The following is a 72089-nucleotide window of genomic DNA, read 5'->3' as shown; positions in this document are numbered from 1 at the left end:
TCATTACGCTACAGTGATTTGAGGGATAACATAGCATTCAATTTCACAAAATAAAAAAAATTATTCATCAAAACCTACTAATTTCTAACCCATAAAAATTAGGGATTTTAACCTAAACATGTTTCTACCCATTGACCCAATTATACTAACCCATAATAATAGGGATTCTCCCCCTTACCTCTTCAATGTGCTTTAAACCCTAGCTTTCTCCCTTGTTGTTCTTCCCCTTTCTTCTTCTCTTAGTCTCCTTTCTCCTCTTCTTTGCAAATGAACAAAGTTATGATACCTCTACTCTTCCAACCCTTACTATATTATAAATATTGGGCTTAACCCATATAATTCCACTTCCTAACTAATTAGGCCCAATTGATAAAATAGAGTAGTCAAATAAATAATTATGCTCCAACAAATAATATTATTACCTTTAATATTATTTTCCGATTTAATCCAATTAAATCCGACTTTATCTCAAATAAATAAAATCCAATAATAATATTATTTCTAATATTATTTCTCTACATATTCCATTTTATTAATTCTTCGATTAACCGAATAAATTCCAACTTCACTTAGTAATCCAAACATGTTTCACAATAACACTGACGATCCAATTAATTATCAAACTTCGTCCAAATTAAGTAAATAAATCCTTATTTAATTAGCCAAATAATAAAATTCGGGCTGTTACACTAGGGATTTGGGTTGTTTTAGATATAGACTTCTTGAATCCTTATCTAGGATGATTATCTGTTAGTTTCTGGATTTAAGAGATAGATTTAGAGTTAACAATCTTTATGGATGTCGAAGCTTAATGCTTTCGTGTTAGTTGTGTTGGTTGAGAGATCATCGATTCGATTAATATGGATGTCTGCTGTGTTGTTGAGGTGTGCTGAGAGATCGTGGCCGAGATGATATAGTAGTTCTCTCTACTTTGGGTTAGAAATGACATAGAGTGTGAGTGATGCCGGATGACATTGATGAGTATTGTAGGTTGAGTATAACTGGTAGATAAGTTTAAGTTTGTGAGAAGTAGATTATATACCAGGCTTGATATGTCTCTTCTTTCTGAAAAATGAATTCTTTTTGTGTTGATATTTACTTTTCCATTTTTATGCTTTAACCAATTCAAACCAAACTCATAACTATGGAAACTGTTGAACGGCAATTCGATATCACTAATCTCTGTGGACACGATAATTTTCCGGATAAATACTTCCAAAACTTTTGTTGCTTGCCGCTTTACCATTTCAACACATTACTTAGTTTCGTTGAAGCTCTGATCTGTTACACTAGGACGGGATACTTGTTATTATTTTCTATTTTTTGAAGTTTGAGTTATTTAATTATGTGAAGTACTTGATTTACTTGAGACAATTAAGTATGACTAATCATTGAATTCCGTGCTATTTCTTATCATGGTGTCGTTGAAGATGTATGTTAAGCATATGTAACACGATGTTTCCAAAATTATCCGTTTATCTTTTATAAATAAAGAGTCGGGGTTTTAAGGTGTTACAACGCTTGCCTCCAAAAAAACATTTTGGATTCCCTAAAGGTTGTTCGCCGTATGGGCCCCATACTTAACTTCCCCAACCCACTCATGTTTCGTACTTATTTAACTAAATGTGTGTGTGGCATTCATAGACTCATTAAAGGGCGGGAATTAACTACTTCTCCACCATTGTTGGAAAGAGTGCAATATGTCTACTCCTTTGCCTTTGACTAAAGTTATAGAAACCTCTCTTCTTGGCCTCTGATCTATAGTTCAAGGGTTCTCGTGTGTATATCCTATTGAGAGATCAGAGAAGGGAAAGTGTTCACGTTATACTAAAAAACCATAAAATCATAGACAATCCTACACACATCCAGCAACTTGACTCACACAACCTTGAACCGCCTTTGAAACCCTCATATATTAAACACTATTGCACCTCAACAAGCTTCTTCCAGACCAACACAAACAAACATCTTCTCAAACATCAAATATTTGATTTTTACTTTTTTTTTTTTAAATCTGTTTGCAATTTATTTTTGATAAATTCTAATTAAATGTGTTTTATACTAATAAATACATCATTTAATATTATAAGAATCATTGAATTGCTTAATAAGTAATTTTTTTATTTCTAAATTCACATCAAAATTTGAATGTAAGATGGATATAGTAATTGATTTATATTATCCTTCAAATTTATAATTAACATTAACAATTTAACATTGGAAAAAAAATTTAACGAATTAGAGTGAAGCAACTAATTAATAAAGGGTTAATAGTAATTTATCCCCTGTAATATGAGCGTGTTTCGGTTTACCCCCATCGTTGCCAAAGGAAGGTTTTGGAAACGGTTTTTTTTTTAAAAATCGTTGTCAAAAGGTAGGGAGGGGGAAAAACAAAATTCGCTAACGTTACAGGGGGGGGGGTGAATTACTATTAACCCATTAATAAAATAAGAAAATATTTATTGAAATATAAAATTGTTTTTGTTGTGTATGAGAACGAGTTCAAATTAAAATTCATAAAATATATTCCCTGTCATATGTCTAGAGCACCCATTGTCAAAGTGTCAGTCTTCTCTATTTGAATCTCTCATGGAGGTATGATCTATAATATTAACATCTCTTTCTTTAACACTTCCCTTTTTGCTAACTTGACTAGCCTTAGAATGAGCTGAATATTTTTTATCTCCAAACAATTTACAACAAAAATGCTTAATATGACCATACTCACCGCAATAACAACATGTCTACGTTGAAGAATTGGAATTTGTTGGAGTTTCATCAAGTCTGCCATTAGGATGAAACATATGGTTGGACATGTTGATCATTCTTTTCTTGTCAGCAGGAAAGAACTTTTATACAAATATTTTATTTTGTTGTTTATAAAATGGATGATTAACCTATATATGTTTAGCTTATTTCATTATATCAACCCTATATTTCATCCTTTCATAGAATTTTTCAAGTTGTCAAGCTTGAAATTTAAGAAAGTTACCTCACTTTGAAGATGAGAAAATATACATAGAAGCTTCTTATTTCATTCTCCAATTCAGCTATGATCTTTCTCCGTTCTTCTTTTATCTTGTGACTTTCTTCAAACCTGCCACAAGTATCCTTGCAGGATACATCCATATCTTTGTAGAGATCATTCTCATCGCAAGATTCTACTTCATCTGCCCATCTTCTAGAAAGGGCCATCACCAGTTTGGCTGTCTCAGTTTTAGAGTCATCTTCTAACTCACATCATGAGACCAAGATACAGTAAATCCCTTTTGCTGTTTTTTGAGGAAGGTGAGACATTCTGGTATAATATGTCCAAATCTTTCACATTCATAGCATTGAACACCTTTACTTTGATTGGACTTCTCTTCAGGTCTGGTACTCTTCTGAGGATCATTATCACTTCTGATATCAGATGAGATGTTCTTGACATCTGGTCTACCCCTTCCGTCCAATCTCTTCAAAATTCTATTGAATTTTTTCCTAAGTAATACAAAGGTATTTGACAGTCCTTCATCAGTGTCCAAATCAACTTAACCTTCTTCATCTTCAGCATTGGATACAAAAGCTATGCTCTTGTTCTTTTTCTCAAATTTGTCACTAATAGCCAATTCAAAAGTTTAAAGTGAGCCCAACAAATTCATCAACCCTCATAGTGCTAATGTCATGAGCTTCTTCAATGGTTGCCACCTTCATGTCAAATTTCCTAGGTAAAGACCTACGAATTTTTCTTACAAGCTTTTCTTCTGAAATCTTTTCTCCCAAGGCACTAGATACATTTTCTATTTCAAGAACCTTCATATGATATTCCTGGATAGTATCATCATCATTCATATTCAGATTTTCAAATTTAGAAGTGTGAAGCTGAAGTCTAGACATCTTCACTTTATATGTGCCTTCATAAGTTGTTTTGAGAATTTCCCAAGCATCATTGGCTACCTTTGAATTTTTTCCTAAGTAATACAAAGGTATTTGACAGTCCTTCATCAGTGTCCAAATCAACTTAACCTTCTTCATCTTCAGCATTGGATACAAAAGCTATGCTCTTGTTCTTTTTCTCAAATTTGTCACTAATAGTCAATTCAAAAGTTTAAAGTGAGCCCAACAAGTTCATCAACCCTCATAGTGCTAATGTCATGAGCTTCTTCAATGGTTGCCACCTTCATGTCAAATTTCCTAGGTAAAGACCTACGAATTTTTCTTACAAGCTTTTCTTCTGAAATCTTTTCTCCCAAGGCACTAGATACATTTTCTATTTCAAGAACCTTCATATGATATTCCTGGATAGTATCATCATCATTCATATTCAGATTTTCAAATTTAGAAGTGTGAAGCTGAAGTCTAGACATCTTCACTTTATATGTGCCTTCATAAGTTGTTTTGAGAATTTCCCAAGCATCATTGGCTACAATACATGTATTAATCAACTTGAAAATATTCTTGTCTACTCCATTGAATAGAGCATTCAAAGCCTTGAAATTTCCATGAGCTATTTATCATCCTCATCATACCAATCTTCTTCAGGTTTTAAGGACATATTTCTCTCTTTGTCCTTTTCAACAGGATGCTCTCATCCTTTCAAAACAGCCTTCCATGCTTTGTTGTCCATTGATTTTAAAAAAGCCACTATTCTACCCTTCCATCAGTCATAATTTGAACCATCTAACAGAGATGGTCTGTTGTTGTATCCTCCTTCCTTATCCATAGTATCAGAATATATTCTCCCTAGAGCTCACCCAATAGACAAAACATGGTGTCTGCTCTGATACCAATTGAAATTCTAGCACTAGTAATATTGATGCCAAGACAAATGTCTTAACACAAATCACAATGTCAGGACAAATCTTATAACATTACCTGCTGGTAGAAAAGACTTTCTAAAATAGGAGATTGAGCAAAAAATAAATTGCAAGAAAATAACAACACAATCAATTGTTAACCCTGTTACATGCAACTCAGCTACTTTGGGGGTTTCCAAGCCAAGAAGGAAATTCACTATAATAGTATTAGTTTAAAGCCTAAATAGTCCCAGTTTACAACTTATCACCTAATCACTACTTCTATGTAATTTCTATCTAGGAACCTCCTATATATGAGAACCACATCTCACTTTCCACAATCACCTCAATAATTAAAATCAGTCACAGTCCTAATGAGTAGTACCAAAGAACCAAAATAGAAGATTACATTTCCAATAATTTGGTCTTGCTTAAAAGCTTCAACGAAGAACAATACTCAACTCTTTTTCTTAATAGCTTCAATTGCAGAGTTAAAAACTTGCGTAACAGAGGCAAATTCAGGGGATGTAATCGGTTACATCCTTGATGTAATCGGTTACATTGCTGAAGCTGACAGATTTCTAAACTGTGAAAATTTGTATCTTTTGGCAACCACGACGATGACCTTAAATGGCAAAGTGACGATGGCTCAAGAGGCAAATGTTTGAGACGGGAGTTTTACTCCAAATGGTACCACATGCATATGCATAATGTTGAGTCACATTTGAGTTACATTTTGAATTGTTGTGATTATGAAGTGAATGTTATTATGTGTTGATGAAATAATTGCAATTTGAATATGTTGTTATGATTGATTAATAACATTGTTGTTGTGATGCAAGTGCTTAAGTTAAGAACATTCAAACAAAAACACAAAAACTTTAACAGACTCCCAAAATATAAACTCTTATTTTGCACCCATTATTTGTTGTTGTAAATGTTTTCTCTTCTTGGTTTAACAAGTTCTTATTTATAGTTTCTTGTAGTATGGGCTTGGACTCTTGAATCAAATCCAATCTTCTCCTTTTCAATCAGTTGGAAGATCTTTACACAAAATAAAAATAAATCAAATCAAATCCAAGATTCCGAAAAAGTCTCATAGACCCCTTTTTATGAAACCAAATCAAATTTGCATTGTCCCTAAAATATCTTTGATTGATTGTGCTTGTATGAGCACTAGAATCCTTCAGAATATCATATTTTTCAATAAAATCTTCAAGGATTTAAACCATCAGTAATGTCAAGATGTTCTAATATAACATGTCACAACACTGGGCAGAACATCTGTCAAAACACATGACAACAGAACCTATCAAGACAGTTGGTCAAAATGTTACAACATCTTGCTCAACATCATATAAGAATCATGTTTTAGTAAAAGTTTTGTCAATCATAAAACCATAAATCTAACAATAGTAATTGATTTATATTATTCTTCAAGTTTATAATAACATTAACAATTTAACATTGGTAAAAAAAATGAACGAATTAGAGTGAAGCTATTAATTAATAAAATAGTTTTTCTTGTGTATGAGAAAGAGTTCAAATTCAAAATCACAACATATATTCATTGGCAAACTACTAAATTATACGAAATGGTTTATTTGAATATATATATATATATATATATATATATATATATATATATATGGGATGTATCAAGTAGGAGGAATTTTTAAATAAGAGATAAGAGGATTCAATCCAAACCATTGGATTAATCAAGAGAGAGAAATTAAATTAATTATTAAAATATTAATATAATTATTATTTCTCTCTCTTGATTAATCCAATGGTGAGCATTGAATCCTCTTATCTCTTATTTAAAACTCCTCCTACTTGATACATTCCCTATGAGAGCATATCAAGTGAGAGCATTTTATAATGAGAGGAATAAATATCAATTTTACTAGATGGAAAAATATATTAATGAATAATTAATTTATAACTACTATACCGATGATATTTAAATTCATACCTGAATTAACTGCCACCCTTCCTCCAAACGTTGCATCTCTATACACTGAAACTTTCATCCATTCAACTCTATATAAATTCACATCATTTTATCATCATTCATCTAAAACCATAATAACCATGGCAGAGAACATTAATAACTTGAATTTGTTCTCTTTGCTACTCAACGAAAAAGAATCCGGAAACCACATTGACTTCAACGAAAATTTCTTTGTCGATTCAACTTCCCATGAAGAAATCAAACAAGCACAAAGAAATGTCTTCATCGACTTCATCACAGATTGGATTGCAAACTTCACTCGCCGCGACATTAACAAATTCTCACTCAAGATTTCAAATCCTCATTCTTGTGGCAACACAATTGAAAGTTGCGTTGAGTTTGCCGCACAGCGCAGGGTGAAAGACATAACCCTAGATTTCTCAGACAATAACAACTTCAATAATAATAATAACAATAATGCTTTGTTTCCGGTGCCAACGCAAGTTTATCAAATTGGATCGTCGCTCGAATCCCTTAAATTGAGTTCGTGTAGTTTCAACGTGCTGGATTTTCTTAGCTTTGATGCACTCAGAGACTTGTCTTTGAGTAGGATTAGGGTTAACATCAAAACTCTTAAAACTTTGTTGAAAATTTGTAAGACTATGGACAGTTTACGCCTTGAAAAGTGTTGGGGTATGGAAGACTTCGATTTGGGTCGTGAACCAATTTGGTTAACAAGATTGGTGATAGATAAATGCGAAATGGATACGGAGTATGATTTAACATTTAATGCGCCAATACTTAAATATTTTAAATATTCTGGACATGTGTGTTATTCATATATAAAGGCAAGACAAATAGAAGAGGTGGACATTGATTTTGCCCAAGAATCAAGATATAATAGTGAACATGGCGAAGCTTTTTGCGATGTTCTGGGTGATTTGTATAGAGCCAAGATTCTAACAGTTTGCAGTTATCTACTCCAGGTACTATTCTATTCATTTCTTGTTAATGATTATGATATTTTTATGGTTACTTGTAAAACATTTTGATTCTTTGTTATGCATATAGGTTATTCCATCTGTAGATCAACTGGATCGAGTATTGAGAGTAAAACATTTGATTCTGAATACTCAAATGCATCCTAAAGAGATTGGTGGATTAAAATTCTTACTCGACCGTTGTCCTTTAATGGAAAAACTGACAATGAACATAGGATCAGGAGGAGTTATATTTGAGGTGAGTGAGTCAAATGCTTTACATTTTTTGCTTATATAACATGGTTTGATTTGTTAACATTTTTGCTTGTTTATATATTACAGGACTACAAACCTTCCTATGATTTAGATATTAAAAAATTCTGGTTTTGTGGAGGATTATTTCCTAGATGCTTGAAAAGAAGATTGAAGGTGGTGGAAGTGAATAATTCGAAAGCAACCGAATCTGAATTTTTAACTTTGGGCTATTTTATGCATACAGGGAAAGTGTTGGAAGAGATTAATATTAATATCTGTAATGAAGATGATGGTCTTACAGAAACTCGATATGAACGTGCAAGGACTTTAAAGAATAATGCTAACAGGCGTTTTAGTCATTTGCAAGTATCAATTTATTGATGATGATAGTGTGATATATTTATTTTTGTTTTTCCAAGTGTTGTGTGGGGTAATGTAATATTTTGATTTCTCTTTATACAATGATGTTTTCTGCTTCATTTGTGTAATATTTTTTGTGATTATTGCATTGCAACAACCAAGAATTAGATGGAAACATAAGGATGTAATTTCTAAATGATTATAAAAAAATCCAATATTTTTTAATTATAAAGTGTCTTTTAAATAAATAAGGTTTGAGTCTAAAAAAAATATTCCATGTGAAATTCTCATGTAAATTAAAGTGTTATCTTTTTTATGTTATAGGTTTGCAAGTTTTTACGGTACGAAATTCAGGAATACTCTAAAATTTATCAAAGATTCTACAAAAAAATATAAATCACACGAATAATTGTATATCTAACTGAACAGGAGATGTTATGCGGGTATTTACATGACTTAAATTCTAAACACGTTAAAAATTCGACCTAGATATTATGGACAAATTTGTGTTTTATTCAGAATATTAAATCAAACTCTCTACTTATTTTGTTATAAATTCATTTCTTATTGGATAATTAAAAAATTTAAATTTATGGAAATATTTAAAATCTTATTAAATAATCACTCTTAATTTGTAATTTCCTAAATATAGTTATATAAAATTTTGATTTCATTTCTTATTATATAATTAAAAATTCAAATCTATGGAAATATTCAAAATCTTATTAAATACTCTTAATTTGTATAATGACTTTGGAAAACACAATTTTAACTTTTTTTTCTTTACCTTCCACCTCATAATTTAGGGGTATAAATTGCGTTCAAAATTTACTTTTTGTAACCAATTTGTACTTTTGGTTACAACTTATATTTAGTTACTTATAATTGTTACAAATTGCAAATGCATTTGTATTTAGTAGTTGAAATAAGACAAAATGGTAATTGAGAAAGTACACTTTTTGGAACAAAAGTACTTGATTACCAACAATATTTCATTTTTTCTTTTTGCATTGATGGAAACAATGCAAAACTTTGCCACTTCATAAAAGAGAATTTTGAATTTAAAAAATGCCAGTCACATTTTTTTTAAAACTATTATTCTATGTGTATATTCCTAAAAGAGATTTTTTATTTTATTTTTAAAAGAAATAAAGCAAAATAGTTGTTCAATACTTCAGATCTAAATAAAAACAAACAAAATAGGTACAATGAAGAAATAAAGATTCAAGGTAAAGTTTCGGAGGAGGTGGTTAAAAAAAAGAGCCAAGTTGACGGATGTTTTTTGGGACAATTTCAACGAGAAAGATGGGTTACTCCGCTTAAATTCAAGACAACTTTGGCTTACCGATGGAGATCAAAATTCTAGATATTTCCATAACTCTTTAAGGCGTAGAAAGGGAAGCAGCTCATTTTGTTCTATTGCGACTATGAGGGGTAATTCGGAGGAGGTCCATGACATCAAGGATTTCATTTGTGAACACTTCAAGGGATTCTTCAAGGAGGAAGAGGAGAGCAGACCGGTTCCCATTAAACTTGGATTACAATTTATTGATAACTTGGAAAGATTGGAGATGGAGAGTCCGTTCACGGAAGTGGAAGTGAAGGAAGCTATTTGGTCTTGTGAAGGGGACAAAAGCCCGAGCTCGGACGGGTGTTCGCTTGAATTTTTCAAGAGTTTTTGGTATCTTCTTAAAGAGGATATTATGAGGTTTTGTATCGATTTCCACTCTAAAGGTACACTTGTCAAAACCATAACTTCTTCTTTTATTGTGTTAATTCCTAAGAGCAAGAACCCGCAAGATTTGTTCGAGTATTGACCTATTTGCTTGGTGGGAAATCTATATAAATTCTTGACTAAGTTGTTGGCTTTTAGAATTAAAAAGGTTATCGGTAAGTTGGTTTCCTCTAACCGAACCGCTTTTGTTCCGGGTAGGAATATGTTTGATGGGGTTTTGTTGGTGAATGAGGTTATCGATTGGTCTAAAAGAGAAAGAAAAAAAAAAGAGACTTATTTTTTGCTTAAGGTAGACTTCGAGAAAGCTTATGATTCTATTTCTTGGAACTATCTTAGATTTATGTTGAAAGAGATGGGATTCGGCGGTAAGTGGTTGAGATGGTTGGAAGCATGTGTCTTTACGAGTCATATGTCCATTTTGGTCAACGAAAGTGCTACGCGGGATTTTAGGGTCCAAAAGGAATTGCGTCAAGGGGATCCCTTGTCTCCTTTCCTTTTTGTTCTATCCATGGAAGGCTTAACCGCCTTAGTTAGGAAGTCGGTGGATTTGGGAGATTTTAAGCCTTTCAAGTATGGTGATAACAAGTGTGTGGATATTTTACAATTTGTGGATGACACGATCATACTTGGTGAACCTTCTAACGCCGATCTTTGGAGTTTGAAAGTGTTGTTGAGAGGGTTCGAGCTTGTTTCGGGTCTAAAGATTAATTTTTCCAAGAGTAATGTTTGCAGTATGAATGTTAATGATTGTTTTATGAATTCCGCAACTTCTTTTCTTGCTTGTAAAAGAGGGGTCATTCCTTTTTTGTTCCTTGGTATAATGGTGGGGGCGAATCCAAGAAGAAGGAAGGTGTGAGCGAAGGTGATAATTGTTCCAAGAGTAATGCACTTCCATACAGCTTATGCAAGTTAGACCAAATTGAACACTTTGAACACTTCTTCCATGTTAATATTTTGCAAAAATACAACCGATCCAAAAGACCATTTCACAAAGAACTTCATAGAGCCATATACTTTTAACTATAAAACTGAACACTATAACTTTCATCATAACACACACTAACAAGGCTTATTAAAACATAATGAAAACAAAACACTTACCTAAAATCAAATTGATACTATCCTTTGATGAATTTATTTAGAAACTCAAACAAGCCAAAAATCTTGCACCATATATTTTTCAAAGCAATCTGCATAGGACCTTTGTGTAAATAGCAAATTTCACATTCACTACTACAAACTTGGCTGATAATAGCACTAATTTAATAGAGCTTTTAAACAAAATGCTATTAATTTTTTTACACATACACCTTTAATAGTGCTTTTTGTCGGGCACTATTATATATAGGGCCATATAATATCATTTTTCTTAGCAGCATTATTATTGATATTAAAAAAATAGTTTTATTTATTTATTTACAGCAAGGAAATATATCGCTTTTGACTTAAACGCTATTACCGGTTATGCCATATAAATGCGCTTTTTGTAAATGCTAGTATTTTATATCTTTATATGTGCAAAAAAACACGTGTTCCCTTTGCAATCCCACGTTCTTTTTTTCTTTTATTTCAAGTAAATTTGAAAACAGTTGTCTCTCTCGTCAGCTCTACCACCAAGCACCAATACCCTAAATTCTCAAACCCCATTCCACCTCCATCATCATGTCTCATCCTTTAAGTCTAAATCCAAATTTCAATTCCATCAAATTCTCCTTCTCAATTTCGCGTCTATGGGTGCCAGTGTCACCGTCTCTTTCTCACCACTTCCCAATTCAAAGTTGTGGAGCCATAGACTACTGCCTCATATTTCATTCCTCTTATTTCAGTCGAAAAAGTTAAAAAGTCCAAAACCTCTTGATGCAACATTCGAAGGCTCGTCACTCACTCAAGGAAACAAAGAAGACACTCTGAAACAGTTTTATAATCTCAATTTTTAAACACTATGTCTATTCATCCGATTGTCGAGGCTCTAATATGTCTTCGAAACGTGGAACAAAGGCATCTCTCCATTCATGCTCTGTTCCCGGTCTCTATCTGTTCTAAACCTCCGTCTCGATGACTTCGTCCTTGGTTCTCCATCCGTCTTCAGGACTTTTCGTCATCCCCATTTACGTCTTCACATTAATTGTAATTAGCTTTGTATTTTTTTTTTAAATTCATATTTAATACAATATATGAATGTGTTTGGAAAATTTTAGGGTTCTTCTCACCGCTATTCAATATAGAAATTGAACTACAAAATATTTTCTTCTTTTCTTCCGATGTTGTGTTTTTTCAATTTTAGGGTTTTTCTCATTGCAATCAACAAAGTTTTACATGGATGTCATTTCAAAGTATTAAGGATTGTGTATTTTTTTGTAAACCTAGATGTGATTTTAGTTAGGCTCCTTCTTTAGTGAAGAGGTATTCACACTTCCATTAGTTAATACTGAGTAGATACAATACAATGCTTAAGACCAAACCTAAGGGTCAACTAAATTTTGCTAAGGAAATGGAGATAACTGAAACATTCATAGGGCAATAATGCATGTTGTTGTGGAGAGTATTCACAAGCTCATTTATGTGCACACTTTCTGCTCAAGGTAATATTCCTTCTTAATGCATCCACATGGCTAAATTATTATGTTTTTGTTTGTTAATGGAATCCGATAAACAAATCTTTAAATTCTAGAGATTGTGACAAATTAGCAAGACCTATATGAAATTAGCTAGTAGTCTTGTATATATAGTCTTACATATCAGCATGACCTCTATGAAATTGAGTATTGGAGTCCATTATTCACGGTGTTCTGCTTTGGTAAGCGATCCGACAGTGGTGGTTCAGTAAGCATGACTAGTTGTAGTTTGTAGTTTTGATCATGACTATTGTATAATTTTTCATAATGTGTGTGACGACAAGAAATTGGATCAAGTTATTGAAGGTGCTTTGTTTTAGCTTGAACTACTCAAGTTCTCATTAGGGTGAAACTATTTTAGGAGGTCAACTCATAACTAATAAGCCTTAAGTTGAAAAAATAAACACATAATAATTAGATGCATGATGCCAATTGCGAAACAAATATCCTAGCCTTTAGTTTTCAACATTGTAAGTTAGCCTCAAATTGTGCTAGTATGCTTATTTTTTTATTATTATCTTTATGACTATTTTGGTTGTATTTGTGTTTCTAATGTTAAGTTGTAATGTTCACACTTTGTGGCAGGTTGGTATTTCTCCCTAGGCATTCTTAATATAGTTTATGGCTTTGATCCAACTTTCGGTGCACCTTTTACAAGTTATATGGATGTGGACAAGGTATTTTCAGAACCATCATTTTACCCTTACCTTATATATAGTCATAATTCTCTAAAGTGTCAACAATGAATGAACTAGACTTGATGTTAATAAGGAATTTATCCTAATATTAAAGGTACATACTACTGAATATATTTAGGTTACTATCAAAAGATAAATTAAATAATATGTATTTTATTTTAACAAATAAAAATGAAAATGACAATAGAAAAGAGAAGCTTTTTTTAACATTAGACATGCTTCTCAACTTGGAAGCTCTAGTTAGAAAACTAGAAAAGAAAATGGCATTAGAAGATACTACTATAATAGTTTCATTAGGTAAATAAGATGGAGAACTAACCTTCAGCTGTCCAATTTGCAAAAAGGACATACCAGCTAGCAAACCCTTTTCCATTCTGACAATATCTATGGTTTTGTAACAGTTTTGTTGCAGTTTCGAACAAGGTCTGCAACCTCATTTGCTGTCAGTTTTTAGCACATCTACTTAAGCTCTTGAGGTGGGATTGTTTGGCCTTGATGTACAATGAAATCTTCAATTTTTGGTAAGGTCTGCTCTATTTTTAAAAACAAATTTTGCTCCTCTTTGTTATTTGGTGTTGGTTTTGTATTCAGATGATGGGAGCTATCTATATACTATTATTATTTTCTTGCACATTTTGTCCTTTCATTAGACTTATTAATATACTTTGTTGCATTAAAGATTTAAAACCAAGTCAAACTATGTATTAGTTTTTATCCTTGTGCATTTTAAATCCTTCAATGGAAGTAGCACTAGTATTAAGGAGTTTGAACTGCGCATTTCAACTTTTTTTCTAAGCATATATATAACCAACACTGAAATCAACTATGCACTTTACAGAAAACTAACCATTAATCTTGAGCAAAAGTAGGACGAAAACGAGCAAGTAGGCTTGCTAGTGAATCTTTCACCTTATCAATTTGGTTACCACTAACTTCAATTTTTTCCTTGTCTCCTATTCAACTTGGTTGCTTCTTTTTTAGTTGGTTTTTCCTTCTATTTCAGTTGTGGCATTTCATTCCTTTTATTTAGTCAATTTTGTAATGTCAAGTCTCTCAAACTATATATGTAAGTTTACTTTTAGCAAAACCAACACATGCAATTTTACTTTTATAATGATAGATATCATTTTCATACATGTTATTGGAATTGTATTTGGTTGAAAGATTATTTTTTGATGAATAATTTGAATGACATATATAGTGGTTTTTATGATTAATGATACATTTTTCTTAAATAATTCTTTCAATTGATATTTATCTATTTTAATATAAAAAGGACATATAATAATGCTTTGATGAAAAGTGCTATTAACAACTTGACCTATAATAGCGCTTTGATGAAAAGTGTAACATCCCAAATTCTACCCGAAAATATCATGCGAGAAATCAGAGTATTTTAAAATTTTCAAATAACACATTGGGGTATCACATATCAACTTAAAACTTCAACTTGTATTTCATTCAACAATGATACATAGCATTCGAATTAACAGTCAACTATCATCTTATCTCAGCTCAAACAACTTGAAATATAATAAGTACTTCATATTATTCAACTTTGAATCAACGGTTATAATAACAACAATTAAAACATCAACAACCAAGAAATAACGATATAAGCAACCCCCCGAGTGCTACGTATCAGAGCGACACACTAACTGGACTCGATGAAGCAACAAACTTCCACAACTATACTTGAGTACCTGGCCATTTCCCATGGTAGGGGAAACATCAGCAGAAAGGATGAGATATCAAACTATATAAATAGGATCATGATAAATCATATATTAGGTAAATAATATAAATGAATCACCGCCTCACACAACATCAACATAAGCAGCACAAAGAACATCATCAATGAATAGTCATGATATCAACATATAAACATATTCAACAAGTCATCATATAAGCATCATCAACAAGTCAACACATAGGCATCTTCAACAAGTCAACATATCAGCTTCACAATGCATAAATGAAAACTTCAACCAACAACAACAGACAACGACTCAATGCGACTCAACTGTACATATGCATGTGGTACCATTGGAGTAAAACTCCCAACATAAACATTGCCAGTAATTCCGAGGCATTTCAACAAGGAATAAGCCATCAACATGGTGCCATCAGGGCAAAGGAATAAGCCTTCAACTTTCAACATGGTTGCCATAACTTTCAGGTATGCTTTATGCAATGAATGCAACAATCACAACAACTTAGCAACAACGACATAACGACAACAATAACAACGGCCACATATCAACATCACACCGTTCAGCTTTAGCCATAGGCTCACAACACAACTTAACAACAATACAACAACAACCACGGTCACATATCAACATCACACCGTTCAACTTTAGCCAAAGGCTCTCAGCACAACTTAATCAACTCATAGAAACATATATACGATATTAAAATCCGCTAGAATTCACAAAACAAGGCTATCCACATAACAATGCACAATAATAATCATATTGGCAAATCACAATATTAACCGCAACAAAAGCATCCAAAGCAAAATCACAATTTTCGGTCAATTCTCAAAATAATTGCAATATGCCAATATACCAAGTAAGCCAAACAACTTCCAAATTAACATCTAACTAATTAGATATCGTTAATTATCAAAACAACATCATTGGCTTAATAATATTTTGTTCTCAACTCAAATATTCAACCGAAACACAATTACGGTCAAATTCTCAAGATACCATAAATTACCGATAAACCGAATAATTTATCCAAATCTAAGTATTTTCCAATTAAATAGACTCATTGAAATTAATTCAACTATTAATTAAATCAACCAATTAATAATCATATCATATTAAGTTTCAATTCAATATTCTATTTCCTATCCAATTTTCAATTTACTATTTCATTTTCTATTCCAAAACCAACATTTAATATAAAGGATACTCAAATCCACACAATTTCGGTCGGTTCGTAAAATAACACAATTTCAATAAAATATCACTACCACATTAACCTACTAAGACCATGTGCAATGGGTGTGTTTAGTTGAACTCAACATGCAAAATCTCTTCCAATGGGTGTTTAGAGTAGTGTTGAGTGTGAGGTGGAAGAGAGAGGTGTTGAGAAAACTCAACACAATTGAGGCTGACGCAGGGGGGCATGTGGCAGCTTCTGATTGGCTGGCCAGATTTTTATCCATTTAATACTTTGAACTCAATTATTTCGTTGCAAATTATTTTTTATTTTTTATTTTTTTTACCAAAATTCATGATTTTTTTCTCTATAAATAGAGACTTGGTTCATTTGATTTTTTTACCAAAATTACAATTACCAAAATTCTGCTAATTTTCCATTTAACCAAAATCCCAACAATTTTCAAAATCTCAACAATTATCAAAATCCCAACTAATTTTGTTTTTATTACAAAAAATTAAAAAATAAATTGTTAAGTATTTATTATTTTAATTTAATTTTAATCGATAATTGTAATTTTATGTAATTATAAAAATAAAAATAAAATTTAAATAAGAATATGAAAATAAAAAGTGGTGGGGTAGGGTGTTGAGTGAAAAACCACTGGAGAAGGTAAAAGTTGAATGAGTGTTGAGTTATTAGGTGGAAGAGAGAGAAAATGATGTGGAGTGTTGGGAGTTGAAAAAGTGGGTGTTGAGTGTTGAAACCATTGTAAATGGTCTAATTAAACTTAGCTACCACGTACATTTTCATCGAATTCCGGACAACTAATTATACTGCTTAATTCAACTATTTCGGTCAAACGGGACTGTTTTATTTTCCACTCTAGCATACTACTGTTTCAATTTAATTTCAATTCTATGTTCATTTCATATTCATGTTTTATTCCCATTATACATACTATTTGTTGTATGAATCACTAATTAACTATGAAATGGTGTATGTATCCAAGTATAGAATCTACGGTACAGAATAGTTTCATCATTTGTTATATTAACAGTGCCTCAAATGAAACAAAACGAAAAACAAGTCACATCACAAAATGAAAGTATCCTGAAACGAAAATATATTGCTTAGTGGGGTTTTAATTCTATCCTTGTTATACCGCTGGAACGGTGAGCCTACTGGTATCAATTTATTCCAAATTCAATTTCCAATTCCAACACACAGCAACAACAAATTGGAATAGTAACAAAACAAATTAACACAACACAATGACCAATCTATACCCTAAACCCACATAAAATCCATCATATTCCCATTTAGGTAGAAAGAATCTCCCCTTACCTTGGATTGAGTGCAGCTCTAAGGTAAACCAATGAAAATTTTGGGGAAAATGGCACTTGAGAGCAACACTTTGGGTCTCATTTTTCTCCTCTTCACAACCCTAACCCCCTTTCTCTTTTCTTCTTTTCTTTTCTCGGTTCCCTTTCTTCCTTCTATGCCACTACTTCTCAAAATGATAAAAAAAGAAAGACCACCACCACTTAGTCACTATTTCATAACGGGCCTAATAAAATGCACCCCTTAATACTTAAAGATACCATGATATAAGCCCAAATTAATTTCTACACTTAATGTAAAAATAATACTTCCACTTAAATTCCATTAAAATAAAATCCGATTATTTTAATATACCGACTTATTACTCAATGTCTCATATTTCCGGTCTAATCTTAATTACTCGGAAAATTCCCAAAATGCTAAACATTAACTCATTAATATTTTTAATACTAAAAATATTAAGATCTTCGATTAAACATCGATCCACTATCCCGAATTAATACCGACTAAATCGTCCCAAAATGCGAAAATTTCAATAAACATCTCAATAAATAAATAATATTATTCTTAATATTATTCTTCTGTCTATCCGACTAAAATCCGATTTTAACTTAATAAATCCAAATACGCCTCTTAAAATAATACCGACCATCCAAATTCGACTAAATCCAATATTTAAATCCTTTAATAATTTAATTAACCAATTAATTAAATTCGGGGCGTTACAAAAAGTGCTATTAACAACTGGACCTATAATAGCGCTTTGATGAAAAGTGCTATTAACAACTGGACCTATAATAGCGCTTTGCGAAGAAGGGCTATTAATTTTTGTTCAATAAAAAAGTTTAAATAAGACTACGATAGCGCTTTTATGAGAAATGCTATTAAAGATTATGCTTTAATAGCGCATAAAACCGCTATCATAAGTATCCAATCTATCATAAGGCGCTATTAAAAACTTATTTTGGCGTACTTTTATTGTATGTCTAAGTTATTTTGAATATCCTCTTTGGAGATGAAGTTATCTTCCTCTATGTGACTTTTTGATTGCTTTGATTGTTGTTTTGCATGTTTGAATTCTTTATTTAAGTGTTGTTATGAGTTTTTACACCACAATTTTTTATAAGCAAAATTAAAATTAATTAAACATAGTACAAGTATTCTAACCCAATACAACTGGACGAGTCTGAGCCCAACATCATCGTGAAGAAACAACTACCCACCTAGTATGACATGCTATACCAGAACATCATGATAGTTCAGACTAATTTCCATCCTTAAAGATTTAATTGAAAAATGTGAGTTTTGGAAGATTCAGACACTGATACAGGAGCAACAAATCAAGAAGTTTTTAGGACAAATGCAAATTTGATTTAGTTTCAGAAAAAGTGTGAAGTTAAGACTCTCTATCCAATGTGTTTTAATGAAGACAAAGAACAAAATGTAATTCAAATGTCCTTGTCAAAAAGTATGGAAATAACTTCAAATGCAAGATTTATCATATTGGAAGCTAGTAACAAATTACTCATGTATTCTATTTTGAAGACTAGCATGGCTCTTGAGCATTAGAGGTACAAGCATGCATTTATAATGACAATATAGTGCTCAAGTGTTTATGAGAATGATTTGAATTTTCTAGACTGTTATGAACATACATGCATAAAATTTCTTTATGAAATATCAAGAAGAAAATACTTGTTTGAAATTTTGAGTGAATAATAGGATGTTAAATTGCAAAGGAAGAGGTGATGATTAAATCTAAAAAAATATAATACATATAGTACCTTAACACCATTTTGAAAGTGGGTGAATCATTGAAGCAATACAACTTTTAAAAGGTGTTATATTGAAAACGTGCATATTTCAAAACAGTCAAAAAAGCCTTTGCTAGACCAAGAACTCGATTCCATAAAACGAGGTAATTGATTTAAGTGAAGTGTTACAACTCATTTTTCAAATATTTGTGAAGGAAATCGATTTCCATAATGGGGTAATCAATTTCCATAACTGAAATAGTTTTTTTTGAAAACGTTGGCAGGCTGTTTCACAAAGAGGAAATCGATTTCCTATATAGGGGTAATCGATTTCCTAAACATAATTTTGAGGAAATATTTGATTTTTTTCCAGAACCATTTTGAAACTTGGACAAAAAAATGGCCAGTGCATGCACATGAATTGTGGAAAGTATTGAGCACTAACTTATCATTATAAATGCATACTTGTACCTCTAATAATCAAGAGCCATGCTAGTCTTCAAAATAGAATACTTGACTAATTGGTTGCTAGCTTCGAATATGATAAGTTTTGTACTTGAAGCTTTTTCCATACTTTTTTACTAGAACATGTGAATTCCACTTTGTACTTTGTCTTCATCAAAATATTGGATGGAGAGTCTTGACTTCACAATTCCCCTTTTTTTGATGATGACAAACACTTGAAGCTTTATGATCAATGTTCCCTTTAGCAATGTTTTCTCCCCCTTGGTCCATGCATCCATGTTATGACATTATTCAAGGCTTTGTTGCATATTTTGTTAGACAAAGTAATACCATAACTACATAATAACTTCCCCCCTTTGTCATTAGCAAAAAGGATGGGGAAAATTTCAATATTGAAATATTAAGTATAATATAACACACAAAGCATAGAGAAACCATAGCATAATGATTAACCACAACATAACATAAAGTATTACACAACCAAATAACAAAAACTACATGGAAACAACTTTGTCTTAGAGAGCATAAACATAAAATTAAACATATCCAAAACATTGAAAGAAAGCATAAACAAATGAGACATAAATATATTTAGTCACTTTCATCAATCTCTTCATTTTCCTCATCCCCTTCATCCTCTTCCTCTTCTTCATCCTCATGTTGATGACTGTTTTGTTGTTTGAGAAAGTTAAGGTCATTATGGATGTCACTATGTTTGGACGAGTGACGAAGATCCATCTCATGCAATTTGTTGTAGAGAAGTTCCATGATATAACCACCTTTGGGAGCGGGAGGCATACACATTTTCCATATCCGTGTTCTTGAATATTCCATTAACATCCTTAAATATTCACATATTCTTCAAATAATTGCTACTAGTGATTACACTAGTCTTTTGTATTTTCTTTGACGGTTCCTGACGCAAAGTAACTTCAAAATTTTCCAAAATTCTTGTTATTGCTCTAACATAAGGATAGCCACTAGTTAAGCCTTTGGAATATTCCATATGCCAGAGAATTACATAAGCCCGATTGACCTTCATTTTGTTCTTTATGGTACAAAGAAGCATACTTTCCATATCATCTATTTTAGTGTAATTGTTCCCCTTTGGAACAAGCACATAAGGGAGAAAATAATGAAGCATACAGTCACTTACCGACAAATTCTTGCTTGACACAAACAGTTTGGTAGAGGATGAACGATCTTGTCTAGCATAAAATTCTTGTTGTGAAATCCGACAAATGCTAAAGAAATAATTCATCTTATTGTAATATTCCCAACCAGAGAGTTGGGAGTATAACCACGAGAAATATTGACACTTTCAAAAGAAACAACTAATCAAGGGCCAAATTCTTCTAAAGACGTAGCAATATCTTTACCTCTAACCATAGTACGAAAAGCACAACCCGGATGTAGCGAAAAATTAACATAAAAATTTCTAATTAAATCCAGTTAATTGATTATCCATATATACGAAATTTCCTCTTTGTGAAACAACCTGCCAGCATTTTCTAGAGAACAATTTTAAGTTATGGAAATCGATTACCCCCATTATGGAAATCGATTTCCTTCACGAATATTTGAAAAATGAGTTGCAAAGCTTTACTGAAATCGACTACCTCTTTTTATAAAATCCATTTCCTGGCTTAGCAGAGGCTTTTTTTGACTGCTTTGAAATTCGTACATTTTCAATATACCACCTTTTAAAAATTGCATTGCTTCAATGTTTCACACACTTTTCAAAAGGGTGTTAAGGTACTATATATCCTATACTTTTTCAGATTTAATCCTCACTTTTTCCTTTTCAATTTAACATCATATTATTCACTCAAAATTTCAAACAAGTGTTTTGTTATTGATATTTCATTAAGAAATTTCCCGCATGTATGTTCATAACAGTGCAGAAAATTCATATCATTCTCATAAAGTCTTGAGCACGATATTGTCATTATAAATTGTCTGTTTGGAAGGGAATATCAAGTTTAGTAATTGATACATATTCATATTCTTTCTTACTTAATATTTTTCCAAAATTGGTTGTAAATACTTTGCTGCCCAGGATTCTTGGAATGAAGAGGTTGAAAGTGAGAGGATTATTCTCATTTCAACTTAGTGGTTGATTACAAGAGGATTGCTCTCATTTCAACTTAGTGGTTGATCACAAGAGGATTGTTCTTGTTGATCTTGTTTGTCTTGTACAAGTATTGACAATAGTGAAATCTCTTTTGTGTTGAAAGGAGGCTTGAGTACTCTCGAAATATGAAGGAAGCCAGAATATATCCTTGCGTTCTTTATTTTTCTGCACTTACTATGTTATTTATCATTCTAAAGGATTTAAAATTAAATAAAATTATAGCCAATAGATACAAATTGTTGCATACTATTATAAAAGGAAAATCAAGAACGGTGTGTGCCTTTCAATTATTAAAATTAATAGTCATATACATGATTTGTCTTTCATATGAATATCAAATTCTAATATTATTTAATATAAAAAATTTATATAAAAATCTTAATAATTCACTCAAAACTAAAATGATACAAATTTAATCACATACATTTGAAAAATATATTATGTTACACGTAGCCGAAAAATATGAAACTTTAATTTAATTATTATTGAGAATATAACACAAATAGTCATTAATTTTTATTAATAACATAAAACTACAATATTCTCAACATAAGTCTCAATTACATAAAATAAAATTTTATTAAAAAATTATTCTTGATTCTTATTTTAGATAATTGACATGTAAATTCTCCCACTTAAAAAAGATTAATAGTTGAAGTAAGATTAAGAGTTTAAAATAATATATGTAACAATAATTTATAAATATTTTGTAATAAAAAAATTCTAACACACTCACACTCGAACCATAGTTTACTTAATCATAAATCACAAGTAAATTGAAAAAAAAACAAATTATATTAATAATAACAACACACAATGGGATATAGCTATTAACAATACAATATTTATTAGAATTAAATAAAATTTAATAATTTTTCTAAATAAAATTTATACATATATATTCACGAGTGAGTTATTATCATGCAAACTAAGGATAACTATATTTTATTCAAAATAGAAAATTTATATAACTATACGAAATTACAATTATACAAATTAAGAGTATTTAATAAAATTTTGAATATTTCCATAGATTTTAATATTAAATTATATAATAAGAAATGAAATCAAAATTTTATATAACTATATTTAGGAAATTACAATTATACAAATTAAAAGTGCTTATTTAATAAGATTTTAAATATTTCCATAAATTTAAAATTTTTAATTATCCAATAAGAAATGAATTTATAACAAAATAAGTAGAGAGTTTGATTTGATATTCTGAATAAAACACAAATTTGTCCATGACATCTAGGTCGAATTTTTAACGTGTTTAGAATTTAAGTCATGTAAATACCCGCATAACATCTCCTGTTCAATTAGATATACAATTATTCGTGTGATTTATATCTTTTTGTAGAATCTTTGATAAATTTTAGAGTATTCCTGAACTTCGTATGTAAAAACTTGCAAATCTATAACATAAAAAATATAACACTTTAATTTACATGAGAACTTCACATGGAATTTTTTTTTAGACTAAAACCTTATTTATTTAAAAGACGCTTTTTTATTAAAAAATATTGGATTTTTTTTGTTCACTTAGAAATTTGAATACATCCTTATGTTTTCATCTAATTCTTGGTTGTTTCAATGCAATAATCACAAAAAATATTACACAAATGAGCAGAAAACATCATTGTATAAACAGAAATCAAAATATTACATTACCAGATACAACACTTGAAAAAACAAAAATAAATATATCACACTATCATCGTCAATAAATTGATACTTGCAAATGACTAAAATGCCTGTTAGCATTATTCTTTAAAGTCCTTGCACGTTCATATCGAGTTTCTGTAAGACCATCATCTTCATTACAGATAAGCAGTTAAATGAAAGGCAGGAAGAATAAAGGCTTGAAGAAATAATTCGGCAGCACTTCGTTAGCAGAAATTCGGACCCTTTACACATAAGCAGCAACCTCTATTTATAGCTGAGGGTCTGCAGTTGGAACGCGTGAAAGGAGGAGCTTCTCTTGACTGGGACTTGGAGACGTGCGTCTCCACTTTTTGGGGAGACCCTTTGAACGAATTGAGACGTGCGTCTCAAGTGGAGAATATCCAGGAGGTAGCTGGAGACGTGCGTCTCCTTTTGGTGAGGTGGCATAGGGACGTTGGAGACGTGCGTCTCCACGTGCTGGGATGACTTGGGCCACGCGCAATTGGCTTCTTCGTGGGCTGGACTTGTAGTATGCACAATTGGGCCTTCTTTGCACCCCTTTCTTGCTTCAGCACCCCTTTTCCATCTTTTAGGCACAAATAGCAGTGATTTTAGCTCCATTTCTTTCCTTTTCATAAATAGTCTCAATAAGAGCGTAAAACCTGAAACATAGCAAATACTCGCATAATATCATAATAAAACAATATAATTAAAGGAAAATGCTATAAATATTTATGGATTTCAAGCTAAATATATGATATAAAATCGTGTTATCACCAACCATCTCAACCACTTACCGCCGAATCCCGTCTCTTTCAACACAAATCTAAGATAGTTCAAGAAATAGAATCATAAGCTTTCTCGAAGTCTACCTTAAGCAAAAAAAAAAAAAAGTCTCTTTTTTTTTCTCTTTTAGACTAATCGATAACCTCATTCACCAACAAAACCCCATCCAACATATTCCTACCCGGAACAAAAGCGGTTTGGTTAGAGGAAACCAACTTACCGATAACCTTTTTAATTCTAAAAGCCAACAACTAAGCCAAGAATTTGTATAGATTTCCCACCAAACAAATAGGTCGATACTCAAACAAATCTTACTGGTTCTTGCTCTTAGGAATTAACACAATAAAAGAAGAAGTTATGGTTTTGACAAGTGTACCTTTAGAGTGGAAATCGATACAAAACCTCCTAATCTCCTCTTTAAGAAGATACCAAAAACTCTTGAAAAATTCAAGCGAATACCCATCCGGGCCCGATCTTTTGTCCCCGTCACAAGACCAAATAGCTTCCTTCACTTCCACTTCCGTGAACGTACTCTCCATCTCCAATCTTTCCAAGTTATCAATATATTGTAATCCAAGTTTAATGGGAACCGGTCTACTCTCCTCTTCCTCCTTGAAGAATCCCTTGAAGTGTTCAAAAATGAAATCGTTGATGTCATGGACCTCCTCCAAACTATCCCTCATATTCGCAATGGAACAAAACGAGTTGCTTCCCTTTCTACGCCTTAAAGAGTTATGGAAATTCTAGAATTTTGATCTCAATTGGTAAGCCAAAGTTGTCTTGATTTTAAGCGAAGTAACCCATCTTTCTCGTTGAGATTTCCCAAAAACATCTGTCGCCTTGGCTTTTTTTTAACCACCTCCTCTGAAACTTTACCTTGAATCTTTGTTTCTTCATTGTATCTATTTTGTTTGTTTTTATTTAAATCTAAAGTATTGAACAACTATTTTGCTTTATTTCTTTTAAAAATAAAATAAAAAATCTCTTTTAGGAATATACACATAGAATAATAGTTTTAAAACAAACAAAAAAAAAGGTGACTGGCATTTTCTGGCATTTTCTAAAACCAAAATTCTCTTTTATGAAATGGCAAAGTTTTGCATCGTTTCTAGCAATGCAAAAAGAAAAAACGAAATATATGGTTGTTAGTAATCAAGTACTTTTGTTCCAAAAAGTGTACTTTATTTTGTTCTATTTCAACTACTAAATACAAATGCATTTGTAATTTGTAACAATTATAAGTAACTATATATAAGTTGTAACCAAAAGTACAAATTGGTTACAAAAAGTAAATTTTGGACGCAATTTACTCTTAGATTATGAGGTGGAAGGTAAAGAAAAAAGGTTAAAATTGTGTTTTCCAGAGTCATTAATTTTCTTATATTATAGATGATACGAAATTATAATTATACAAATTAAGAGTATATAATAAGATTTTGAATATTTCCATACATTTGAATTTTTAATTATATAATAAGAAATGAAATCAAATTTTTATATAACTATATATTTAGGAAATTACAATTATACAAATTAAATTATTTAATAAGATTTTGAATATTTCCATAAATTTAAATTTTTTAATTATCCAATAAGAAATGAATTTATAACAAAATAAGTAGAGAGTTTGATTTAATATTCTAAATAAAACACAAATTTGTCCATAACATCTAGGTAACGTGTTTAGAATTTAAGACATGTCATAACATCTCCTTTTCAGTTAGATATACAACTATTCGTTTGATTTATATACTTTTGTAGAATCTTTGATAAATTTTAGAGTATTCCTGAATTTCGTTCCTAAAAACTTGCAAATCTATAACATAAAAAAGATAACACTTTAATTTACGTGAGAATTTCAGTTGGAATAATTTTTTAGACTCAAAACCTTATTTATTTAAAAGACGCTTTTTATTAAAAAATATTGGACTTTTTTATAATCACTTAGAAATTTGAATACATCCTTATGTTTCCATCTAATTCTTGGTTGTTGCAATGCAATAATCACAAAAAATATTACACAAATGAAGCAGAAAACATCATTGTATAAAGAGAAATCAAAATATTACATTACCCCACACAACACTTGGAAAAACAAAAATAAATATATCACACTATCATCATCAATAAATTGATACTTGCAAATGACTAAAACGCCTGTTAGCATTATTCTTTAAAGTCCTTGCACGTTCATATCGAGTTTCTGTAAGACCATCATCTTCATTACAGATATTAATATTAATCTCTTCCAACACTTTCCCTGTATGCATAAAATAGCCCAAAGTTAAAAATTCAGATTCGGTTGCTTTCGAATTATTCACTTCCACCACCTTCAATCTTCTTTTCAAGCATCTAGGAAATAATCCTCCACAAAACCAGAATTTTTTAATATCTAAATCATAGGAAGGTTTGTAGTCCTGTAATATATAAACAAGCAAAAATGTTAACAAATCAAACCATGTTATATAAGCAAAAAATGTAAAGCATTTGACTCACTCACCTCAAATATAACTCCTCCTGATCCTATGTTCATTGTCAGTTTTTCCATTAAAGGACAACGGTCGAGTAAGAATTTTAATCCACCAATCTCTTTAGGATGCATTTGAGTATTCAGAATCAAATGTTTTACTCTCAATACTCGATCCAGTTGATCTACAGATGGAATAACCTATATGCATAACAAAGAATCAAAATGTTTTACAAGTAACCATAAAAATATCATAATCATTAACAAGAAATGAATAGAATAGTACCTGGAGTAGATAACTGCAAACTGTTAGAATCTTGGCTCTATACAAATCACCCAGAACATCGCAAAAAGCTTCGCCATGTTCACTATTATATCTTGATTCTTGGGCAAAATCAATGTCCACCTCTTCTATTTGTCTTGCCTTTATATATGAATAACACACATGTCCAGAATATTTAAAATATTTAAGTATTGGCGCATTAAATGTTAAATCATACTCCGTATCCATTTCGCATTTATCTATCACCAATCTTGTTAACCAAATTGGTTCACGACCCAAATCGAAGTCTTCCATACCCCAACACTTTTCAAGGCGTAAACTGTCCATAGTCTTACAAATTTTCAACAAAGTTTTAAGAGTTTTGATGTTAACCCTAATCCTACTCAAAGACAAGTCTCTGAGTGCATCAAAGCTAAGAAAATCCAGCACGTTGAAACTACACGAACTCAATTTAAGGGATTCGAGCGACGATCCAATTTGATAAACTTGCGTTGGCACCGGAAACAAAGCATTATTGTTATTATTATTATTGAAGTTGTTATTGTCTGAGAAATCTAGGGTTATGTCTTTCACCCTGCGCTGTGCGGCAAACTCAACGCAACTTTCAATTGTGTTGCCACAAGAATGAGGATTTGAAATCTTGAGTGAGAATTTGTTAATGTCGCGGCGAGTGAAGTTTGCAATCCAATCTGTGATGAAGTCGATGAAGACATTTCTTTGTGCTTGTTTGATTTCTTCATGGGAAGTTGAATCGACAAAGAAATTTTCGTTGAAGTCAATGTGGTTTCCGGATTCCCATATGTTCAACCATTTTTCGTTGAGTAGCAAAGAGAACAAATTCAAGTTATTAATGTTCTCTGCCATGGTTATTATGGTTTTAGATGAATGATGATAAAATGATGTGAATTTATATAGAGTTGAATGGATGAAAGTTTCAGTGTATAGAGATGCAACGTTTGGAGGAAGGGTGGCAGTTAATTCAGGTATGAATTTAAATATCATCTGTATAGTAGTTATAAATTAATTATTCATTAATATATTTTTCCATCTAGTAAAATCAATCTACTAACGAGTTTTCGGAAGTTTATTTTAATATATATATATATATATATATATATATATATATATATATATATATATATATATATATATATATATATATATATATATATATATATATATATATATATATATATATATATGGAGCATATCAAGTGAGAGCATTTTAAAATGAGAGATGAGAGGAATAAATATCAACCATTGGATTCATCAAGAGAGAGAAGGTTAGTGCATTAATGTGACTATTAATTTCTCTCTCTTGATGAATCTAATGGTTGATATTTATTCCTCTCATCTCTCATTATAAAATGCTCTCACTTGATATGCTCTCATATATATATATATATATATATATATATATATATATATATATATATATATATATATATATATATATATATATATATATATATATATATTCAAATAAACCATTTCGTATAATTTAGTAGTTTGCCAATGAATATATGTTGTGAATTTGAATTTGAACTCTTTCCCATACACAAGAAAAACTATTTTATTAATTAATAGCTTCACTCTAATTCGTTCATTTTTTTACCAATGTTAAATTGTTAATGTTATTATAAACTTGAAGAAAAATATAAATCAATTACTATTGTTAGATTTATGGTTTTATGATTGACAAAAATTTTGCTAAAACATGATTCTTATATGATGTTGAGCAAGATGTTGTAACATTTTGACCAACTGTCTTGATAGGTTCTGTTGTCATGTGTTTTGACAGATGTTCTGCCCAGTGTTGTGACATATTATATTAGAACATCTTGACATTACTGATGGTTTAAATCCTTGAAGATTTTATTGAAAAATATGATATTCTGAAGGATTCTTGTGCTCATACAGGCACAATCAATCAAAGATATTTTAGGGACAATGCAAATTTGATTTGGTTTCATAAAAAGGGGGTCTATGAGACTTTTTCGGAATCTTGGATTTGATTTGATTTATTTTTATTTTGTGTAAAGATCTTCCAATTGATTGAAAAGGAGAAGATTGGATTTGATTCAAGAGTCCAAGCCCATACTACAAGAAACTATAAATAAGAACTTGTTAAACCAAGAAGAGAAAACATTTACAACAACAAATAATGGGTGCAAAATAAGAGTTTATGTTTTGGGAGTCTGTTAAAGTTTTTGTGTTTTTGTTTGAATGTCACTCATGTATCTTCTGATACATTGAGCAAGACTGATTGTTCTCACTCTTGAAGCTTTTAAGAAAAAGAGTTGAGTATTGTTCTTCGTTGAAGCTTTTAAGCAAGACCAAATTATTGGAAATGTAATCTTCTATTTTGGTTCTTTGGTACTACTCATTAGGACTGTGACTGATTTTAATTATTGAGGTGATTGTGGAAAGTGAGATGTGGTTCTCATATATAGGAGGTTCCTAGATAGAAATTACATAGAAGTAGTGATTAGGTGATAAGTTGTAAACTGGGACTATTTAGGCTTTAAACTAATACTATTATAGTGAATTTCCTTCTTGGCTTGGAAACCCCCAAAGTAGCTGAGTTGCATGTAACAGGGTTAACAATTGATTGTGTTGTTATTTTCTTGCAATTTATTTTTTGCTCAATCTCCTATTTTAGAAAGTCTTTTCTACCAGCAGGTAATGTTATAACATTTGTCCTGACATTGTGATTTGTGTTAAGACATTTGTCTTGACATCAATATTACTAGTGCTAGAATTTCAATTGGTATCAGAGCAGACACCATGTTTTGTCTATTGGGTGAGCTCTAGGGAGAATATATTCTGATACTATGGATAAGGAAGGAGGATACAACAACAGACCATCTCTGTTAGATGGTTCAAATTATGACTGATGGAAGGGTAGAATAGTGGCTTTTTTAAAATCAATGGACAACAAAGCATGGAAGGCTGTTTTGAAAGGATGAGAGCATCCTGTTGAGAAGGACAAAGAGAGAAATATGTCCTTAAAACCTGAAGAAGATTGGTATGATGAGGATGATAAATAGCTCATGGAAATTTCAAGGCTTTGAATGCTCTATTCAATGGAGTAGACAAGAATATTTTCAAGTTGATTAATACATGTACTGTAGCCAATGATGCTTGGGAAATTCTCAAAACAACTTATGAAGGCACATATAAAGTGAAGATGTCTAGACTTCAGCTTCACACTTCTAAATTTGAAAATCTGAATATGAATGATGATGATACTATCCAGGAATATCATATGAAGGTTCTTGAAATAGAAAATGTATCTAGTGCCTTGGGAGAAAAGATTTCAGAAGAAAAGCTTGTAAGAAAAATTCGTAGGTCTTTACCTAGGAAATTTGACATGAAGGTGGCAACCATTGAAGAAGCTCATGACATTAGCACTATGAGGGTTGATGAACTTGTTGGGCTCACTTTAAACTTTTGAATTGGCTATTAGTGACAAATTTGAGAAAAAGAACAAGAGCATAGCTTTTGTATCCAATGCTGAAGATGAAGAAGGTTAAGTTGATTTGGACACTGATGAAGGACTGTCAAATACCTTTGTATTACTTAGGAAAAAATTCAAAGGTAGCCAATGATGCTTGGGAAATTCTCAAAACAACTTATGAAGGCACATATAAAGTGAAGATGTCTAGACTTCAGCTTCACACTTCTAAATTTGAAAATCTGAATATGAATGATGATGATACTATCCAGGAATATCATATGAAGGTTCTTGAAATAGAAAATGTATCTAGTGCCTTGGGAGAAAAGATTTCAGAAGAAAAGCTTGTAAGAAAAATTCGTAGGTCTTTACCTAGGAAATTTGACATGAAGGTGGCAACCATTAAAGAAGCTCATGACATTAGCACTATGAGGGTTGATGAATTTGTTGGGCTCACTTTAAACTTTTGAATTGGCTATTAGTGACAAATTTGAGAAAAAGAACAAGAGCATAGCTTTTGTATCCAATGCTGAAGATGAAGAAGGTTAAGTTGATTTGGACACTGATGAAGGACTGTCAAATACCTTTGTATTACTTAGGAAAAAATTCAATAGAATTTTGAAGAGATTGGACGGAAGGGGTAGACCAGATGTCAAGAACATCTCATCTGACATCAGAAGTGATAATGATCCTCAGAAGAGTACCAGACCTGAAGAGAAGTCCAATCAAAGTAAAGGTGTTCAATGCTATGAATGTGAAAGATTTGGACATATTATACCAGAATGTCTCACCTTCCTCAAAAAACAGCAAAAGGGATTTACTGTATCTTGGTCTCATGATGTGAGTTAGAAGATGACTCTAAAACTGAGACAGCCAAACTGGTGATGGCCCTTTCTAGAAGATGGGCAGATGAAGTAGAATCTTGCGATGAGAATGATCTCTACAAAGATATGGATGTATCCTGCAAGGATACTTGTGGCAGGTTTGAAGAAAGTCACAAGATAAAAGAAGAACGGAGAAAGATCATAGCTGAATTGGAGAATGAAATAAGAAGCTTCTATGTATATTTTCTCATCTTCAAAGTGAGGTAACTTTCTTAAATTTCAAGCTTGACAACTTGAAAAATTCTATGAAAGGATGAAATATAGGGTTGATATAATGAAATAAGCTAAACATATATAGGTTAATCATCCATTTTATAAACAACAAAATAAAATATTTGTATAAAAGTTCTTTCCTGCTGACAAGAAAAGAATGATCAACATGTCCAACCATATGTTTCATCCTAATGGCAGACTTGATGAAACTCCAACAAATTCCAATTCTTCAACGTAGACATGTTGTTATTGCGGTGAGTATGGTCATATTAAGCATTTTTGTTGTAAATTGTTTGGAGATAAAAAATATTCAGCTCATTCTAAGGCTAGTCAAGTTAGCAAAAAGGGAAGTGTTAAAGAAAGAGATGTTAATATTATAGATCATACCTCCATGAGAGATTCAAATAGAGAAGACTGACACTTTGACAATGGGTGCTCTAGACATATGACAGGGAATATATTTTATGAATTTTAATTTGAACTCGTTCTCATACACAACAAAAACAATTTTATATTTCAATAAATATTTTCTTATTTTATTAATGGGTTAATAGTAATTCACCCCCCCTGTAACGTTAGCGAATTTTGTTTTTCCCCCTCCCTACCTTTTGACAACGATTTTTTTAAAAAAAACCGTTTCCAAAACCTTCCTTTGGCAACGATGGGGGTAAACCGAAACACGCTCATATTACAGGGGGTAAATTACTATTAACCCTTTATTAATTAGTTGCTTCACTCTAATTCGTTAAATTTTTTTCCAATGTTAAATTGTTAATGTTAATTATAAATTTGAAGGATAATATAAATCAATTACTATATCCATCTTACATTCAAATTTTGATGTGAATTTAGAAATAAAAAAACTACTTATTAAGCAATTCAATGATTCTTATAATATTAAATGATGTATTTATTAGTATAAAACACATTTAATTAGAATTTATCAAAAATAAATTGCAAACAGATTTAAAAAAAAAAGTAAAAATCAAATATTTGATGTTTGAGAAGATGTTTGTTTGTGTTGGTCTGGAAGAAGCTTGTTGAGGTGCAATAGTGTTTAATATATGAGGGTTTCAAAGGCGGTTCAAGGTTGTGTGAGTCAAGTTGCTGGATGTGTGTAGGATTGTCTATGATTTTATGGTTTTTTAGTATAACGTGAACTCTTTCCCTTCTCTGATCTCTCAATAGGATATACACACGAGAACCCTTGAACTATAGATCAGAGGCCAAGAAGAGAGGTTTCTATAACTTTGGTCAAAGGCAAAGGAGTAGACATATTGCACTCTTTCCAACAATGGTGGAGAAGTAGTTAATTCCCGCCCTTTAATGAGTCTATGAATGCCACACACACCCTTAGTTAAATAAGTACGAAACATGAGTGGGTTGGGGAAGTTAAGTATGGGGCCCATACGGCGAACAACCTTTAGGGAATCCAAAATGTTTTTTTGGAGGCAAGCGTTGTAACACCTTAAAACCCCGACTCTTTATTTATAAAAGATAAACGGATAATTTTGGAAACATCGGTGTTACATATGCTTAACATACATCTTCAACGACACCATGATAAGAAATAGCACGGAATTCAATGATTAGTCATACTTAATTGTCTCAAGTAAATCAAGTACTTCACATAATTAAATAACTCAAACTTCAAAAAATAGAAAATAATAACAAGTATCCCGTCCTAGTGTAACAGATCAGAGCTTCAACGAAACTAAGTAATGTGTTGAAGTGGTAAAGCGGCAAGCAACAAAAGTTTTGGAAGTATTTATCCGGAAAATTATCGTGTCCACAGAGATTAGTGATATCGAATTGCCGTTCAACAGTTTCCATAGTTATGAGTTTGGTTTGAATTGGTTAAAGCATAAAAATGGAAAAGTAAATATCAACACAAAAAGAATTCATTTTTCAGAAAGAAGAGACTTATCAAGCCTGGTATATAATCTACTTCTCACAAACTTAAACTTATCTACCAGTTATACTCATCCTACAATACTCATCAATGTCATCCGGCATCACTCACACTCTATGTCATTTCTAACCCAAAGTAGAGAGAACTACTATATCATCTCGGCGACGATCTCTCAGCACACCTCAACAACACACCAGACATCCATATTAATCGAATCGATGATCTCTCAACCAACACAACTAACACGAAAGCATTAAGCTTCGACATCCATAAAGATTGTTAACTCTAAATCTATCTCTTAAATCCAGAAACTAACAGATAATCATCCTAGATAAGGATTCAAGAAGTCTATATCTAAAACAACCCAAATCCCTAGCACAGAGCAAAAATCTAAGACAACAATCAACAAAGATTTATAAAGTAAACTTTATACAACACCATGATCAACAAATATACATGAGTTCAAATCAAAATCATATACAAAACCCAACCAAAGAGAAATACACAAAGAAGAAGATAAATGAACCGAAAATCTCCCGGTTTGTCAGCTCTGATGGATGATCAATCCACCTCCGATCATCCAAATGCAAGCTTCCTAGTCGTTTTCTAAGCTAATCTAACTAAAAAATGTTTGGTGATGGAGTGGGAGCAAAAAATATCCAAACCATAACCTAAAAATTGTGTTTTTGGCCCTTAAAACGTGTTTCTGTCAGCACCGCTTCGCCCGGCGGCAAAGTGGCTTCGCCCGGCGGCTCAACACAGCAACTTTTTCACTTTTTTGGTCAGTCATGCTCGCCCGACGAGCCCAAAATTCGCCCGGAGAAAGACACCAGAAACAACAAAAATTTCGGTATTGTTTCGGCCATAACTTGAGAACCGTAACTCCGATTTGCGCCCGGTTCGAAGCGTTGGAAAGCTTATTCAATGCTCTATCTAACAATGAAAAAATGGAAACCAAATTGATGATTGTTATAATCCTTATTTTGATCCTTATTCTTTGATGAATTAATTTCGTTGCTCAAAATCGCGCGTTTGAAGCCGTGTCTTCGATACTTTATTGCTCATGCTCCAAATACGCCTCAATACCTACAAAATGAATGGAAAACTATCAAACGGTATATAAATGAATCAAAAACACAAGTATACACAAACTAAACGTATTTACACAAAAGTTGGGTTTATTCAACCGAAATTAACAACAAAGAGTCGATAAGTGCACTAAAAAGTATATGAAAAAATAGCTACAATTTGCACTTATCATAATGCGGAAAGCAATAAATAAAACGAAGAGATCTCAAAGTCATCCTCAAGCTCAAACCGCAGCTACTCCTCTACCTGGTTTTCTATACTCCAACAGAGTCCAAACACAACATACAAAGCAATCAGGAGTTAGAATACGCTCAAAATATGTTAGCGATGTAAAAGATATAAAGAGTAGCATCATTCATAACAATCATCAATATATGAACTATTCACAACTACAACAATAAATTCATAATGCAAATATGCGTGCAATGTGATCAACACATAACTCTAATGCATGTGGTACCAATCTTGGACATCAGAGTTATATTACTGATTTCGTCCACTCACCAATGGTATCAATATTATTCAACAACTCGTCCAAACATAACCAAATAGAAATCAACAGTCGCTAGAATTACGTACGGCTTAAAAAATCGAGTCAAAATAACCAACTTTATGTTGTCGTTCTCGCTAGGCATAACCCTCGCTCACTAAGCAGAGGTCAAAAACGAGAAAAAAATCTCACACTGAACGTCTCGTTAGGCGAAACCCTCCTTCGCTAAGTGAGAACGCCCAGAACAGTAAAACCAAAAAACGAGAACTCCACTATTGGAGCCTTATCAAAGCTCCAATTTCAATCCACCAACATCCAATTCGCACATAAATTATCATATATGGTTCATATCATGTTTATCTCATCGATTATACAATGATTAAACACCCAAGTCACAATTTGTCTCAAATATATGAATATATTCATCATACAAAATATATGAAACATCCAATTTCATATTTACACATATACATCATACACAATTTTCAAGAACAATTAGAACTCAAATTTCACATAGATCATTGCAAACAAATAGATTTTTACACAACTTTCTTCAAAACACATAAAACATTAAAATGGAGAAACGTAATGAAAAACCAAGAAGGGAGTGAGTATTTGAGTTCCATCCATAACTCAAATTTCCAAATTTTCAGTAAATGTTAAAAAAAATAGATAATGGTGCTCTTTATCTTCTTTCTCTTAAGCTCCCTAAGGTTCTCCCTCCGTCCCTTTTTGCCTCTTTTCTCAAATATCATGTACAAACATTTTGACTCTCCCCACTTTTTCTATTTAAGTGATAAAAAGCCTAATTCCTATTTATTTTAATTATTTCCACCCATTACCCTCAACTCTCACCAATCCTATCTTTTACCCTCATTTTCCCATAACTTTAGTTTTCTCCCCAAATCAAATATCTCTTAATTCTATTAATTCTAATTAATTAAAAGTTTTAATTAATTTCTGCAAAAATACCAATTATTCTCAACATAACCAAATAAATCAAATAGGATATTTAACACTCAAGTAAAATAAAATAAAGCAATTTAAATCGATAAAATAATTTTAAAAAAATCATGGCATCACGACTCTTCCCCACTTAAAAAAATTTCTCCCTCGAAAATTACCCAAAGGAAATAGCTTCGGATTAGACTCTCTCAATCGACTCTCTCGCTTCCACTTTATGCTCCCTCCTGCAGGTCCTCCCCATACCAGTACTTTAACCAAAATGATCTCTTTACCTCTTAACTATTTCACTTCTCGGGGTGGTGCCTTGGTATTCAAGTTCTCTCTCACTTGCACATCATCCAATTGGATCACAAGGGACAGATTAAGAATATACTTCCTAAGTTGAGACACATGAAAAATACTATGAGGATTCGAAAGAGGCAGTGTAAGGAAACTCTATAGGCCACTTCTTCTACTCTCTTAAGGATCTTGTCAGGACCAATAAAACAAGACACGGGTTTTTAAGACCTCAACGCATGACCAATGTAGCAACCGACTCTAAATTTGGAAAAGAGTCGCCACCATTTATTTTTATCCTAATGGAAGAGAATTAAACGGATTACCCTATGTTCAGAGATTCTACGTTCATGAGTTGGTTAAACGGAGGGAAGGTGTTAGGCACCCTTTGTCTCCATTGTATTCAAGGGGGCCCCTTTTAGGTTTAGGTTTTCATAAGTTTATACTTGAGATACGGTAAATGTACGTTTACCTATATCTTAAAAAGGGTTTTATTGATATTTAAAAGGAATTAGGTTAAGTGTTTGTATTTTTTAAGGTTATACTCGCGACGGTTTCGAAATCATATGCCTACGTATCCTCTAGTGCAATGAGGAAATCAAATTACCGTAGTTCGTATTTTGTTTGGTTAGTGTTTTTTATAAATTGTGTGAATACTTTAGAAATCTCCTTTGAATATTGTCTGATTTGTTAGATAGTGTGATCGTAGACGCAATTCACAATTGACTTATAAAATAAACCCACAACCCCCTTTTAAAGGAAATTGATTTTTAATCAGGTTAGTAAAAAAGGAGTTTATATGGATTAGCTATTTTAATAATTAATATGATTATGTATAAATAAAATTCGAATAATATCAATAAATGTATTTAAGATGAAGATTAGAAATAATAAAAAGATTAAATATCATTTACTCCTATTATTTAACAAGAATATTTATTCAATTGTTATAATATGTATTATTTGCTTAGTTAATTTGTCTAATTATTATGAAGTATATTACTACTTATTTAGTGTAACTATTATTATTTTGTATGATTTTAAATATTAATCTATCTAATAAGATATTTCATTTTATTTAATCAATGGGGTTTAATGGGTAATATATATCTAAATACCTTAAACAAAATTATTAAGTAAATTTAACACTTTAATTATTTTTCTAAAATCTTATTGGAGATATATATATATATATATATATATATATATATATATATATATATATATATATATATATATATACACACAAACTTAATAAATGAAATTAATTATGTTTAGTATTTATTTAAAATAACAAGGAGGGTGTATTTTATTAAGAGGAAGCAACATTAGGTGTTTTGCAAGTAAAAGTTTTAGCTTAAATGATGATCTAGGTCCAGCAGCGTTGGGGGTTGTAGTTTGTAGTTAGAAAAAGAATTTAAAAAAAGTCGAGTATGTTTAGAAGTGGGTTTGGCCCAAAGCAAAACATCCCTGGTCTGTTTGGATCAGGTGGATGTAAGGACTTGGTTTATCGTTAGATGATGATATGGGGTCCCCTGAGGTTAACTCAGGGGCGTTTGATCAAGGTAAGAGGAACAGATAGTTGGAGATGGGAGTTTGACTAAGGAGCATGGCAGGGCGCGTGTACGAGAATGAAACGGATGAAGTATATTCGTTTTCCCTTTCCCATGGCGGTTTTCATGTTGTGGATGGCGTGTAACAAAAGGCTTGCAACAAAAGATAGAGTGGCTAAATTTGGTCGGAACGTGAATACTGAGTGCAGTTTTTGCTCTGGTTTTGAATCTTTAGAGCACCTTTTCTTTGAGTGTAAGTACACTAGAAAGATTTGGGAGGAAGTGATTAAATAGATGAATGTTAAGCATATTCCTCTTGCCTAGTCTAAGGAAAGTGAGTGGCTGCAAAAAAATTGTAAGAGTGGAAACTGAAGGAGTCAAATTGTGAAAATGGCAATAGCGGAAACAATATGCGAAATATGGTGGGATAGAAACTTGGTTGTGCATAGCATAGATAATAGTAATAGAAATACCTCTAAGAGAATTATAGATAATATTGTAAATAGGATGTGGGTTTTTCCTAATTTTAGAGAGAAGTTAGCACAACTCTTGATGCCCTAGGTTGGTGTTAGTTGGGCGTTTTGGTGTTTTTTCCGCTGGATCCTTCGGATCGCGGCTTGTTCTTAACTGTTTTTGGTTTTAATATAATCATTATTTTCAAAAAAAAATAATAATATATATTGTCTGATTTTTCAACATTACACAAATACTATATAACAAGCAAAAATGTTAGAATTTTTCGCCACAAATTATTTAACATTAATTTAATTTAATTATCAAAATTAATTAATTAAAATAAAAAATTTTAAGGTTTAAGTGTAACACCCCATAAATTTCTTTATTTAATTTAACTAATTTTTTTAGTTAAATATTAGAATTAATTGAATTATTTGGGAAATATGGCTTAATGAAGGCTAATGGGTCAGTGTCGCAAGTAGCAATTGGGGGGGGTGTCAGTTGCAAAGCCTTTTACTAAACTAAGGTTGTATTTTTCATAAAATAGAAAAGAGGAAGACTTTGTGAAAAGAGAACCAAAAAAGAGAAGAGAAGATTGAACGTGAAATTGGGAGAAGAGCAAGTGCGAAGAGCAAGAGCATCCAAGAATTCGACATCAAGGTAAGGGGGGATTCTTCTCATTAACCTCTATTATGGGTATTATGAATGATTCAATTGAATTCGTATGTTAGGATTCTGAATTGGATTATATGTCGGTGTTTGGGGTTTTGGGGTTTTGTAGAACTTAGGTTCAATTTATGATGGGTGATGCAATTGAGCTGTTGTGAATAATGTTTAATGTTGGATATTGATGTTAATAGATGTTAGAAGTATGTGTAAATGTGCATTTTCGTGCTGTGATGAGATTTTGGACGTTTTGGTATGATTGGGTTCGCACATGGGATGAAAACAGTGATGCAGAAAAGTGATTTTTCTGCTATATCAGTAATGTAACCGGTTACATGAGGAGGGTAACCGATTACATGGTCTCAGAATGGGCGAAGAACTGCATTTCGCGATGATGTAACCGGTTACATCATTTAGGTAACCGGTTACCACTGGGCGAAATTGAAAAATAAAGGTTACTGTCAGTGATGTAACCGGTTACATCATTTAGGTAACCGGTTACCACTGAAGCTTTTTGAAAAATATTTATTTTAAATGTCCGTAACTTTTGAACCGTTAATTCTTTTTGTACGCCGTTTCGAGGACCTGGTAGATGAATTAATTCCCTATTTTATGATGTATATTAGGGGATTATAACTTAAAAATCATTTTGTTGGTTTTGTGAATTGGTATTTGGTAGTAGATTGAGTAATGGTATGAACATGCTATGCGGTGTTTTAGCTAGTATGATTGCTGAAATGATAAAATATTGTTGTGTTAAACGTGTTATGTTGTGGTGAATATCAAATGGTTGTGATATTATTATGCTTGTATGTTGTGACATGAATGATTATGAATTTTTGGTGGATATTAATGAATGAGCATGTCGTGGTTGATGCATGCATTTCATAATCATGTTGTGGGCTGTATCCCTTATGATGGTGGGACAGCGGTAGCTAATTCCCATCGTGTGAATTAGTGAGAGAAGTAGCCGAATCTTTATGGTGGTGGATCGGTGAGATGGGTTATCCCATGTTTGGTACCACATGCATTTAGTTGCATTGCATTAGGTTGTTATGTATAATTGTAACATGAATGGAAGTTGTCCAATGTTATAATTTGTATGTATTTTGGTATGAATGACTGTAATTGATGAATGTTGCTATATTATCTGAATATAATTTATTTGGGTGAATAATGTATGGATGAAGTTGTATTGTTTATATTCCTATAACATTTGTTAATGCGAATGAAACTCACCCTTACTGTTGTTATTTTTCAGATTGAGGAGTAGCTTGTGTACTTGGTGAGGATTAGCTCGTCAAGTAGTTCGTTAGAGTCAGTTGGGTCTGTGTCATGCTCTAGTCGTGTAACACCGGGAACGTTATTTTAGAATTGGCTGATAAACTTCTGTTTTGTTTATGGTTTATGGTTGAATTATGAGTCTTCGACTCCGGATGTTTGATTATTCAGTTGTTAAGAATATTCCGCTGTGTTAACATGCTACCTGAATAATTTTTGGTTTATCGTTCCTTTATGGCATGACATGAATATTTGTTTATTTTATTGGAGTTGTAATACCCTTTTTCATGTTTTACTCTGATTTTGATGTTAATTTTCCGCGGGGTTTAGAAGGGTGTTACAATAGTGGTATCAGAGCATAGTCGGTCGATTGAGTCAGAGTCTTAGTGTCGGTTAATCCTTCGTATACGATTAGTGTAAGGTTGACATTGTCGATACTTTTTGTTCTAATGAATATTGTTTGATATTTAGAAGAACAATGGTCGGAAGAGGAGGAAGAAACGACGACGCGGTCGCTGAGGCTCTGGGCATGATTGCTGGTGTGTTGGGAGGGAATGCCAATGGAGCTGGTATTGGTGTTGATAGGCAGCTGAAAAGTTTTCAGAGGAACAATCCTCCGTTGTTCGAAGGCACGCACGATCCGGAAGGCGCTCAGAGGTGGCTGAAGGAAATTGAAAGGATCTTCCGAGTGATCGATTGTGCTGAAAATCTGAAGGTGAGGTATGGTACTCACATGTTGTCTGAAGAAGCCGATGATTGGTGGATGTCTAGTAGGGATGAACTTGAATCTGCAGGCGTAACAATTACTTGGGCCGTATTCAGGCGAGAATTCCTGAGGAGGTACTTTCCTGAGGATGTTCGGGGCGAGAAAGAAGTTGAGTTTTTGGAGCTGACACGGGGTAACATGACGGTACCGGAATATGCTTCAAAGTTTGTTGAGCTGGCCAAGTACTATGTCCACTATAACAATGATGAAGCGAGTGAATTTTCGTAATGTGTTAAGTTCGAGAATGGTCTCCGTGATGAAATTAAGCAGGGAATCAGGTACCAAAGGATTCGTCGGTTTACTGATTTGATAGATTGTAGTAGAATCTATGAAGAGGATAACCTCAAGCTGAAGTCATCTCACTCCCGCGAGTTAGTTGACAAGAAGGGGAAGAAGCCTATGGACCGTGGTAAACCATATGGTAGAGGTAATTATAAAGCTGGAGGTTTGAAGAAGCCTAGTGGGGGAGACTCTAGTGCCCCTGTTAAGTGCTTTAAGTGTGGGGAACCTGGGCATCGCATTCACGAGTGCAAAAGTGAAGAGAAGAAGTGCTACAGGTGTGGTAAGGCAGGCCATATTGTTGTTGACTGTAAAGGAAAGACTGTGACTTGTTATAACTGTGGTGAAGAGGGCCATATTAGTCCACAGTGTCCTAAGCCAAAGAAGAATCAAGTTGGGGGTAAAGTTTTCGCTTTATCAGGTTCAGAGACTACTCTAGAGGATCGATTGATTAAAGGTACGTGTTTTATCCATGGCACTCCTTTAATTGCAATAATAGATACTGGAGCAACTCACTCGTTTATTTCGTTGGATTGTGCTAAACGTCTGAACTTGGAAATATCTGATATTCATGGAAGTATGATCATTGACACTCCTGCGTCGGGTTCAGTGACTACTTTGTTTGCCTGTTTGAATTGTCCAATTGATATTTTTGGTAGAGAGTTTGAAATGGACTTAGTGTGCCTTCCTTTGGAACAACTTGATATCATCCTGGGCATGAATTGGTTGCAATTTAATCGGGTCCATATCAACTGTTTCACGAAGACGGTTATTTTTCCGGAAGATGTCAGTGTCGAGGATTCGGCAATGACTGCTAGACAAGTGGGTGAAGCAATGAAGGACGGGGATGCCGTGTTTATGTTGATTGCATCCATGAAAGTGAAGAAGAAAGTGGTGGGTAGTGACTTACTGGTAGTATGTGAATTCCCAGAAGTTTTTCCAGAAGATGTAAGAGAGTTACCGCCAGAGAGGGAGGTAGAATTTGCTATTGAGATAGTTCCTGGAACTAGTCCTGTGTCGATGGCACCGTATCGTATGTCGGCATCTGAATTAGCGGAGTTGAAGAGTCAGCTGGAAGAATTGCTGGAAAAAGAATTCATTCGTCCTAGTGTGTCGCCGTGGGGTGCGCCGATGTTGTTGGTAAAGAAGAAAGAAGGCTCTATGAGATTGTATGTGGATTATAGACAGCTGAATAAAGTTACTATCAAGAATCGGTATCCATTGCCGAGGATTGATGATTTGATGGATCAACTGGTTGGTGCGAGCATGTTCAGCAAAATTGACTTGAGGTCGGGATATCATCAGATTCGGGTGAAGACGAACGATATTCAGAAGACGGCATTTAGAACAAGGTATGGTCATTATGAATATACAGTGATGCCATTTGGGGTGACTAATGCGCCAGGTGTTTTCATGGAATATATGAATAGGATCTTCCATCCTTACTGTAGCGGGGAAAATCTGATATCGAAGCCATGGGATTGACTCGAATCAATATTCCGTTTTGAAATCGCCACCGCGCTTTATTTTTTCAAAGGAAAAGGGAAAAGAACGAAAAACCCAAAGTTTTGTTTTTAAAACAAGAAAGAGAACTCAGGTTCGGGTGTTGATTATATGAGGGGAAGGTTTTAAGCACCCCTCATATCTGTGGTATTCCACAGGAACCTTTTTGAAAATCTGTGTGTGTGTGCTAAAAAAGGGTTTGTTTTATTTTTTAAAATAAGCTCGGCAAAGCGTTAAGCTTTGGGCCTACATACCTCCTCGGTGCAATGGAGAAGTCAGAGCTAATGTAGTTCCGCTTTTTGGGAAAAACGTTTTAAAAACGAATAAACACTTTGTTGTCGTTAGAGAGAAATACTCAGCCATTGATCTTGAGCATGAGAACAAACAAGTTCTTTGCATCGCAAATGAAAGAAGGGCTCCAACTCGGATAAAATCAACGAGTATGCCACTAGCTCTCTCACGCGGAAAAGATCTCGTTATTATCAATCAATTTCAAAATCGTGGGGTATAACCACTCGTTTCGACAATTAACGGTGTCTAAACTTTTGAAGAAAAGCCACTAAGGGCGAAAGATATTTTTAAGAAAAAGGTTTTGAAAAGGTTTGCAAACATAAGAATATTTTGGAAAAAGGGAGAAGATTTTGAAAATTTAAGAATGGGAGGAGATGAAGAGGCTAACCTAATGCATAAAATAAAAGCTAAGGAAAGAAACGGTCTAACCAAATAAGAAGCCAACACTTGACATTAAGAGCCAAGGTAGTTTTCCCATCCTTTGGATTTATCAATACCAACACATTAACACTTGGGGATCCAGATGAACTTATTGTCTTAACACCATTTTTCATTAAGCACATTAAGATTCTGACGAAAATCGGGCAGAGTAACGGCTGTTTTCGGGTAAAATCCTTATCTCAATGCCTTGGAATTAACCATCAAGGGCTTTCAAGGAAATACCTGCACGCATAAACATACAACAGAACAATGCCAGACAGACAGAACAATCACAGGATAGCAATAGAACGAGTCCAGAGGTACTAGGTCCATAAGTCCGAATCTCCAAAGTGCTAGGGATAGTAACCGATAGTCCAAAGAGAGCCTTATGTATTTTTTAGATTTTGGTTATTTATTAGTGTTTTAGCGAAAAAATAAAGTATGGTCCAAGTGGACAAAAGAAAAATAACAGAAGCATAAACATATGTCCAAGTGGACAAAGAGAAAATGGCGGAAAGTAAATATGATGAAATGATAAAGTAAAGCGATAAAGCGAGAAATATAAAGAGCGGTAATATAAAGAGCGGTAATATAAAGAGCGGCAATATAAAAGGTGCGGAAATTAAAGTTAGTTGTTAAATGTTAAAGATAACCATCTTGAAACTTGTCAAGTATGTTATCAAAGTTAGTAGGAAGATCTATGGTGAGTGAATGATGTACTCAGATTTAAAGTCAATGGGGCTTATCAGAAGCTTGATAAAATCATAGCGACTACACGATAAAAACCTCCACAAGTCTTAAATCAACCGCATACAATTCTCTTCCATGTTTGATCTTTTATCGAGTCGGGACAAATGTAGGAGAACTCTCCATGTATCAAGATTATTAATCAAAAGAAATAAGAAGGAGAAGAAGAAATGATCTAGCCTTTATCAAGAATCCATAGAATTCTCTAGATATTAAGACTTTCATCGATCAAGAGAAAATAAGATGAAAAAACAAGAATGAAAACAAATTGATCTAGTCTTTATCAAGAATCCATAGAATTCTCAAGATATTAAGACTTTCATCGATCAAAAGAAGGTAAGATGAAAAGATAAGAATGAAAACAAATTGATCTAGTCTTCATCAAGAATCCATAGAATTCTCAAGATGTTAAGACTTTCATCGATCAAAAGAAGGTAAGATGAAAATAAGAATGAAAACACAAAAGATAATCAACTCACACTATCATTAATATCATTCATCTAATATTATGGATTTGGTTCTTTCAAACCTATCAACATCCTAGATCCAATGATATTAATGAAATGGAGGAAGAAGAATAAAATTCACAAAAGATAATCAACTCACACTATCATTAATATCATTCATCTAATATTATGGATTAGGTCATTTCAAACCTATCAACATCCTAGATCCAATGATATTAATGAAGTGGAGGAAGTAGGAAGCCAAAACAAGCATAAAAAAGGCAAAAAAACACATTCTGCCAGCAGGAAATCGATTTCATGCAGAGGGAAATCGATTTCCATAGTGCAGTTTTCAAAAAAAACAAGTCACGCTCAGCAGGAAATCGATTTCAGCCTTAAGGAAATCGATTTCCTCAGTGTAAAAATCAGCAAAAACAGCATTTAGAGGCATAAAACTTGACTTGAACAAATGTACAAACACCTTAAGATCAAACATCAATTGGAGCACGAATTTTCCATCAAATCACCATCAAATAGCACCAATATAGCATCAAAGATGCATCACACACAAGCAACAAAGATCTACATCATGATATTCAAAAAGGATGAAGAAAATTTACCAAATCTTGAACAAAACTTGGATCTACTTCAAGAATCACCAACACAAATCTTGATCTCTCAACAATTAAAGAAAAAAAAGAGTGAAATGGATGGTGGTTTAGCTCAAAGTTTGTGAGGTTCAAGATGTAACTCACAAACTTTATGAAAGAATGAAGAGCTTTGGTGAATTTGGTAGGAATGAGGAGAGAAATTGCAAGAGGTTTTTTGGCTCTCAAAAGCTTGAGAAATGAGAGAGTAGAGGGCTCTATTTATAGAGTTGGAGCAAGAGTAGTGGCAATTTGGTCTTTTTGCATTTGGTAATTAGCTTGTGTTTAATTGGTGATTAAAGTGGCAATTAAATGGTAAAAAGTGGTAAAATGGGGTTTAAGTGGGTTTAATGAAGAGAATTATTTTGATGAGGTGGAAAATTGGTGAAATGACAAAGATGGTCAAAGAAAATAGGTGCCAAGATCAAATCAAGCTTCCCTCTCTATTTTTTTGAATTTCGCCTGAAGGAAATCGATTTCCCCAGGAGTGAAATCGATTTCACTCTGTTCCAGAAGAGAATTTGGCGCAAAATACACTAGGGAAATCGATTTACCCAGGAGGGAAATCGATTTCATGCTGTTCAGAATGTGATTTTGTTGAAGATTGCTGCAGGGAAATTGATTTACCCAGTAGGGAAATCGATTTCATCAATCAAAATGTGAAAAATGCCTTGCTTATTGCATGTCTTGGCTTGGTACCTACAAAACAAAAGCCTACAAAGAAACAAAGCAATATTTTTGGTATTTGGGTTAGTATAATATGCATACAAGGTAAACAATCATTGGTGCTTGATGGTCCCTCTCATTGATGAGGTGAGTGCAACACCATAAACAAACTTCCAAGTGAAGCTCTTGATTAGTGATTGGGATATGAATGATATAGGATTTTAGGGTCAAAAATTGGGGTATGACACTTACCTGGATCAGTTCGTAGTGGTATTTATCGATGATATTCTAATATATTCGAAGAGTGAAGAAGAACATGCAGAGCATCTAAGGGTGGTATTAAAACTATTAAAGGAAAAGAAACTTTATGCGAAACTGTCAAAGTGTGAGTTCTGGCTAAGTGAAGTAAGCTTTCTTGGACATGTAATTTCTAAAGATGGTATTGTCGTTGACCCAACGAAAGTAGAAGCAGTGTCTCAATGGGAAGCTCCGAAGTCAGTTTCCAAAATCCGTAGTTTTTTTTGGTCTTGCGGGTTACTATAGGAAGTTCATTGAAGGTTTTTCGAAGTTAGCGTTACCGTTAACTAAGTTGACTAGGAAGGGCCAAGCATTCATCTGGGATTCGAAATGTGAAGAAGGATTCCAAGAGTTGAAGAGGAGGTTGACTAGTGCGTCGATCTTGATTTTGCCGAATCCGGCGGAATCTTTTGTTGTGTATTGTGATGCTTCATTGTTGGGATTAGGAGGTGTACTGATGCAGAATCAACAGGTAGTCGCTTATGCGTCGAGACAACTCAAAGTGCATGAGAGAAACTATCCGACTCATGACTTAGAGTTGACAGCAGTGGTATTTGTGTTGAAATTGTGGAGACATTATCTGTATGGTTCAAGGTTTGAAGTATTTAGTGATCACAAGAGTCTGAAGTATCTCTTTGATCAAAAAGAGCTGAATATGAGGCAAAGAAGATGGTTAGAGTTCCTCAAGGATCATGATTTTGGGCTGAATTACCATCCGGGTAAAGCAAACGTAATTGCCGACGCTTTGAGTAGGAAGTCTTTGCATATGTCTATGCTTATGGCGAGAGAATTGAATTTAATTGAACAATTCAGAGATTTGAGTTTAGTATGCGAAGGCACTCCTGTCAGTGTTAAGTTGGGTATGCTGAAGCTGACTAGTGGTATTCTGGAAGAGATTCGAGAGGGTCAGAAAGCTGATGTAAAGTTGGTGGATAAGTTGACTCTGATTAACCAAGGCAAGGGAGGTGAATTCAGAATCGACGAGAATGGCATTATGAGGTTTGGTAATCGTGTTTGTGTTCCTAATGTTTCAGAATTGAGGAAGAGTATTCTCGAAAAAGGACATTGTAGTGGATTGAGTATTCATCCTGGTGCTACCAAGATGTATCATGATTTAAAGAAGCTGTTTTGGTGGCCTGGAATGAAAAAGGAAATAGCTGAATTTGTCTATGCTTGTTTGACTTGCCAGAAGTCGAATATTGAGCATCACAAACCGTATGGAGCTATGCAACCGTTGTTTATTCCAAAATGGAAGCGGGATAGTATATCTATGGATTTTGTTTCTGGTTTGCCAAAGACGGTGAAGAACTATGAAGCTATTTGGGTTATTGTAGACAGGTTGACAAAGTCTGCTCATTTTATACCAATGAGAATGGATTACCCGATGGAGAAGCTTGCTCAATTGTACATTGAGAAGATAGTGAGTTTACATGGTATTCCTTCGAGTATCGTGTCAGATAGAGATCCAAGGTTTACATCCAAATTTTGGGAAGGTTTGCAGAAGGCCTTGGGTACTAAGCTAAGATTGAGTTCTGCTTATCATCCGCAGACGGATGGACAGACGGAAAGAACTATTCAATCGCTGGAAGATTTGTTGCGTGCTTGTGTGCTGGAAAAAGGCGTTACTTGGGATAGTTATCTACCCTTGATCGAATTTACCTACAATAATAGTTTTCACTCGAGCATTGGTATGGCTCCGTTTGAAGCTTTGTATGGTCGGAGGTGTAGGACGCCTTTATGTTGGTATGAATCTGGCGAAAGTGTTGTGATTGGACCAGAGATTGTTCAAGAAACGACGGAAAAGATTAAGATGATTCAGGAGAAGATGAAGGTTTCTCAAAGTCGTCAGAAGAGTTATCATGACAAGAGGCGAAGAACACTTGAATTTCAAGAAGGGGATCACGTGTTTATGAGAGTTACTCCTATGACTGGTATTGGACGAGCTCTAAAGTCAAGGAAATTGACTCCGCGTTTTATTGGTCCGTTTCAAATTTCAGAAAGAGTAGGAGATGTGGCGTATCGCATTGCGTTGCCACCGACGCTTGCGAATCTGCATGATGTATTCCATGTGTCGCAGTTGAGGAAATACATTGCTGATCCATCTCATGTGATCCAAGTGGATGATGTACATGTAAAGGATAATCTGACAGTTGAAGTTTTGCCTATGAGGATTGAAGATCGGAAGGTGAAACAATTGCGTGGCAAGGAGATAGCATTGGTCAGAGTAGCTTGGGGAGGACCAGCCGGTGGAAATGTTACATGGGAATTGGAGAGCCAGATGAAGGACTCCTACCCGGAACTCTTTGCCTAAGGTATGTTTTCAAGGACGAAAACTTTTCTAGTGGAGGAGGGTTGTAACACCCCATAAATTTCTTTATTTAATTTAATTAATTTTTTAATTAAATATTAGAATTAATTGAATTATTTAGGAAATATGGCTTAATGAAGGCTAATGGGCCAGTGTCGCAAGTAGCAATTGGGGGGGTGTGGCAGTTGCAAAGTCTTTTACTAAACTAAGGTTGTATTTTTCATAAAATAGAAAAGAGGAAGATTTTGTGAAAAGAGAACCAAAAAAGAGAAGAGAAGATTGAACGTGAAATTGGGAGAAGAGCAAGAGCATCCAAGAATTCGACATCGAGGTAAGGGGGGATTCTTCTCATTAACATCTATTATGGGTATTATGAATGATTCAATTGAATTCGTATGTTAGGATTCTGAATTAGATTATATGTCGGTGTTTGGGGTTTTGGGGTTTTGTAGAACTTAGGTTCAATTTATGATGGGTGATGCAATTGAGCTGTTGTGAATAATGTTTAATGTTGGATATTGATGTTAATACATGTTAGAAGTATGTGTAAATGTGCATTTTCGTGCTGTGCTTAGATTTTGGACGTTTTGGTATGATTGGGTTCGCACATGGGATGAAAACAGTGATGCAGAAAAGTGATTTTTCTGCTATATCAGTAATGTAACCGGTTACATGAGGAGGGTAACCGATTACATGGTCTCAGAATGGGCGAAGAACTGCATTTCGCGATGATGTAACCGGTTACATCATTTAGGTAACCGGTTACCACTGGGCGAAATTGAAAAATAAAGGTTACTGTCAGTGATGTAACCGGTTACATCATTTAGGTAACCGGTTACCACTGAAGCTTTTTGAAAAATATTTATTTTAAATGTCCGTAACTTTTGAACCGTTAATTCTTTTTGTACGCCGTTTCGAGGACCTGGTAGATGAATTAATTCCCTATTTTATGATGTATATTAGGGGATTATAACTTAAAAATCATTTTGTTGGTTTTGTGAATTGGTATTTGGTAGTAGATTGAGTAATGGTACGAACATGCTATGCGGTGTTTTAGCTAGTACGATTGCTGAAATGATAAAATATTGTTGTGTTAAACGTGTTATGTTGTGGTGAATATCAAATGGTTGTGATATTATTATGCTTGTATGTTGTGACATGAATGATTATGAATTTTTGGTGGATATTAATGAATGAGCATGTCGTGGTTGATGCATGCATTTCATAATCATGTTGTGGGTTGTATCCCTTATGGTGGTGGGACAGCGGTAGCTAATTCCCATCGTATGGAATTAGTGAGAGAAGTAGCCGAATCTTTATGGTGGTGGATCGGTGAGATGGGTTATCCCATGTTTGGTACCACATGCATTTAGTTGCATTGCATTAGGTTGTTGTGTATAATTGTAACATGAATGGAAGTTGTCCAATGTTATAATTTGTGTGTATTTTGGTATGAATGACTGTAATTGATGAATGTTGCTATATTATCTGAATATAATTGATTTGGGTGAATAATGTATGGATGAAGTTGTATTGTTTATATTCCTATAACATTTGTTAATGCGAATGAAACCCACCCTTACTGTTGTTATTTTTCAGATTGAGGAGTAGCTTGTGTACTTGGTGAGGATTAGCTCGTCAAGTAGTTCGTTAGAGTCAGTTGGGTCTGTGTCATGCTCTGGTCGTGTAACACCGGGAACGTTATTTTAGAATTGGCTGATAAACTTCTGTTTTGTTTATGGTTTATGGTTGAATTATGAGTCTTCGACTCCGGATGTTTGATTATTCAGTTGTTAAGAATATTCCGCTGTGTTAACATGCTACCTGAATAATTTTTGGTTTATCGTTCCTTTATGGCATGATATGAATATTTGTTTATTTTATTGGAGTTGTAATACCCTTTTTCATGTTTTACTCTGATTTTGATGTTAATTTTCCGCGGGGTTTAGAAGGGTGTTACATTAAGTCTCTCTATGTCTATTTTTTATTGGCTAAATTTTTTTTAAGGTCTAAGTTCCTATATGACTAATGGTGCTGACGTGACGAATTTTGTGTTTTTTTTTTTTAATATTTAATAATTCCACATAAATTTGTGTTTTTTTTTGTCCCTATAGATGTTATATGATAGTCCCCCTCTAGCTCATTACTTTCTTACCTTTTCATTAAACCACATGTGTTATTTGTTTCTTGTTTACAATACACTGGTATATATTAGCAAATATTTTAGTTTAGTAATGACAAATTATCTTTTATATATTAACTTTAAGTTTTATTTAAAATGTTAAATATAGTTAAATATTTTAACTATTTAATATCTCAATTATCAAAATATTTTATGTGAAATTTTTTAATATATTTTTAGAATATAATTGGATATTTCAACTATTAATATTTGAAACATTAATTAATAGTTGATAAATCTAATAGTTGGTAAAAAAAAATTACACATAACAATCTAACTCATAGATATGTCATGGTAACTATATCCATTGAATCTCATGTTAACTATATGCATTAAAGGTCATGTATTGTCTATTTGTTAGAAGAATATATTGAGTATAATTTATAAGTATAAATTTAAAAGTATTACAAATATATTTTAAAACTAAGAATTTTTACCAACTAAAAAAAATATAGATTTGATGATAATTTAAAAATAAATTAGTGCCATAAGTATATGTAAATTATGTTTTTTCTTTAATACGTTAGCTTTCTTTTCTGAAAATCTATCTACTACCTAATTAGTTTTAGTTGTGACACAAATCTATCGAAAATTTCTAGGAAACATGTTTCCTTAGTAAATTTTAAGATTGTTTTAAATTGTAGGTAGTATAGTAGTGTTATATTATATTTAGGATAGTTTGTCTTAGTTTTTAAATAAAAGATTTTTATAATGTTAAATAATTTTGTTTAAAAAATTGTAATTTTGTTTTTTAATATCATAATTTTTTTAGACATCAATATTTAAAAAAAACACTTAAATTTGGAATTATTTCAAATAGTTTTTATAAAAATCATTTTTAAAATATATCATTTAAAAAAATTTATAATTTCAAATATTTTTTAATCTTTTATAATATATATTTATGTTAGAGGGTGTCAAAATTACTCTTTTAATATATAAAAAGAAATTTTTAAAAATTTATAATATTTAAAAAAATCAAAATTAAATTTATAATAAATTTACAAAATAGTAGTTTGATACGGTGTAGGTGTTACAATTAATAAATCAATAATATTTCTCATATCAATATTATTGAGCTACCAGTGGAGTAGTCAATTCCATAGTACTCCCTCCGTTCCTTTTTAAGTGTCGTTTTAGCAAAAAGCTCTTCAACCAAGATAGTGGATTATTAGAGTTACTTTTCCCATTATACCCTTATTTATTTTTCTCTTTCCAAATAAATTCAATCATTCACTCTCTTTTTCCAATAATTAATTGAAAGATTTGAGGTGGAGTTATTGAGAAAATAAGGGTATAAATGACAAATTGTAACATTAAATTATAAAACGACACTTAAATAGGAACAAAAAAATTCTTCTAAAACAACATTTAAAAAGGAACGGAGGGAGTACTATATGAAGTAATTAGCCAATGAAATAATACAATTGGTTGGGTCTAGCAGACTGAAAGCATAACAGAACTTACCTGCCAGTTTACACATGATTGTACTCTTTCGGGAAAAAAATTCAAATAACTCAGTTATCTTTGAACACTGGAGCAATTACGATTCGTAAGATGCATATGCCTGCATTATCTTACATCAGGATCAGCAATATCCATTGTACATCGCAATCAGGAAGTGGGGTTCAAAGATCATTGATAATTGGATTATTATGGAAAATTGTCTCCACCACTTTATCTCACACAAGTGGTTCATAACAAACATAGCAATCCATACATATACTCTAAAAAATTTAATACAAAAATATACAGATCACAAAATTTAGTGTACTCTCATTAAAAAGTTAATTTTTTAGCTCATTTAATTAATGACATACTTTATTTATATTTAAATTAAATATATTAATTATTTGTAGTGGATGAATAATTCTATATATATGGTAGATCTATAATTTCATCTTTATTGACCGTATTTATTTATTTATTAATAATTGAGTTGAATGAGTGTAAATGGTTGATCTAATTCAATATTTGTTAAAAGTGTTTATTTATAGGCAAAATATCCATTTTGATTCCTTAACTATATCTTTATGTTCGGATTATTGCCTTAATTTTTTTTAATGTCACTTTGATCCTTTAACTTCTAAAATGTTTCATTTTAGTCCTTTTTACCTAATTAGAAACGGATTAGCGACCGATTTCAAAGTTTTTTCTTAGCTAATTAGACCAAAATGACTAAAATGAAACATCTTGAAAGTTAAAGGACCAATGTGACAGAAAAAAATTTAATGAACCAATCTGAATCAAAGTTAAGGGACCAAAATGAGTATTTTGTCTTTTATATATATATATATATATATATATATATATATATATATATATATATATATATATAAGTTTAATATTTCTTTTGTTTTTGTAGGTTAGATTCGAAAGTTTATTTTGGTCTTTTAACTTAAAAAAAATTATATTGATCTCTTAACTCTAGAAAATATATATTTTTAGTCATTTTTAAAGGTGTTCGCAGGTTCGTTTGATTCGGTTTCAAAAGAACATGATGCTCAAACAGATCACAAATATATGATTTTTTTTTACAAATATATGAAAAGGATTGTAGAGGACTTACACATTTTTGTAATAAAGATCAAACTTAACTAAACTGAAAAACAACGAATTTGTTTGAATATATATATATATATATATATATATATAAATATTTTTAAAAAATATCTAATTTACCTCAATTTATTTTTCATAATAATACAAAATTTATTTTTTTTCCTTTATGTGTAAAGGTTGAGAATATGCACTTCTTTTTTTTTTTCTTTTTAAAGTTGAATAACTTATATTAGATTTTATGAAAAGGATATATAAATTCATAAATTTAAAAATCTATTATTCAAATCAATTAACATCGAGTTTTGATTTAATTTAGTTTTTGTCCGAACTAAAAAAAATATCCGATCCAAACACTTGATTTAGTTTGGATTTTGATTTGGTTTGCGTTTTTTCGAACCAATCAACACCCCTAATTATTTTCTTCTAATTAGCTATGAGAACACTTAAAAACTTGTCGCCAAATATATTATTAATTAGACAAAAATGACTAAAAATATATTTTGAAAAATTAAGAAACGTAATTAAGTAGGAGCAAAATAAACCACCATAAGAAAAAAATTATTAAACCTATTTAAATATCAGCAACTTTTAAAAAAGATATGTATAAATTATTCAATAAATTTTATCTATAATAGTGATTAGAAGCATAAGACATTTGTATTTAAAACATAATATAAAATGTACTTAAAGCTAAAATTACATGTCATATTTAATACTAATAAATAAAATAGGCAAATATCATTTTTTTTTAAAAGGAGAAAGTGACCCTTAACTAATTTTGAATTCAATTTATTTTTTGTGTTATCCTTTAATTCCAAATTTCCAGAGAAAGTAACCCTTAACAAATATCTAATTATTTGATTTTGTTAATTTCTTTAAAGCTTAAATGAATAAGCTTCACTTAAGTTAAGACAACTAATCTCTCACCTAATTAAACACAGATTATTCTTAAACAAAAAAATCCTTAAACAAAAAAAATTCCTATAAGATTTGTTTTTCATCAGACTGAAGTCTAATCTAATCTCACTCACATCAGTCATGACTCTTTTATCCTCTCACCTCTTTCCATTCTCCGCCGTGCACCGCCGTTCACCGGCATCATCCACCACCATGAATCTCTTTCCTTGGAATAAACCCAGAAAACCAAACGACACTGTCAAGTTTTTGCATTCTCCTCTAGTACAGAGAGGTGTCCGTTTGGATGAAAGATTTGTGACAAGGTTTAATGTCCCTGCAAATGCTCAAGATCTAATCCACAATGTCGGAGCCACCGTTGGTGTTCTCGGCGGCGCTTATGCTCTTGTTTTTTCCTTTGATGATCTCACCAGAAGAAACATCCTTGACCAGGTACTGGTTTGGTTTCTTCAATTCAGTTTATTAACCTGCATGCATATATTAACATTGGACACAATTTCCAAAAAATATATATGAATTGATCTTTTTTTTACTTGTTTTGGTTCAATTTGAATTTTGGGTTTTGTTTTGTAATGCAAAAATTGGTGCTTTGTTTGAAAAAATTGATGGCACATGGTGATGGCAGGGTCTGAGCAGAAAACTGGTCCATATATTGTCTGGCTTGCTTTTTCTTGTTTCTTGGCCAATTTTCAGGTAACCCATTTATGTGATTTACATAAAGTTTGTGTCTTTGCTATTTTTTTATTTGGTTTGTTTGAATGTTTTTGATGTTAATGTTAGGATAGCAACTCCTCCGAAGCTCGGTACTTTGCTGCTTTTGTGCCTCTGGTGAATTTCTTGAGGCTTTTGGTGAATGGTCTTTCATTGGTTTCTGATCAAGGACTCATCAAATCCGTGACTAGAAAAGGAGATCCAAAGTAAATAAATGTCTACTATTTAAATTTTTTTTGGCATTATTTGGTTATGGCCGGAATATATGATGTCTCTGTACAGCTACCAACTAAGCTAGTTTAAAGAGATTATGGCGGTAGTGTGTATATATGTACTTATCTTTTCCTGTTTGCATGTCTTACAGAGAATTGCTAAGAGGTCCTCTTTATTATGTGGGGATATTGATGTTATGTGCTGTTGTTTTCTGGCGTGAATCTCCAATTGGGGTGGTTTCCTTGGCAATGATGTGTGGAGGGGATGGTAATACACTTTCCTTTACACATTCTAATCTTATTTATGACTGTTGTAACCAACATTGAACTGATGGATACCAGGTGTAGCTGATATCATTGGCAGAAGATATGGGTCCATCAAGATTCCTTATAACCAAAAAAAGAGTTGGGCTGGTAGCATATCAATGTTTATATTTGGATTCTTGGTTTCAATTGGGTGTGTTACATTACATGCAAACTCATCAATTTTCTCAACAGTATTCTTTCTTTTACTAATAAGGAAATGGACTCAGCTTAGAGAAATAAATGTGAAAAAAGGTATTGCTCCAAGTAGATTTTTTTGAGACTGAAACTGTTATATTTATTGCATGCAGGATGCTCTATTACTATTCAGCTCTAGGACATGTGGAATTTAACTGGGAGAACATTTTGCCAAGAGTAGCTTTTGTTTCTGTGGTGGCAACAGTGGTGGAGTCCCTACCCATTACTGAGGTTATTGATGACAACATTTCTGTTCCACTAGTAACCATGGCAGTGGCTTTTTTCATCTTCAATCATTAATAACTTTTGCAGAGACCTTTCTTCAATTTATCATCACCCTTGTTTTTTGAGTTATTCTGGGCACTAAGAAATTTACTCTAGTAGGTACACTGTAAATAGTACATGATCTGTAACAGTTTTGATATTTCACAATAAAAAATCATTTTTAAATGATGATTTCAAGTTCTTGGTAAATATTTCTTATTCTGACGGCAGTGTAAGATTGTTTTGAATGCTTTATAGACCATTTTGCATGCAACTGTATAGACCATATAGAATTGGAGATATGGCACCCATATTATTTACAAAATGCCTAGGACAAATCATGTCCGTTTTTTAAGTTCAGGGAGGCTACACCCTCTGATATTGGGCTGAAGAAACTAAATTGAGTAATTCAATAATTCACAACATTTAATCATGTAAAAAAATGATAATTGATATTTTTTTCTTACAAAGTATTGATTCCAACCCCCAACATAGCTACAATTAGAACTTCCACATTTAATCATAAATCCCATTGAAGCATGAAAAAGGATGGAAAAACTCATCACAAATTAAATTAAGTTGTGGTGAGGATTTAGCTTGAACAAGCTTCAGCAAAGCTAAATCTACAAATTCACTTTCTTTAAATGAAAAATTGATTAATTGGGAGTCCAACTATTTCATCCCTTTTCGCTGAAGAAGATGAATGTGAATCTAAAAGAAAATGTTGTCAAAACCAGAATGACTTCACCGGTTTTGAAGTCCTTCAATTGCCTTTTTCCATATAGATGCTCTTTGCTTAGCATCCTCAAACGACATAACCTTTTTAGGCTGCATCATACATTTGATAACAAAATTGTGAGGGAAGGTACCAGAAAACAAAATAAAGTAGATCATCGTTATCAAATCAAGATTCAAAGACCTTTTTTCCGAATCATGGATTGAATCTTATTATGAGTCATAATATTCAGGGCCAATAAAAAAATGTTGCTTGAATTCTAAAGTAAAGAGAAAGCTTACTGTGCAAATCTTGAAATGTGAAGGACTAGTCACTTGAATGCTTAAATCGTTTGGATTATCAGACCATATTATATTTCCCTTTACAATTAATTTTGAAGGGTCCACATAGATCAACTTCGGCTTGTTGGTAAGGATGAGCTGAACCTTCTTGCTTGTTATTTTTTGTAATTTCTTCACCATGGAGATCATAAGAACAGATTCCCCGGGATCCAAAAATTGTTGCCTGTTACACAAAATTTTAATAACTAACCAGGTAAACATAAGGCTTCTTCAATAGCAACTACACACAACTCTTTCTATTGTTTTTTAACTCTCCTTATTTCTCTACTAGTATATAGGAATAAACTGATGTATCTTTGTAAAAAGTGAATATATCACTGAACAATATGACACCTCGGCATGTTGTTTTTAGTCTGTACAATAAAGCCGCTAGCTAAATCTTAAAGCTAATATAGTTTTGCCTTATTTATGTATTCCAAAAGAAATTAATACCATTTTCTATCTGATGTGAAAAGCTCTAAATTATGACAAACATAAAATTAAGTATAGTTTGAATTGTCAGATAAAACATTTAAAATGCAGAGTATATTGCTTCAAAATATCTCCTTTGGGTACATATTTTAGAATATTTTGAAGTTTGTGAAATTGTGAATTATACTATTTTTTTACTTTTCAAGGTGACTTGATTGACAAAGGATTAATGTCTCCATAAAACATATATGCTTTTGATGTGAATGCGTCACACCAATTTCATGTTATGTGAATATGATTGGATATACAACAATGCACAAATCAACAAACAACCAGGAAAGTTCCTGCATACCATTTTGAATCAAAGGAATCAATTGAAGCTAGCCTGGTTATAGAACCGGTTCCTTCTGAAGACGATGCAGTGCCATCAGGCTGTCTAGCAGAAGCTGCAGAACCGTCGCCGATGTGAGAAGGACTCCATGATGACTCCTGAACATCATCGGCAACAGGCGATTGAGTCTAAAATGAAAATTAAGGATTAGGTATTGTGTTCTTATTAAACCAAGAAAGTGGACAAGAATCAAAGGTTCTTTTTTTTATTTTGCATAAATAACATTTCAAACAGCAAAGCAACGGAAGTCATACCCCGGGTTCTAGAGCAAGTTTTGGAGGAGTTTGTGTCCTTAAGTTATCCCAGACAACCTTCTTGAAAAAGGGATGTATCTTCAAAATTGCGTAACCATCAGGTCCTGCACCTGGTCTCCTGCTCGGGTCTAAATCCTGCATCATAATTGCATTTCTCTTTAAAATTATAAAAATCACAAATTAATAGCACAAAGCAATAAACTTAAAGCATGCTAAAAAAAATTGTTACATGTATCTTCAAAGGATGAAATATATTTCAGGTAAAAAAAAGCGATCCGCCCGTTCAAGATAGGGCAGCCAGAAACATTCTTTGAACCAGACTTAAGTTGTAATGGCGTTAATTGTAATTATGCTATTGTAATTTTGTAAAAGGGCATAGAAACTGAATAATGTAGTCAAAAGATGAAAAGTTTGCCACCGGCTATTTTACTGGAAAGACAAGGGTTACCCTTAGAGGAATGGAATTGCCACCCCCAAGTCAACAGAGAAAACAACAAATATTAAACTCGTGCATGCACAGCATTCCTATCTTAAAATACTGTCCTACAAGAAAGCCAGATGTAGAACACTTCAACTCTAACTGCTATTTTATCTTAGTTGGTCAACTTAAGGAACATCAACGCAATGGTTGTGAAAATGGGAAGAGGATAATTTGCTGAAAATGTGGAAGTGTAAAAGAATTAGAAAGCACACCAGGGAAATATATTTGTGTCCAGTCATAATGCACTAACCAATAGCCGATCAATAAGGTCTCTGGCTTCGTCGGAAAAGTAATCTGGAAATCGAATTTCTCTTGCTATAATTCTTTGGAAAATAAGCCATTCACTTGCATCTTTAAAAGGAGAAGTTCCAGAAAGCATTTGGTATAATGTGCAGCCAAGTGCCCAGAGATCATTTCTGTGGTAATATATTGAGGAAGAAAAACAAAATATATAAAAGGTTATAACATGGTGACCTGGCAGGAAACATCAAGAATAAGGGAACTCGGAGCAGTCAAAATATGACATCTGAATTGTCAAAAAAAAAAAAACCACCTTCGATTTAGCCAAAGACAAAAACACAGACTAACGTTTCAAGATAATCTACATACGAAGAAAATCATCACAAAGAGGTAAAATTAATCAATGTTTAACCTTTACCCGAAAGTTGCGGGAGAAGAATTAAGAACCTCTGGAGGGACATAAGCAGCTGTTCCGACAAATGTGCAGGCTTTGTCATCTAAATTTGGATGAACATAGTAATTAATAAAGATAATAAAAAAGAACAATATAAATTAAAAAGTAAATAGCAGATTCAACATTGCTCCTATTTTACCTGATGCTGCATTTGGAAGGACTGTAATTTGGCTATCTTGCATTGGCTTCACACTCCCAAAATCAGCTATTTTAATATGTCCTTCAGCTGTGAGTAATAAGTTCTCTGGCTGCAGTTGAAGAAATTTAATTTTCACTCATAGCAATATAGGGCAATAATGCAGTATAATCATCCCAGAGCTACCTTAATGTCACGATGTATCACTCCCAAACCATGTATGTATTCAAGAGCATCAACAACTTCAGCTGCATAGAACCGTGCCTCCTCCTCAGTTAGACGGCCTTTCTGCACACAGGAAATCAGACAGTTTGCTAGAAGATATTATTCAGTACTCGAGCATCAGAACGATAAGGATAATATCTAACATATAAAAGAACGTCCAAATTCCAACACTTTTAGAAGTACAAAAAATTTCTTATGAGAGGCCATCAAATTGTAAATGTCTTGATAAGATCACAAACTTGAACTCTTATTGAAAAAGAAGAATTATAATAGTACAAGTAGCAGGAAAAAAAACAAAAAATCCCTTCAATTCATCAACTGATAAATAAGTATATGAATTCAACTTGAGCTATATATAGCTAACTCAACTTTTCAATAAACACAAATATTGAAGGACTCGAAACAATGGTATAGCATTGACAGAGGTACTGAATAATGATAAAGAAATCTGCATTACAATTTAGGGCAGCGGTGGTCATTTATTGTTAATTTTAATATTCAAAAGAATATTTCTGTAAAAGGCTTTAGAGTGGAGGTTATTTGATTTGCTTAAATACGGTATCGTAGAGTTTAGGCGATAAACAAGTTTGATGATATCAAGAAATTTTAAAGAGTGAAGTGTACTTTACCTTTCATTTATAAATATGCACTTAAGCATATACAGATAATTGATAAAGAAGAAGGCCATACTAATTTATCCTAAACCTTAGAAAACCTTACACTAAGAAAGAATATATAATTCCTCTTTTTGGAAAATTATAATTAAATCAAAGAAAATGTTATGGTTTTAGTGTTATAGACTTATAGTAAGACCTGATATAGGACAGAATCACAGCCCTACTGGATTAACACATTACACACCTAGAGTGACATGAGATTTTTTCAGACAAAAAACTTATACACCGGCATTATTGAATACTGAATATGTGAAATGAACTTTAATGTTAGCCTACCCTGGTAATTTGATCAAAAAGTTCTCCACCTTCACAGGATTCAAGTGCCATGTCTTCTCCAATGCAAAAAGAACAGAGAAAAAAGAGATTATTTCAAATATCAGCAAGAGGAGTAAGCCACTGAGAAAATAAGCAGAAAATATACCCAGAATTACTTACACAGAGAAAATGAGTCTTGAAATGTGAAATATAGCCGCACAATGCCAGGATGTTCCAATTGATCTAGCACTATGCGTTCCAACTTCACATATGCAGTTTTGTTCTCTTTGGTGATAAACTTTTTGTCCATGATCTTCAATGCATACACAACTCCTGTGTCTTTCTTCTTTGCCCTCACAACCTTCAGACACATACGAAAGCAACCCACTCAAAAAACTGTCTAGCATATAAAAGAAAAATAATTTGCGGAAATGAAACATATTGTGCTTCAACTTTCAAAAAATTTGAACATAACCAGCATAAAAAGTTGGGAAAAGAAGATAAACAAATCACAAATTAAGCAAGACAATACGAAGAGATTGCAGGTGCAAGAGCAAAAGGGGCATAGGCAAAAGAGAGGGTCAGATCTACCAAGAAGTTCGCAACACTGTCCTTCGAAACCGAAAAAATTTAGAAACTCAATAGTATGTGAAGATAATCATATATCCAAACTCAGGAAAATGAAGTGTCCCAAAGGGTTGAAAGAGTAAGACAATTTTTATGGATTTTAAAACCAAAATACCCAACCAAAAAGAAGTCAGCAGAAGGGGGAATCAGTTGAGATTTGAGAAGAGAAGCAAAGAAAGGCGTTTGGTAAATAAATCAAACAGCCAGGGACCATGTTCGCTCACTTCACTACAAAAGTAAACAACAACAAAATTTGATGTCACATAATTGCATTTGATACCAATGCATTTTAAATAAGTACACACACTGATGAAAAACCACACGAAGGGTGAAAATCCTCGCAAAAGAAATTAGGTATCACATACTGCACTCAAAGGAAGAATGCGATGTTAATTTCATATACTAGTTTAGTTTCATGTCAATTCCAGCTGGGTAACCCCATACAACAAAGTCCATCCTTACTTCAGTTTGCTTCATTTACTACTTCCTACAATTTTCTTTACTCACAACTCTATAACCTATGTTTTCTCATTAATTACTTTAACATCAATCTTCATGATTCATTTGCTTAAATAAAACAGTTGAATATCAAAAATCTGAATCCTCAAAAACAGTCCACTGTCCACAATATCGCAAAAGCTACCAAGAACGATAAATAAAGCTTACAGTCTTTTCTCATTAGAGAAGACACGGAAGCCATTGATGGAAATATAGAAACTATTAATGTCAAATCATCAAAGAAGAACCCCTCTTACAAATCAAAGTTCCCAAATAAAAGCTACCAAATGGTGCTTCAATACAACAATAGCAACAATAATACTCAATTGTCCAATAATCTCTCCCAACAACAAACAAAAATAAATAAATAAACTACATGAATTATATATTATGTAACAAAACTAAAATGCTAACATTATCCACATGATTCATGCATCCATCAACACATTACATAAAAACAAAACCAATAAAACAAAAAACACAAGACCAAGCTAAAACAAAAACAGACACACAAGTTTGGTTTATGTACGAGAGAACCTTAGAATAGGAGCCAACACCATAGATCTTGCCCAATTCAAAGTCCTGAATGGTGTAATTCTCCTGAGGAGCCCTAAAAACAAAGCTTTTGGATCTCTGAACAATCCCAGCGCCATTGGAAGAGGAAGAAGTCCGTTGAATCTTGACCTTGGAATCAAAATCCTTCTCCATTTCCAACATAGCTCGGTTACTAATAACCCAAAAACAAAAAACACCCTACATTCACCTAACGACTTTTTCTCTCTCTAGAAACCCTATGGAAAGGGGGTGAATTGAAATTGAGATTGAAAATTGAAAACCCTATCTGTAGAGAGAGAAGGGAAAGAGAGAATGATGATTTGGTTGATGATGGAAGAAGATGTTGGGTTGTTTGATATATGGCTAAATTGGGAATGGAAACCACATGGCGTGGAGAGAAGAGTGTTTGAACAAATAATAATGGAAATGATGAATGATTATAAGCTTTTGGGAAATTTCATGTTTTGTTTTTCTCTATTCTTTCTTTCTTTACAATGGATGTAATCTAATAGTCCAATGCTTTTGACCGTTTTTATTCTATAAAAATCTATCTCGGCTTCAAATTTAAGTCTAAGTGATTAAGATATGGAGTTTAATTTTCATACAATATGTAATGTAATAAATTTTTTTAAAAAATCAATTCATCAAAATTTATATGAAGCATTGATCATAACAATTAGAAACTCACACATAATTAGTAAAAAACAGAATTTTAATTTTAATTGTCCTGGATTGGGATCTTGGAGCCGGACCTCCGCCGAGCAAGGCCCAATGCACAATTACACTGGCCCAATCTGCTGGAATCAATGGAAAAGCACATTTTTCACGTGCTTCTCACTTGAGGACACGTCATCAACTGCCTCTCACGTCTTGCGCGTAGTAAGTAAGATGGCTTCACCTCCCGTAACAGGCAACTCCACCCACATCTCCTAAGGTCACGGATGGTGAGCACGTGTTGCTCACCCCCACGTGCATGTGGAAATCCTGGCAGTCATTTATTATGGGCTCGGACTTTCAGCCCATAATGGAGACCATTGGTCTTATACTGGGGCTCATTATAAATACCCTCCTCTGCAGGAAGGTCAAGGATTCACACTTTCTAACCCTAATCCTTGTGCCTCTACGATCGATACTAACTTTAGCATCAGAGTGTTTGCAGGTACACCCCTCCTCCATTGATCGCCTCCAATCCACAACGTCTGTCGGCCATGGTTTAACTTATAATCCTGGTAAGATCGTTAATATTAACATTTAATCTAACAATATTGATTCTTTGGTGGTTGAGTTACGATTTGCAAATTATAAATTATAATAGTCTATTGTGAAATTCACTTTTAAAAATTGAAATGTCTTATATTCGAACTTGTCTAGTGTAATTAAATTTCATTTTGTTTTAAAATACATCTTTAATTTTTCTTAAGATAATTGATAAATTTTGATATAATTATTTATATTTTTATAGTTAATTTAATTCATTTTTTATTCTAAACATTTTTATTTTGTGCTAAATAATTAAAAATAGGATTTTGCGAATCAGTGCCTTCAGGGCATTCTTTAAGCATACTAAATAAAGAAAATATTCTTTATAAAGTCAATATTTCAATTTCCAATGCATATTCAATGCATTGAATACACACATTTTTAAAAAAACTTACCACTTTAATCACTTAAATAGTGCCCCAAGGACACTGGTTAGCATTTCCCTTAAAAATATTATAGATAAACAATAATAAATATTACATTCAAATTTAAAAACAACAACTAATAGAAACGATTTTTTTTTAAATATGACTGCTAAAAATAAACTGAAGGATTATAAATTTAAAATAAGTGAAACGCTTCTTTTTTTTTATACAATGGAGGGCCTGAGCTCGAAAAAAGAAACAACTACACAGGATCAATAAATAAACTCCTAATCCCTAACGAGTATGCCGCCATAAACGGCCAGAGAAACTTAGGAGCAACTTGATACACTGAATCGCTCCGGTCCAAACAACCCCTACTAGCTAACGCATCTGCGCACATGTTTGTGGATCTGTGGGCATACGAGATGACAACAGTCTCATGTAACGTAATAATCTCCTTGATTTGCCTCAGGAGAGAAACGCAATCCAAATCTCCAGTAACACCTTCTTCTATAGCTTTCACAACTGTCTTTGAATCAACGTTCACTTCCACCCTTGTGATACCCAAAGATAAAGTGAGCTTCAGACCTTCCAAAACTCCCCAAAATTCCGCATTAATGGCAGTACATCTCCCCATATATTTAGAAAAACTACCTCTCCACCCGCCATCGTTGTCTCTAATGATTCCTCCACAACCAGCTTCCTAATTCATTTTACTTGCCCCATTTGTATTAAGCTTCCACATACCGATAGTGGGCGGTTTCCACCCCATGAACCTGTTGCTATCATCCTCACCATGGCAATGCTTATTAACCATAATGGCACTCACATAGTCATGCTTCCTCTTATAGATATGGCATATGGGATTGAAGGGTCTCACAAAATTATTGTCATGCTCATCTAAGTTTCTCCACTGCCAAAGTGTGTGACAGGCTATACTCCAAACCTCCGTCCACCCCTTATTGCTGGAGCTTTAGTAATTGAGATTAAGATGAATCCACTCCTTGATATCCAAAGTGAAAATTTCCACCATCATGTCATTAGGCACTATGCTCTTCCAAATTATGAAACACTTTGGGCAATCTCTAAGTGCATGAATTGTTGTTTCGCACACATTGCCGCAAAGTAAACAACTTGCATTTCCCAACCCTTTCTTATGCTTGCTAAAGTTCGTCAGGAGTCGATCATGCTTCAACAACCAAAGAAAAGTTTGACATCTTTCGGGAACAGCAGCTCTCCAGATCTTTGCCCAGTCCTCGTCTTCAATGTCTCCTTCATTATCCTCTAGTTCATGATACATAGCTTTAACCAAAAATGTATCATCAGTAGCTCCTGCAAAACAAAAACGGTCAGTAAAATTGGTCATGCTTGGAGGTGCACACGACCGTAATCTAGCGGTCCACTGCTGCGGAAGCCACAAACTAAGTAAACTGAAATTCCACTCTCCACTCTCATTCACCAAGTCACGCACTTTAGCTCCTCTAAGATCCTCGGGAATACTAACATCAAAGTTATTTATACAGAACTCCTTGCCCAGCCAGTTGTCTTCCCACGCCTGAATCTGACTTCCGTCTCCGAAAATTCACCTGCCTGTGTTCCTCATTAATGAAATAGTTCAAGCAATATCCTTCCATAGGCTAGAATCAGTCGCCTTGGCCCTCATACAATCTTGATCCTCCATGACATTATATTTCTTTCGTAAAACTTGGCACCACAAATCACTAGCATTGATATACACCTAGCTTCATCAAACACACATCATTAAGAGTGGTAAGCTTTCGCAACCCCTCGCCACCTTGCTTCTAGTGATATGATGATTATAATTAATGTAAATGAGTAAAACCATTAAATTAAACTGAAAGTTTACTCTCAAATGAGTTAAGATTACTCTTAATATATTTAATGTTATTATTAATAAAATATCTTTGGATGGATTTCCATGTCATTTATATATTTTCCTGGCCATTTATTTGATCAAGCTTTTATGACACAAAGGCTTGAGTTGTTATACTCATTTTGCTTGTTCACATGGACCTCCTTGGAGCATGAGGTTCATATTTATTTCTTTTACATTGGTAATTGATAAGTGCCAAAATGTACTTATTTTGTGTATGTAAATAGTGGCACTTATCGATACTTTTGTTAATACTGTTTGAATAATTCCCCGTTTTGTGTATAAATACGTATACTTTGTGAATAGTTATATTTTCATATACTTTTATACCATTTGATAGTTTTTCCTTTGTTTTTATAGGTATTCATGCTTATTGGAGCCTTGAGGAATAAAGTGTCAAAGGCACGGCTTCGATTTTGCAGTTTTGGTGCAAGTCCGCTTAGCCACCGTCAAGCGGACTTCCATAAGCTCAAAATAAGGATGAAAAAAATCATCATTTTGATTTCTATTCATTCATTATTGGATAGAGCATTGAATAAGCTTTCCAACGCTTCGAATCGGGCACAATTCGGAGTTACGGTTCTCGAGTTATGGCGAAAACAAAATCTGATTTTTAACAGACTCCGCTAAGCGGACTCTGTGCCGCTAAGAGGACCTGCGAATTTTTAGACTTGTTAAAAAGGGGGAAAATCACATTTTTAGGTTATGGGTTGGGTATTTTTGAGTCCCAGCACCATCAAGTTCATTCTTAGAGTAGGATTGGCTTAGAAAACAACACTGGGTCATGCACTTGGAAGATCGGAGGTGGATTTCTCATCAAGCTGACAACCCGCGAGATGTTTGGTTTATCTCTTCTATTCTCTGTGTATTTCTTTGTGTTGGGTTTGTTTGTATAGTTACTCGAATCTTATGTATATTTACCGATTATAATGTTATGTTTAACTTGCTTTACAAATCTGTGTTGATGTTGTTCTGGATTTTTGCTTTGTGCTCGGGATTTGGGTTGCTTTAGAGATAAACTTCTTGAATCCTTATCTAGGATGATAATCTGTTGGTTGTGAACTCTAGAGATAGATTTAGAGCTAGCATTCACTGTGTGTATCTGTACTTAATGCTTTCGTGTTTGAGCGGCGCGCGAGAGATCGCCGACGCGGGAATACGGATGTTCTCGCGACTTCGCGTTAGAGATAACCTTAGTTGTGAGATGATCTCGTTTTTGCTCCAGAGATGGACGCTTATGTGAGAGATATGTGATGACATAGATGAGTATCGTAGGTTGAGTATAACGGGTTGGTAAGTGTATGTTTGTGAAGAGTGAATATATTTACATTCCTGATAAGTTATTTCTCTTCTAAGAATGTGCTTATTCTTTTCCTGTCTATATCTTTGTTTATTTTTTTGCTCATTCAATCCAAAGTTCGAAACCGTAAAAACTGTTGAATGGCATCTCTCCATCTCTGAGGACGATAATTCCCGGATCAATATTTCTAAATTTTTTTTGTTGCTTGCCGCTATGCCTGCATTCAACAGGAAACAAAATGTCCAATTATTTTACAAATATTTCAGCATAAAGGCATGAAACATATAGCCCTCCCTCTCGATTTCAAGTTTCAACCATGATGGTACTAAAGAATTGGTAAGTTAGTCAACAACAACTAGAACACCGGCAAACCCCATCGTACTTTATGGCCTATGCATTTCATTGAAGGATCAAAAAGCTTGATCACAGTTTGAATATGAGTTTAAATTTGGATGTTATAGTTGAAATCAATGAAATACAAATACGTATACATCAAAGTTTCCACCAAATCATATTTAATATGTATCGATCCGTCGATACGCTGCAATACGAAAACGATATATATTGAATGAAGTTCAAATTTATTTATTTAAAAATTAAATGAATAAATCCTAATATAGATATGATACGCTGCAAATAAGTAACTCTCATTTTTATGAGATTTAATAGTTGTCATTTTTCAAGATTGATTTTGTTCCTCATAATTTTTTTTTATCAATTATCGATATTTGAAATTTAATTCAGATTAATTATTATTTTCTTTTTAGATATTATTACCATTATTCTAAAAAAAAATTAGATTCAGTATACCATATTCGCAATGCTCCTTTCTTTCTTTAGATTATTTAATATTTTAACTATTAATATTTTAATTATTTAGTTTCAATTATTCAGTATACCACAGTGGTGAATTCATTGACAATGAACTTAGTGCGTATGAAGGAGGACAAGTTGATGATTTGAAAATAGATGTTGATAAATTGAGTTTCTTTGAGTTGGTAGGTGTACTGAAGGAGTTAGGTTATAGGGATTTTGAGATAATATATTGCAAGGACCCCTCATTTGTGATGAATACTTCGGTAGATAATAAAGGTGCATTAGAAATAGGTGATGAATTCTTCCTTATATTCAACACATGTTGTCTCGGCATGATTATTATGATGGGCCTATAGAAGCAGAAGTAGACAATGCTGACATCGTCAATGAGGAGGAAGGTTTGTTTGCTAAAATGTATGAATAAGTAGTTAGTGGAAAGATAAGTTAAAGGTGGGTGAGGATGTTAATGCTGGAGTGGAGGATGATAATGATGGTGTGGAGGATGTTCATAGTGGCGTGGAGGATGATAATGTTGGTGTGGATGATGTTCATGTTGGTATGGAGGATATTAATGATGAAGTGCATGAGGGTGGTGAGGTGCATGATGAGGTAAGTTCTGATGACAGTAAAGATGACTTGTACAATTATGAACATGATGGAGAGGGGAAAAACATGAAGAGAGAAAAGGCAAAAAAAATAAAAACAAAAGTGGGAAGAAGATAAGGAAGAATTTAAAGGGAGTGATAATGATAGTGACGAACTGGAAAGTTGTTGTCAGAGTGTGATAGTAGTGGTGATAAAAAAAAAGTTACCCAATGTTCAAGATGCAAAAGGAGATGTCAAATTACAAATGGGAGGTAGGAATGTATTTTAGTTCAAAAGATGACTTTAAGGAAGCCATAACATCGTACATTTTCCAAAGTGGTAGAAACCTTAAGTTCACTAAAAATGACAAAATAAGGTTGAGGGTTAGATGTAAAGTTGGTTGTGAATGGAAAACATATTGTGCCAAATTTTCTAATGAAGAATCTTGGCAACTAAGGAAGGTAAATGATGAACATGATTATGACAGAGACTATAATGTGACGATGATGACTACCAAGTGGTTAAGCAAGAAGATTCAAAACTCTTTAAAAAACAATCCTAAAATAAAGATCAAGGATATAAAGGTGAAGGCGCATAGAAAGTGGAATGTAGGCGTTAACAAGACTAAGGCAATAAGAGCAAGATTTAAAGCTAGAGATATGTTATTAGTTCTTTTTTAGGGGATTACACTAGAATATATGATTATTGTCATGAACTGTAAGAGCAAACCCTTGGTCAATTGTGAAGCTTAATGTTGATCATGTTCAAGAAGGTATAGAGGATAAAAGACCTTATTCAGAAGGCTTTACATATACTATGCAGCATGTAAGGAGAGCTTCAAGTTATGTAGACATGTCATAGGATTTAATGGTTGCTTTTTAAAAGGGCTTTGTGAAGGGGAAATTCTGGAAACAATAGGTAGGGATCCAAATGATCAGATGCTTCCAATAGCATTTGCAGTTATGGAGGATGAAAATAGGGATAGTTGGACATGGTTTTTGGAGCTCTTAATTGATGACCTTAAAGGTAGAAATAAATTTCTTGAAGGTGAGTAAAACACAAGAAGGGGAGTTAATTTGTGTTGATTTTTAATTCTTTTTCTCTTTAATCTCTTATCAGTTTCTAGTCACAAGGACAGAATCTGATTCAGAGTTTGATAGTGATACCAGCGAATAGTATTGATCAGAAATAAATAAAAGAGCGAGACACCACACAAGAAATTATCCTAGTTCTTCTTACAAATCAAGAGTAGTCCAGTCTCCTTGCACTTCCAAGAGATTTCCACTATAACCAAATCTTATTACAAGTTGCTCAAGCACACAAGCAAGAGACTTCCAATCCCCAAACACACAAGTAAGGAATTTAATGCTCAATCACACAAGCAAGAGAATTGCAATGCCCAAACACCAAGTAAGAGACTTCTGATTGCTCAAGCACACAGGCAAGAGACTTGAATGCTCAAGCACACAAGCAAGATAATTCCTAATGCTCAAGTATACAAGAAAGAGACTTCATAGAATCTATCTAGCTGATAAATGATACTGATAGAGTGATAATTACACTTGATATAAAATCAGAGGTGTAAACAGAATACAACACAGAAAACTTTAAGACTAAAGAACTTCTAAGTTAGTACAATTGGAAAGAAGTTCTAAGTTAGCTTGTGCTCTTTATTTTAATAAAGTAACTTCTCTTTTCTTGTCAATGCACGGTGTTATTTGTTTCACCAAATATTTAGTTCCTTTTATATAGTTCCATGAAAGAGTCGATGGAGAGAACTTCAAGCACAAAAGAGTCTTTGAGAGAAGCATCAACATATTTGTTGTAAAGCTTCTTGAAATGTTTAAAACTCCTTTGGTATAAAACGAATTATCATTTATAAAACTGTAGGCTTCTGCAACTTTTGCTACGTCTTCACGTGACCAGAACAGGACAAATTAACCTCAGAGTATGATAGCGACCTGTCAGGAATTCCTCGATTCTTGAACTTTTAATGGGTTCAGGTTCTGGTCCTTCAGAGTTTAAGTCTTAGCTTCTGACCCTTCAGACTCTGACTCTTTAAAAGCTGACTTGATCTTCAAAAGTTGACTTGATCAGAGTCTGGATTCTTCAGGTTCTGATCATTAGAAGTTGACTTGATCTGAAGTTATTTCTTCAGAGTCTGATCTTCAAAAATGACTTCAATAAACATATTAATATTTGTACCTGCACACTTGAACACACATAAGTCTACCCAATTGTTCTTTAAATACTTTGTTATCTTCAAAACCTAAGGGATATGGTATAAACCAATTTTGTTCCAATAATCTCGCCATTATTGATGATGACAAACACAAGTATTTAAGAACAATAGTTGTTAATTTAATTAACATTCTGACTTCAGGGTCTGAGGTTTGTAAGCTCCCCTAAAATCAGATAGTCCTAAGGGTGAGGTTTGTAAACTCCCTCTATGTCCTAGCTAGGTTAATTAAATTTATCAATGAAGCACAATAATCAAATCTTTATATTTTAAGCATAAAAATATCAATAATTAGACTCAGATGCTTAAATACTTATCCTTATTCTCCCCTTTTGTCATCAACAGAAGGAGAAAATAGAGAACGGAAAAGATAATGAATAAAGATAAACATGTTAGGCAAATTAAAAATCTGGATAAAAATATTCAAAATAAGTTTTTGCGATCCCCCAAAAAGATATTAAAAGAAAAAACAAGTTTCAAAGATCTTTAAAAAAAGGCTAGATTGGTTGAGAATATTTCTTCACTTCTCAAAAAGGTCAAACATTATCCTTTCAGCTGAGCATGTATTGGAAATAACAGTATTTATAGCTGAAATCAGTAGCTAGTAGGCCTAGAGTATAGCATGCGTCAGTTTCCATTGGTGCTCAAGCATCCAAAAACAAATTATGTATACTCAAGATCCACTATAAAAGCATGATATCAACTTAAGCGTGGTCACAATCCTCCATCACACTTTTCTTCTGATAAAATGAACAAATCAACTGAGAATTCTAGAGTCAGCATCTTCAGTGAAACCATCAAAGTCAAGGAGACCATAACTTTGAAGAGAGGCTCTTCTCAGAAGTATGAAAGAATCAAATCTTCTAAAGAAGCAAGCACTTCCACTAGAGCACCAAAGGTAATAAGAAGAAGCCTAAGACGGGGAAAGCTCCAGTTGAATTTTGGTATTTTGATTCAAAGGCTGAGGAAGAGTGGGATAATGACTGGGGGGAACTTCCTCTAAGCACGAGGTTGGAATGACGATCAAGACTGAATAAGTTGTTGTAATGCATTTGTTGTATTCTGAGTCTTGTAATCATTCCATATTAATGAAAACTAAGTTCATTTCCATTCGCACGGTATACTATTTTCACATATTGTCTTTGAATGATCCACTAAAGGAGAAGTTTCAGAATATTTTTCAACCAATTCTGCAAGAAAAAATTAAACAGATGGATAACAAGA

General features: G+C 33.0%; 4 protein-coding genes across 5 annotated transcripts; 2 read left to right on the top strand and 2 right to left on the bottom strand.

Annotated features, from left to right (window-relative positions):
- Positions 1–6869: 6869 nt before the first annotated feature.
- On the top strand, positions 6870–8502 carry LOC131651192 (putative F-box/LRR-repeat protein At1g56400). The gene is made up of 3 exons (XM_058920861.1): positions 6870–7715; positions 7801–7968; positions 8052–8502. Exons 1-3 carry the CDS (start codon positions 6870–6872, stop codon positions 8343–8345), a joined length of 1308 nt encoding a protein of 435 aa, XP_058776844.1. The 3' UTR covers positions 8346–8502.
- Positions 8503–26379: 17877 nt separating this feature from the next.
- LOC131651187 (putative F-box protein At3g29830) lies at positions 26380–28029 on the bottom strand. The gene is made up of 3 exons (XM_058920858.1): positions 27169–28029; positions 26916–27083; positions 26380–26832 (listed from the first exon to the last, which is right to left on the bottom strand). Exons 1-3 carry the CDS (start codon positions 28027–28029, stop codon positions 26539–26541), a joined length of 1323 nt encoding a protein of 440 aa, XP_058776841.1. The 3' UTR covers positions 26380–26538.
- Positions 28030–54428: 26399 nt separating this feature from the next.
- On the top strand, positions 54429–56314 carry LOC131643808 (probable phytol kinase 1, chloroplastic). The gene is made up of 6 exons (XM_058914131.1): positions 54429–54869; positions 55063–55130; positions 55223–55354; positions 55513–55628; positions 55703–55817; positions 55975–56314. The coding sequence occupies exons 1-6, from the start codon at positions 54561–54563 to the stop codon at positions 56159–56161; spliced, it is 927 nt and encodes a 308-aa protein (XP_058770114.1). The 5' UTR covers positions 54429–54560; the 3' UTR covers positions 56162–56314.
- Positions 56315–56525: 211 nt separating this feature from the next.
- On the bottom strand, positions 56526–62909 carry LOC131643807 (3-phosphoinositide-dependent protein kinase 2-like). 2 transcript variants are annotated; one of them, XM_058914130.1, is made up of 11 exons: positions 62389–62909; positions 60907–61087; positions 60748–60800; positions 59756–59857; positions 59573–59681; positions 59398–59476; positions 58990–59155; positions 58259–58393; positions 57966–58102; positions 57143–57365; positions 56526–56953 (listed from the first exon to the last, which is right to left on the bottom strand). In XM_058914130.1, the coding sequence occupies exons 1-11, from the start codon at positions 62566–62568 to the stop codon at positions 56870–56872; spliced, it is 1449 nt and encodes a 482-aa protein (XP_058770113.1). In that variant the 5' UTR covers positions 62569–62909; the 3' UTR covers positions 56526–56869. The 2 variants fall into 2 exon arrangements, with proteins under 2 accessions (XP_058770113.1, XP_058770112.1); XM_058914129.1 differs by having other exon boundaries at positions 57966–58132; positions 62389–62908.
- Between the last annotated feature and the right edge of the window lie 9180 nt (positions 62910–72089).

This window comes from Vicia villosa, linkage group LG1 (genome assembly GCF_029867415.1).
Source record: "Vicia villosa cultivar HV-30 ecotype Madison, WI linkage group LG1, Vvil1.0, whole genome shotgun sequence".
Classification (NCBI taxonomy): domain Eukaryota; kingdom Viridiplantae; phylum Streptophyta; class Magnoliopsida; order Fabales; family Fabaceae; genus Vicia; species Vicia villosa.
The sequence above is the reverse complement of the archived record's forward strand: the minus strand, read 5'-3'. Positions and strand labels throughout refer to the sequence as shown.

What these genes read in the sequence shown, in the direction of transcription:
- LOC131643808 (XM_058914131.1), top strand. Translation starts at nt 54,561, where the DNA reads ATGACTCTTTTATCCTCTCACCTCTTTCCATTCTCCGCCGTGCACCGC. An exon ending in GTTTCTTGGCCAATTTTCAG is followed by an intron (nt 55,131 to 55,222) that starts GTAACCCATTTA and finishes ATGTTAGGATAG; the next exon opens with CAACTCCTCCGAAGCTCGGT. An exon ending in AATGATGTGTGGAGGGGATG is followed by an intron (nt 55,629 to 55,702) that starts GTAATACACTTT and finishes GATGGATACCAG; the next exon opens with GTGTAGCTGATATCATTGGC.
- LOC131651187 (XM_058920858.1), bottom strand. Translation starts at nt 28,029, where the DNA reads ATGGCAGAGAACATTAATAACTTGAATTTGTTCTCTTTGCTACTCAAC. An exon ending in TTTGCAGTTATCTACTCCAG is followed by an intron (nt 27,084 to 27,168) that starts GTACTATTCTAT and finishes TTATGCATATAG; the next exon opens with GTTATTCCATCTGTAGATCA. An exon ending in CAGGAGGAGTTATATTTGAG is followed by an intron (nt 26,833 to 26,915) that starts GTGAGTGAGTCA and finishes TATATATTACAG; the next exon opens with GACTACAAACCTTCCTATGA.
- LOC131643807 (XM_058914129.1), bottom strand. Translation starts at nt 62,568, where the DNA reads ATGTTGGAAATGGAGAAGGATTTTGATTCCAAGGTCAAGATTCAACGG. An exon ending in TCAAGACTCATTTTCTCTGT is followed by an intron (nt 60,801 to 60,906) that starts GTAAGTAATTCT and finishes GCATTGGAGAAG; the next exon opens with ACATGGCACTTGAATCCTGT. An exon ending in CCTTCCAAATGCAGCATCAG is followed by an intron (nt 59,477 to 59,572) that starts GTAAAATAGGAG and finishes ATCCAAATTTAG; the next exon opens with ATGACAAAGCCTGCACATTT.
- LOC131651192 (XM_058920861.1), top strand. Translation starts at nt 6,870, where the DNA reads ATGGCAGAGAACATTAATAACTTGAATTTGTTCTCTTTGCTACTCAAC. An exon ending in TTTGCAGTTATCTACTCCAG is followed by an intron (nt 7,716 to 7,800) that starts GTACTATTCTAT and finishes TTATGCATATAG; the next exon opens with GTTATTCCATCTGTAGATCA. An exon ending in CAGGAGGAGTTATATTTGAG is followed by an intron (nt 7,969 to 8,051) that starts GTGAGTGAGTCA and finishes TATATATTACAG; the next exon opens with GACTACAAACCTTCCTATGA.